We start from the raw sequence: 71,169 nt of genomic DNA, 5'->3' as shown, positions 1-71,169 counted from the left end.
GAGCCTGCTTCTCCCTCTCCCACTCTCTCTGCTTGTGTTCCCTCTCTCGCTGTCTCTCTGTCAAATAAATAAGTAAAATCTTTAAAAAAAAATCATTGTAGTATTATTTCTCTTTAAAAAGTTTTTGATCAGGGCACCTGGGTGGCTCAGTCAGTTAAGCGTCTGCCTTCAGCTCAGGTCATGATCTCAGGGTCCTGGGATCGAGCCCCACATCGGGCTCCCTGCTCAGCGGGGAGTCTGCTTCTCCCTCTGCCTCTCCCCCCCACTCATATTCTCTCTCTCTCTCTCAAATAAATAAATAATCTTAAGAAAAGTTTTTGATCAATGATAGAGGCACTGGCATATTTTTCTACCAAGAATAAAATATATAATATAGCTATAATGGCTATATTTAAACAAGTAAGACACAATAGATTTCTAAAAAACAGTTTAGTTAATTTCCTCTATCCTGAAAGAGGATACAACCAGGGAATGATATTTTAAACAGAATTGGGAAGCTCTCATGTTTTTAGGTGGATCATTGTTAAAAATATATACATTAATTTATTTAATTTCAGGTGAGAATGATAAAAAATAGGCTTATTTCAAAAACTTAACCCAGTTTCTAATATATTCTGTGTAAAAACTCTTTAGTCATGTTTAGAATTCCATGTTATTGTTGCAGAATCTAGGATAATTTACCATCTCTCCGTGCTGGACATTTATCCCACTACAAGGAAGTAAGAATTCGACCTCTGCAACTTAGCCTCTACAAGTGCAGAGAAAGCTAGAGTAGGGAAAATGAGTATATTGAGCTGAACAGGGAACTAGAGGACAATTACGGTTTTCTGCTTTTCCAGACTTCAAAGAGCCATTTCCCTTGTATTTGGAAGTGAATTGAGCTGAAGACAAGAACTTGAGGCTTCTTGGCCTGTGACTTAGGTTCTAAGGGGTCAGACAATAATTAAATCTTGCTGGGATCTACACTTGAAAAACTCTACCCCTAACAATCATTTACGTAAGAGTAGACGTTGGCTAACAACTACATTAGCTCTTTTTAACCTAGGTCTCAGATTTCTCCTTGACCTTAATGAGCATTAAATATTTTTTGTAACATTTTGTCTTACTCTATCACCAGTAGGTTTAACTTTGACTTCTTAAACATTTTATAATTTGTACTTTTATATTATTAGGTTTCATTAAGCACTTTTTAAGGCTAGTTTTGGTAAGATAACTCTTTGCTTTACATTTTACTACTTTTTCTTATCCTGGTAAGATATACACAATATTTACCATTTTAATCATTTTGAAGTGTACAATTCAGTAGCATTAAATACATTTACAATGTTGTACAACCATCACCAATATCTAGTTTCAGAACCTTTTCATCACTTTCCCCAGAATGTACCCATTAAGTGATTGCTCCTCATTTCCCCCTCTTCTCCCAGCTCCAGGAAACCACCAGTCTGTGTTCTTTCTATGGATTTGCCTATGCTGGCTATTTCATATAAATGGAATTATACAATATGTGGCTGTTCGTGTCTGGTTTCTTTCACTTAGCATAATGATTTCAATGTTATGCAACATGTATCAGTACATCATTCCTTTTTATGGCTGAATAATATTCCTTTGTATGGATATACCACCTTTTATTATCCATTTATCATTTGATGGATATTCAAGTTGTTTTCACCTTTGGCTATTGTCAATAGTGCGGCTGTGAACATTCAGATTTTTATTTGAATACTTGTGTTTCAGTTCTTTGGGGTATAGACCTAGGAATACAATGACAAGGTCATATGGTAATTCTATGTTTAACTAATTGAGGAACTACCAAACTGTTTCCCAAAGTGTCTTCACCGTTTTACATTCCCATCAGCAATGTATGAGAGTTTCATGTTTTCCACATCCTCACTAACACTTGTTATTTTTCATTTTTAAAAAGTTATAGCCATGCTAGTGGGTATGAGGTGTTATCTCATTGTGGCTTTGATTTCCATTTACCTAGTGACTAATGATGTTGAGCATCTTTTTGTGTCTTGTTGGCCATTGTGTATCTTTTGGAGAAATGCACATTTGAGTCCTTTGCCCATTTTTTAAAACTGGGTTGTTAGTCTTTTTGTTGTAGAGTTGTTAAGACTTCTTTATATATTCTGAATACAAGATGCTTATCAAATATATGATTTGAAAATAGTTGGTTGCCTTTGCACTTTCTTGATAGTGCCCTTCAATGCACACAATTTTTAAAGATTTTATTTATTTATTTTAGAGAGAGAGAGCACAAGTGGGAGAGGGGCAGAGAGGGAGGGAGAGGGAAAGGGAGAGAATCTCAAGTAAACTCCATGTTTAGCACAGAGCTGGACATGGGGCTAGATCTCAGGACCCTGAGATCATGACCTGAGCTGAAGCCAAGAGTCGGACACTTAACCGACTGTGCCGCCCAGGTACCCCACTATGCACACCATTTTTTTAAAAAAAGGTATTATTTATTTATTTGACAAAGAGAGAGCACAAGCAGGGGGAGTGGCAGGCAGAGGGAGAGGGAGAAGCAGGCTTCCTGCTGAGCAGGGAGCCTGATGCAGAGCTCAACCCCAGAACCCTGGGATCACGACCCCAGCTAAAGGCAGATGCTTAACGACTGAGCCACCCAGGCACCCCAATGCACACCATTTTTAAACTTTGATGAAGTCCAATCTAGTTTTTCATTGGTTGCTTGTACTTCAGGTGTCATGTCTAAGAAATTGTTGCCTAATCCAAGGTCATGAAGATTTATATCAATGTTTTTTTCTGAGAGTTTTATAGTCTTAGCTTAGATCTTTCATCCATTTTGAGTTAATTATTTTATATGGTGTGAGTTACAGGTACAAATTTATTCTTTTGCGTGAAGATATACATTTGTCCCAATACCATTTAGTAAAAAGGCTATTATTCCCCCCATTGAATTGTCTTGGCATCCTTGTCAAAAATCAATTGGCTATAGAAGTATGGGTTTATACCTTTAGTTTTGTTCTAATGATCTATATGTCTGTTCTCATGTCAATACCACACTGTCTTGATTAGTGTAGTTTTGTGGTAAGCTTTCAAACTGAGAAGTGTGGATAGTCCAACTTTGTTCTTCTTTTTCAATGTTGTTTTGGCTATTATGGGTCCCTTGCATTTCCATATGAAGTTTAGGATTAACTTTTTAATGGCTGCAAAGAAAGGCAATTGGGATTTTGATAGAGAACACATTGAAACTGTAGATTAATTTGGGGAGTAGTGCTATCTTAACAATTTTAAATCTTCCAGTTCATGAACACCAGATGTGTTTCCATCTATTCAGGTCTGCTTTACTTAATTTCAACAATGTTTTGTAGTTTTTAGTGTACAAGTCTTGCACTTCTTTTGTTAAATTTATTCCTGTTTTATTCTTTTTGATGTAAATTGTAAATGTACATTGTAAATGGAATTGTTTTCTTAATTTCATTTTTGTATTGATCATTATAAGTATATAGAAATACAGCTGATTTTTTTTTTTTACTAAAATTTTGTACACTTTGAATATTACCCTCCTATTCCCAGTCCCTTCAGTCCTTCACAATACCATTCTACTCTCTTCTTCTACAAGTTTGACTATTTTAGATTATTCATGTAAGTGGTATCATGTAGTATTTGTCCTGTGTCTGGCTTATTTTATTTAGAATAATGTCCTCTACATTCACCCATGTTGTCACAAATGGTAGAATTTCTTTGTTTTTTAGGCTGAAAAATATTCCAATGTATGTATATACCATATTTTCTTTATTAATTCATCCATCAGTAGACACTTAGGTTGTTTCCATGTCTTGGCTATGGTGCATAATGCTGCAATGAACATGGAAGTGCAGATATCTCTTCAAGATCCTGATTTCAATTCCTCTAAATATATACCCAGAAGTGGGATTGCTGGATCATATAGTAATTGTACTTTTAAGTTTTTGAAGAACCTCCATACTGTTTTTTATAGTAGTTGCACCAATTTACATTCCCAACATTTTACAAGGGTTCTTTTTTTACTCTCCATATCCTTGACAACACTTGCTATCTTTTGGTTTTTGTTTGTTTGTTTTGATAATAGCTATTGTGATAAGTATGAGGTGATATCTCATAATCATTTTTTAAAAAGATTTTATTTATTTATTTGTCAGAGAGCGAGAACACAAGCAGGGGGAGTGGGAGAGGGAGAAGCAGGCACCCCGCTGAGCAAGGAGCCTGATGTGGGGCTCAATCCCAGGACCCTGGAATCACGACCCAAGCTGAAGGCAACCGCTTAACCGACTGAGCCACCCAGGTGCCCTGGGATTCTATTATTAAGAAAGAAGGATAATTGGTATAGAATATATGTTACACTTTTATACCCAAGGCAGCTAGAAGTACTCAGAAGTACTGACTGAGCCACCGAGGCATCCCTTTCATTATAATTTTGATTTGCATTTCCCTAATGATTAGTGATCTTGAGCACGTTTTCATATACCTCTTGTCCATTTGTATATCTTTCAAAGAAATGTGAATTCAGTTTCTTTGCCCTTTTTTATTTTTTATTTTATTTTTTTAAGATTTAGTTATTTTTAGAGAGAGAGAGCCAGGGTGGGTGCAGAGGGAGAGGGAGAGAGGGTCCTAAGCAGACTCCATGCTGAGCAAGGAGCCCCACACAGGGCTTGATCCCACGACCCTGAGATCGCAACCCAAGCCAAAACTAAGAGTCGGATGCTCAACTGACTGCACCACCCAGGTGCTCCTCTTTGCCCTTTTTAAAAAATCAGGTTATTTGTTTCCTTGCTATTGAGTTGTAGCAGTTTTGAAATACAACTGATTTTAGTATTTTGATCTCGTATCTTGTAGCCTTGCTGAACTTATTTAATAGTTCAGATAGTTTTTTAAAAGATTTATTTATTTATTAGAGAGAGAGAGAGAGCTCAAGTGAGAGGGGCAGAGGGAGGAGAGAGAATTCCAAGCAGACTCCACACTCAGCATGGAGCCTGACTCGGGACTTAATTTCATGACCCTGAGATTACGACCTGAGACGAAACCAAGAGTCAGAGGCTTAACCAACTGCCAGGTGCCCCTCAGATAGAGGATTTATTTTGATTATCTATATACAAGATCATGCCATCGGCAAATAGAGATATTCTTACTACTTTGTTTCCAATCTGGATACCTTTTATTTCATTTTCTTGGCAAATTATCTTGGCTAGTAGAACCTCCAGTACAATGGTGAATGGAAACGGGGAGAGTGGACATCTTTTTCTTGTTCCTGAACTCAGGGGGAGAGCTTTCATTCTTTCAGAATTAAATATGATGTTAGCTGTGGATATTTAGTAGATGTTCTTTATAAGGTTTAGAAAATTCCTCTCTATTCTTCATTTGCTGAGTTCTTTTATTATATAAAAGGGTGTTGAATTTTGTCAAATGGTTTCTCTGCTTCTATTGAGATGATCATATGGTTTGGTTTTTGTTCTTTATTAATACCATGAATTACATTGGTTGTATTTGTATGTTTACTCAACATTGCATTCCTGGGTGCAAATCCCACCTGCTCATGGAATGCAATACATTTATATGTGGCTAGATTCAACTTGATAGTATTTCATTGAGGATTTACAACATCTATATTCATGAGTGATATTGGTTTGTAATTTTCTTGTGATACCTTTTTTTTATAAAGATTTTATTTATTTGACAGAGAGAGACACAGCGAGAGAGGGAACACAAGCAGGGAGAATGGGAGAGGGAGAAGCAGACTCCCGGCTGAGCAGGGAGCCCGATGCGGGTCTCGATCCCAGGACTCTAGGATCATGACCTGAGCCGAAGGCAGACGCTTAACGGCTGAGCCACCCAGGCACCCCTCTTTGTCTGGTTTTGATACTGTGGTAATACTGGCAAAAGAATGAGTTAAGACATGTTATCTCCTATATTTTGGAAGAGTTTGTGAAATATTGGCATTAACTCCTTAATTTAATTTAATAATTTTAATTTAATAAGTTAATATATTTAATTATTAAATTAAATACTTTAAATTCTTTGGAATTTACCAGTGAAGCCATCTAGCCCTGGGCTTTTCTTTGTTGGGAGGGTTTTGATTACTGACTCAATCTCCTTACTCATTGTTGGTCTGTTCAAAATTTTCTGTTTCTTCAAAATTCATTCTTGGTAGGTTGTACATTCCTAGGAATTTATCCATTTCTTCTAAGTTATCCAATTTGTTGGTATATAATTGTTCATAGTAGTCTCTATGATCCTATATATTTTGTGGTATCATTTGTAACATCTCTTTCATTTCTGATTTTATTTATTTACTTTTTTTGCATCTTCTCTTTCTCTTGGTTAGTGTAGCTAAAGGTTTGTCAATTTTATCTTTTCAAAAAACTAGTTCTTGGGGCGCCTGGGTGGCTCAGTCATTAAGCGTCTGCCTTTGGCTCAGGTCATGGTCCCAGGGTCCTGGGATCAAGTCCCACTTCTGGGCCCCTGCTCAGCAGGGAGTCTGCTTTTCCCTCTCCCTCTGCCCCTGCTTGTGTTCCCTCTCTCGCTGTGTCTCTCTCTGTCAAATAAATAAATAAAATCTTTAAAAAAAAATTAGTTCTTAATTTTGTTGCTCTTTTCTATTATTTTTCTGGTCTCTATTTCATTTGTTTCTACTCTGATCTGTTTTTCCTTCCTTCTGCAACTTTTGGGCTTAGTTTGTTCTTCCTTTTCTAGTTTTTCAAGGTGTAAGGTTAGGTCATTACTTTCATTTCTTTTCCTTAGTGGAGGCATTTATTACTTCCCTCTAAGAACTGCTTTTGCTGCATCCCATAGTTTTGATATATTGTATTTTTATTTTCATTTGTTGTGAGATTTTTAAAAATTCCTTTGATGTTTTTCTTTGATCCATTGATTGTTCAGGAGTGTGTTGTTTAATTTCCACATATTTGTGAATTTTCCAGTTTTCCTTCTGTAATTGGCTTCTAGTTTCTACTTCTACTTTCTCCTGGCCTATAAGGTTTCTGCTGAGAAATCCATTGAATGAGTTATGGGGGTTTCCTGATAAGTGACAAGTTTCTTTTCTGTTGCTACTTTTAAGATTCTGTCTTTGTCTTTGACTTTTGACAGTTTTATTATAATGTGTCTTGAAGAAGATCTTTTTGAGTTGAATTTGTTTGAGGACCTATGTACCTCATGAACTTGGATAGCCAAATGTCTACCCAGATCTTTAAATAAACTTTATGCCCCCTTCTCCCTCTCTTTTCCTTCTGGGACTCCAGTAATTCATAGATTGTTTCTTTTGATGATATCCCATAGTTCAAGTAGGATTTTTTCATTCTTTTTTCTTTGTTCTCATGTGACTGGATAATTTCAAAGGTCCTTTCTTTGACATCACAGAGTCTTCTGTTTGATCCAGTCTAATGTTAATACTGTCTATTGCAGTTTTCATTTCATTCATTGTATTTTTCAGCTCCTGAATTTCTATTTGGTTCTTTTCTGTGATTTCTTTCTCTTTGTTCAACTTCACATTTTGTTTGTGTGTTATTTTCCTGATTTTGTTGAATTGTCTTTCTGTGATTCGGGCTGGCTTTCTGCATGTGCTCACTAGCTGTCTGCAAAAGTTTGATCTCACTGTCATCAGGAATTTCCCCAGGGAGCTGGCTAAGGGGTTAGGGAGAGATGTGGGTGGAGTTTACTTGGTTTTTCTGTTAGACATGAATTTTTCTTAAATACTGTATTCTTTCTCTATCTCCATTTCCTCCACCCAATGTACACAGAAGTACATTGAGGCATCATACTATGGCTAATAGTAAATTGAGGAAAGAAAAGTAAATGGAGAGAGGTGTGATTGAGATCATTGTACTCATTACAGATGGCTGAAATTCTCCACCAAAAATCTTAAGATAGCATTTGAAGGCTCTGAGAGAGCTTTTTCATCCTATGATTTCTAATAACGTCAGATTCCATACCTCTTTCTTTAATACGCTTAGATTAGGGGAATAAATTTTAGCAAAAACCACTTTGGTTATTAGTTATCTCTGCCACTTAAGCAACCCTGTTAGTACTTTGGCCAGCTGATAAAAGAAAAACCTCTGGTACTGTACTAGAAGAGGCTTTTTCTTAGCAGAATTTCAACATGAGGCTCCAAAGTCTAATGGTATAGCCTTTTGCGTTTATTCATTATTCACAAATTAACTCCTTCTCTAGAGGTTAATTTTTACTATGTCTTTAATTCTGTTTAAGGATCTCATCAGGAAATTTTTAGGAGCCTCATTTCTGAAAAAATTATACAGACTAAGTCCTGGTTTGGAACTTCAGGCTGATTCTCCTGAGCGTTCTTTGGAACCTTGTTTTTTTAAAGCTCATCTTCTAGTTTAATGTACTTTGGAGCTTATAAGGTACTTATATTTACCTTATCTTGTTTGAACTTTAGAACTCTGTAAAGCAGGTAGCGTTAGACAAACATATACACACAGAAGCTCCAAGAAATTTCTGCTGGCTTTCCTCTAACTTTACATATTTGAAATCACCTTTTTGTTAGAAAGTTCCCAACATTACCTAGTATAGGAATTGATTTTTAAGATTAGTGTAAAACTGAAAAAAAAAAAGATTAGTGTAAAATTGAAATGGCAATTTTCCAATTCAGAAGTCTTCACATCATTTAGTTCTCATGATTGGTATGGTCAGTATCTACTAGAGTTTCTAGCCTATATTTTCTATTGATTTGCCTCTGCTTGCTCCAGGTGAAAAGTTTTTCTCAACAGAAAGCTTGCAGAAAATGCTGAGATGAAGATTATTTATATAACTATTTTATTGCATTTAAAAACCCTGTGCTCAGGCAACTAGCCATACAGATCATTTTAATTTATCCATATTTATCTCCAAGAACTTTATGGGACAATAAGGACAAGAATATAATGATAAGATGGCTGAAATATTTATACCATCTACCTATTTGTCCTAATTCTGCCCTCTGAAAATGCAGAGAATAAGTTCAGTTCCTCTTACACATGGTAACTCCTTAAAAATTTTAAGACAGCTTTAGTTCCTTTTCTTCTATGCCCTAAGCCTTCTATTTTTCCAGACCAGTGTAAACGACTAGACCTTTACTGTCTTGCTCATCCTTCCCAGCATGCCATCTAGTTCATTGATATTTTACTAAATGGTACCTACTTTATTAATACAGCCTACAGACCAAAACAGATCATGTTTGGTAGCCGTGTTTGTTCATACAATAGAATATTATAGAGCAATAAAATGTATTAATTACAGTCCCTTGCATCAGAATGGATGAATCTAACAAAAATAATGTTGAGCGAAAGAAGCCAGACACAGGATGCCTGGGTGGCTCAGTTGGCTAAGTGGCTGCCTTCGGCTCAGGTCATGATCCCATGAAGGTCCTGGGATCGAGTCCTGCGTCGGGCTCCCTACTCTGTGGGGAGCCTTCTTCTCCCTCTCCCTCTGCCTGCTTGTGCTCTCTCTCTCTCTCTCTCTGTCAAATAAATAAATAAATAAATAAAATCTTAAAAAAAAAAAAGAAGAAAGAAGCCAGCACAGAAGTATACATATTGTTTGATTACATGTATATAATGGTTCAAAAACAAAACAAACAAAACAAAAACCCTAAGCTATTAATGTTCAGGCATTACCTAATGATTAATGCTTAGGTGGTAAAGCTATAAAGATGACATGATTTTCATAAAAGTCAGGTTAATGGTTGCCTTTTGGAAGAAAGAGGACTTAGTGATTGGCAGGGGGATTCTGGGGTGTTGGTAATGTTCTGTTTCATGACGTGGGTTCTGGTTACATGGCTGATTCTCGGTAAACTATTGAGCTATATATCTCTGTGTGCTCATTTTTCTGTATGTGTTATTCTTTACAATACAAAAGGTGTTTCTTAAAGTACAGTGTTTCACTGCTTTCAGTTTTCTGATGCTATTCCTGTAATTGTCACTTTCTCAAAGATCATTTATAGGGATCCAATAGTCTCATCACTAAGTTCTTTGGGGTCCTAGGGTCCAGCCAGATAAAGAGAAATTAATCCTTGTGTTTCAAACAGGAAATTTGATTAAAAAAATTAGTTAAAAAGATTTTGAAAAGAATGTAGAGCAAAAGGGAGAAGGGGAGGAAAAAGGAGGAAGAGGTGATACAGAGATTAGAAACTAGTATTTCTGGAGTGAAGCTTGTACCTACTATTGCACTATGAGAGACATTATTACAATCAAGTATAGATCTACCAAAGTAGTATCAACTTAACCAGGTCTAGAAACTAGTATTGCTGGCACTACAAGTCCTACCAGCAACTGCCTTCAATCAGAGCCAAAAGCAGGAAGCATCTCTCTTCCACCTGCCGTGTGATCGCCTGCTGGTGCCTCCTATTGGCAGATCCTAAGAGCAAGCTAAGGTGGCAAGAGAGCCTGGGAAATGTACAGAGCAAAGTGTAGAATGGTAGGAGTAAAGTTGAGGGGCAAAGGGTAAGTTACAGGCACAAGTCCCTAGAATTTCATTTTTACAGATTGATGAGATGTTGTCTTTGGAGTTGCTTAACTCATTTTTGGATATAACATTCATACCAGTGATTGTTCTACCCTTCCCAGACCAATGAATAATCATTTTCTAACACAGAGAAAATAGAAGATAAATTGGTACTAGGTAATTCTGCTTTCTGTTTAATTCTTTCAAGTTTGAGTGTTTGAAAGCTTTGAACAAAAACTTGACCTAATAGTATAGTGGTTAAGAAAGCACATTCTGAAGCTAGATTGCCTAAGGTTCAAATCTAGACTCTGCCATACTCTAAGTATGTGGCCTTGGGCAAGTTATTTAATCTCTCTGTGTCTCAGTTTTCTTATCTATAAAACAGGAATAATAATATCACCTTCCTTTCAGGGTTGTGACCAGAATTTTATGAATTAATATATGTAAAGCACTTAGAACAGTGCTTAGTATATAATAATCACTTGATGAACATTATTATTATTGCTTCTTCACCCAACTTATCATCATTAAGTACATTAAGTACCTAGGGAAACATTTTGCTTAGAATGATAGTAGTTGATGGACTCAGGATTCTTTTATCTAGCAATTCTCCTTTGAAGTGAGAATCTTAAGATGCTGAGGATTTGCAGGGAGAAGTTGTGAGATTGAAAAAATAGTTAACTTGGTTCTTGTTAATGGTTGCCTTTGGTATATGTTGTCAGAAAAAAGCACCAAGATACAATTGACAATTCAGTGACTAGCCACTAAGAAAAATAAATAAATAAAGGGAAGCATTGGAAGGTAAGTGGGAATGAGATGTCAACGGTCTACTTTTGTTAAGTAGGGATAAAGTTGTCTGTGGGTTCTATAGCTACCAATAGAAGAGTTCTAGGGCAGACATTTAGAGATAAAAGAAAAAAGTACTTGAATGTCAGAATGCTTCATCACAAGCCTGCAATTACTCAAATTCTATAATCAGTACTATTCCTAATTTTATAACATCTCAATGAATATATTCCCTCTTTTAGAGAAACTCGGATTGTAGAAGATGTAAAGCTGTGTCATCTAGGTTAGTTTCTCTGAATGCTTGTCCTAGGAGGAAAAACTTGTTTGACTGGATGATAGTATAACCAGAAAAGAAGTTTCCATCTTACAACATGAACTAGTTTATCTATGAGAATTTTTTTAAGATACAGGGTAGAATGAGAAAAGTGTTCTAATTATCTTCTGTTGTGTAACAAGCCCACCCCAAAGTCAAAACTATTTTTATCTAACACTTTTGTGAGCTGACTAGGCTCAGCTGGGCAATTCTTGTCTAGTGGTTAGATTCATCGAAGGACTCGATTGGGCTGGATATTCAAGATGGTTCATTCACATCACTGGTGGCTGATGCTAGCTAGCTGTGGGCTAGGAATTTAACTGGGGCTGTCAACTGGGGCAACTACATGTGCCTTTTCCATGTGGCCTGAGCTTAGCATAATGGCCGGGTTCTGAGTGGGAGTGGTCCAAGTTGCTCAGGTAATAGGGTAAAGCTTCTTACGACCTTGCCTTAACATTCACATAGTTACTTCTATCTATTGGTCAAGAAAAGTCACAAGACCAGTCAAGATTCAAGGGGAAAGGAAGGATATGGGATAGGTCACATAGAGCATGAATATAGGGAGGCATGGGCTCAGTGGGGGATGACCAAGGGAAGAAAAGATAATAATGCATACATTTTGGCTTATACAGAAGTGTCAAAGCAACAAAGAAATAGAATGAAATAATGCCACTGAGGAATTATTGGAGAATATCCAGCAAGGGAAAGAGGGAAGGGAATTAAGTATCATGTGTCTAACTATGAGTAGGCACGGTGATTACAAAGATGAATAAAACTGCCCTCCAGGAGTTAAGATCTTTTGGGGAAATATTTTGAAAATATCTCCTGCCTATTGCTTTGCACTATGTGGTGGACGGGTAGTCGAATGTTACCACAAAAAATAGTGGTTTTATTTTCTTTTATTCAAATAGAGGGAGAATTATGGCAGGGGCTTAGTCTTAAGTTGCCCTTTGCACTAAGCTGAGGAACTCAAACTCGGGGCACCTGGGTGGCTCAGTTGATTAAGCTACTGCCTTCGGCTCAGGTCATGATCCTGGAGTCCCAGGATCAAGTCCCATATCAGGCTCTCTGCTCAGCAGGGAGTCTGCTTCTCCCTCTGACCCTCCCCCATCTTGTGCTCTCTCTCTTTCATTCTTTCTCTCTCAAATAAATAAACAAAATCTTAAAAAAAAAAAAAAAGGAATTCAAACTCATCTTCAATGGTATGGGAACCACAAAAGGTATTAAGTAGTGGAGTAACATGATGAGATTTGGGTTTTCAGAAGGCATCCACTATAGCATGAATATATTGGAAGGGACTAAACCAGAAGCAAGAAGACCAACAAGGAGACTTTTGCTGCAATCAAGGCAGGACCAGGGCCTAAATCCAGGCAGCAGCAATAAGAACAGAGACAGATTAGGAAGATATAAGAAGTAGAATCAATATCAGACTTTGTGACTGACAAGATAGGAGTGTGTTATTGGCCTAGTACTCTCAGGTTTCTAACCTAAACTACTGGGTAAAAAAATGGTACTGTTCACTGAGTTTGGTTTAATCAGAGTGCTTTGGTTGCAAACAGCAAAAAAAAAAAAAAAAGAAATTTAAATTTAAGTGGAAAAAAACTCTGACTGACTTAAACCACAAAAAATGGAATTCATTGGAAGGATAGGTCGCAACTGAAGGAAGAGCTGGGTCAGACCTTAGAAAGGACAGGATAAGAGCAACTATAGGTTTCTCTGAGAGCAGGAAATTATGGATGTCTCTTTAGGGTGCTGACATTAGATAACTAAACCCTAGCCAACTTTCATCTCCATATGCACTTGAGATTCAGTTTTCTAAGAGAGTCCAACCTTGTTTGGATCACACGCCCCACCGCTGTGGTGGAAAGGGAGAGGTGCTGTATTCATAATTCCACAAGAACCAGTAAAATGGTGGAGGGCCAGTTTCCCCCGAAGAATGATACCTGCTTTTTGTAGAAGCAGGGCCAGTAAGATGTTATGCAGATAGATGTCTACTCAGGGGAGGAGGATATGTGTGGTGGGGGGGAGGTGGCTATATGGAAAGGAGCTATGGGGAAGAGGTAGTCAATTTTAAGCATGTTGAACTTGAGATGCCTGTGGAACACCCAAAAAGTTATCATCAGGAAGTACATTTATTATTTTTTTTAAGATTTTATTTATTTATTTGACAGAGAGAGACACAGCAAGAGAGGGAACACAAGCAGGTGGAGTGGGAGAGGGAGAAGTGGGCCCCCCGCGGAGCAGGGAGCCCGATGCGGGGCTCGATCCCAGGGCCCTGGGATCATGACCTGAGCCGAAGGCAGACGCTCAACGACTGAGCCACCCAGGCGCCCCAGGCGCCCCAGGAGGTACATTTAAAAGGTGGAAAAGAGTAGTCACTAACTCATTGTGTTGCTGTGGAAATTAAATAAGTGAATGCATGTAAAGTATTTCGAATGGATGCTGACCCATAGAAGAATCAATAAATGTTGCTTCCTATTATTATTACACGGTCATCCTTCCAAAACGTATTTATTGAATATTTACTATGAGCTAGGTACTGGGCTAGATGCCTAGGGTTGCTATGAGAAGGAAATAAGAGAATGCATAAAGAGCAGTTAGCACAGTACCCCCAAATGGAAACATGCAGCAGCCAAGAGGTAGAGAAAAGATTATTGAGCAGAGGATGCACCCTGCTGGTTAGTAAGGGTAAAGAAAGGGAGATGAGATACAGATATACATATATTTTTTTTTTTGAAAAGTCAGACAAGAGTTTAAATGTGTGATTTCACTTATAAGATAATATGAACTACCTCCAAGGCTTGTAGTAAAAAAAATGAATACTATAGTGGACATATTGTATAGCACAGAAGATACTCAATATATATTTGTTAAATTAATAAATACTTTTCTAATTCTCCCATTGCATTCCCAATGTCATAAGTAAATCAAGAATGGAGGAAACAGAGTAGGAAGATCCTCAGGAGAAGATATTTCTGAGGCTTGGCTAGTGATAACCTGTAAACCCTGGCAAGGAACCCCTTCCTAGCCCTATAGAGAGAAGCTTTTCTCCGAGAAAAATCCACCATCAAAGATCTCTCATGTGGAGCCTTCTTTAACTCCCATTTTTTCCTTCTGTCCCTACCAGGTCTTATCTCTGAAAAAGAGTGTTTCCAATATAAATGTTAAGATCAGTCCTCATTCATTCAACAAATATTTACGGTCTGATACTTGGGTATTGGTCAGCTCAGGCTACGGTAACAAAATACATAGACTTGGGGTGCCTGGGTGGCTCAGTCAGTTAAGTGTCTGCCTTCGGCTCAGGTCATGATCTAATGGTCCTAGGATAGAGCCCCACATCCGGCTCCCTGCTCGGTGGGGAGCCTGCTTCTCCCTCTCCCTCTGCCCCTCCTCCCTGCTTGTGCTCTCTCTCTTTCTTAAATGAATAAATAAAAATCTTTTTAAAAAGCTTAAAAAATACCATAGACTTGGTGGTTAAACAACAGACATTTACTTTCTCGCAGTTCTGAAGGCTGGAAAGTCCAGAATCAAGGTGCTGGCTGATTCAGCTTCTGGTAAGTTTTCTTCCAGATTTGCAGCCACATTCTCGCTCTGTCCTCAAAAGCCTTCCTTCAGCAAAAAAAAAAAAAGAGAGAGAGAGAGAGAGAGAGTATGTACCATCCAAAGGCAGGAGGGCCTCGCTGTGGCCGGCTCTGGTTGGAGATGGTAAGAAAATGGAAAAAAAAAAAAGCCTTCCTTCAGTGAGTGCACATTGGAGGGGTGGTTGGAGAGAGAGATGAGGAGAGGAGAGAAAAAAAGAAAGAGGGTGCAAGTGAGCAAGAGAGTGCTCTGGTCTCTCCTACTCTTCTTACAGGGACACTAAGGTCCCTTGGATCAGGGACCTACCCTTCTGACCTCATCTAACCTTAACCTCCACCAAGGCCCTATACAGTCACACTGGGGGTTAGGGCTTCCACAGACGATTTTGGAAAGACACAAACATTCAGTCCATAGCATAGGTCCAGGCATTGTGATGAACTAAGTTAGAAAGATAAAAAAGTCCCTGCCATGGTTTGTCTCCACAGCACGCATGTAGTATAGCAACGTGGTTTGGGGATCGAGCAGGCTTAAGTTTGAGTCCAGCTGTGTGCTCTTGTACAAGTAACTTAACCAATTTGTGTTTCATTGCTCTTATTTATAAACTGAAGAAAACAAGAGCGCCTAATCCATTCATTCATTTAATAGATATTTGTTGAGCAACTACGATATGCCAGCTATTCTGCTAGACCCATAGGGTCCTTATGAAGGGGAAAGAATATTCTTAGTATAGTGTTAGTATTCCATTAACGTGGGTTATTGTTACAAGGCAGAGCCTCACTGAAAATTGAATTTCAGGGCTGGCACTTCCAACTCAACATTGTTAATTCCCTCCTGGTATGCCTCTCACCTCTTAGCCCTCCCCCATCCCCGACAAACAAACAAACAAAATCTGGTTTTCCTCCTCAGTTCCCTCTCTCCATTCATTTAACATCTAAGGAGTCATCCAAATGAGACACATCCATTATCTTTGATTTTTCTCTCATTTCCCCCACATCTAACTGGTCACTTCATAGGGACACACTGGCTCAAAAGAGCTGATTGAGCTCTTCTCAATTTCGCGTCCCTTGATGTCTGGTTCGTGCCTTGAGATCTGCCAGAGGGGATGTATTTACAAGGCGGAAATCAGCAAACACTATAAATCAGGGCTTTTTTTTTTTTCTTTTCTGGTGTTTACCAGCATACCCCTGCTTCTTAGTGTTGCTCAAATCTGCCACCTTTCAGTCCCCACTACCGCTGTCCTACATATGGCTCTTATTTCTTAGCTAGCCCTTTGCTAGAGCCTCCTAAATGGTCTTACCTTTGCCTATCAAACCTCCATACTGCTACCAGAGCTCATTTTGTAAAAGCAGATTGGATTGTGTGTCATTTGCTTGGAACACCCCATTGCCTAGAGGAGGGGGTCCACCTCCTCCTTAACATGCCATTCAATGTTCTTTACAATCTGCCCCCACCCTGCCTTGATCTAGTCTCTTGGACATCACTCTCACTGCTCTGATACCATCCACTGTCAGCCCACTCAGCTATTCGCTTTCTTTTTTAAAAATTTAAAAATTTTTATTTATTTTTTATTTTTGAGAGAGAGAGAGAGAGTGCATGTGCCTGCAAGTGGGAGTGGGGAGGTGCAAAGGGAGAGGGAGGGAAAGAATCTTAAGCAGGCTCCATGCCCAGTGTGTAGCCCAATGTGGGGCTTGATCTCCTAACCCTGAGATCATGCATGACCTGAGCCAAAACCAAAAGTCGGGCGCTCAACCAACTGAGCCACCCAGGTGCCCCTGGATAGTTTGGCCTTGGTGGGTTTGAGCAGAAGAAAAGAGGACAGCATGGGTGCTAAACCTGGCTCATCTCTTGTGGGAGTCAGGAAAGGTGACCAGAGATTCACATAGCTGGAAGAAATGGTCTCTTTGCTTTCAGCAGAATGACACCTAACCCACCGCAGACTAGCAAAGGAGAACTTTTTGAGAATGTCTTGTAAAAGAGAAAAATAATCATAGAAAAGTACTTGGCCTCGCCTGGTCCCTCCCCTCACTGTTAGCCTTCTTACACCCAAAGTGGGAGGTGCGAGGAACTTGGACACAGGAATCTGGGGCGTGTATCAGTGTGTGGGTTGGTGGCTTGTTGGTATTTAGGGTTCATTATGCTCGGTCTGCTATTGCCCTGGTTCCCTCACAATTAGATTGTTCACAAATGGTTGTTCCTCCTGCCCACTGTTTCTGAGGCTCAGCCCGTCAGGAGTCGAAAACAAAAACAGGGTCTCCAAATGGCAAAGGACTTACGAGAAAAGAGCAGAGATGTCACAGGAATGCCCAGTGATGTTACCCCACTGTGTGTATGTCCCTGGGCCCTCCAGCCCGACCCTGGGAGGACTAGAGATATTCCACTGGGTTGGTTGCTGTTTCAAGACTATGGAATGCCCGTCCAATGAGAGACCATAAGCAGAGAATTTTATGCAGTTCTGGCTACAATCCTGTAAGAAACAGGAGTGCCCACGCATGGTTTTAGGTCACTCTCTGAACCGAGTTCAAGAGGCCCTCACTCTAAGTGCTCTGTATGTAAAATAAAGACAGTGCGGCTGTTATCATTGTACTCCTCAGTCTGCAATTAAGGTACAGGCAGAAAATGCAGAGTATTTCTCCCACTTCAGTTTAATCGCACTTTGGAAGCAGGAAGCTCTTCGTTGCTACCTTGCTGTCTCTCTTTCTTTTTTCTTTTTATTAATATATAATGTAGTATTTGTTTCAGAGGTACAGATCTGTGATTCATCAGTCTTACACAATTCACAGCGCTCACCATAGCACATACCCTCCCCAGTGTCCATCCCCCAGCCACCCCATCCCTCCCACCCCCTTCCACTGCAGCAACCCTCAGTTTGTTTCCTGAGATTAAGAGTCTCTTATGGTTTGTCGCCCTCTCTGGTTTCATCTTGTTTCATTTTTCCCTCCCTTCCTCTGGTTGAGAGCTCCCTGTGAAGCGCCCAGCACATGGGCTTGTTTCTCTGTCTTGTTTCTCAAATCCCACATATCAGTGAGATCATATGATACTTGTCTTTCTCTGATTGGCTTATTTCACTGTCTTGTTTCTCAAATCCCACATATCAGTGAGATCATATGATACTTGTCTTTCTCTGATTGGCTTATTTCACTTAGTATAATACACTTTAGTTCCATCCACGTCATTGCATATGGCAAGATTTCAATTTTTTGATGGCTGCATAATATTCCACTGTGTGTGTGTATGTGTGTGTATATATACGTATATATATGTATACACACATACACACACCACATCTTCTTTATCCATTCATCTGTTGATGGACAGCTTGGCTCTTTCCATAGTTTGGCTATTGTGGACATTGCTGTTATAAACATTGGGGTGCACATGCCCCTTCAGATCACTATATTTATATCTTCGGGGTGAATATCCAGTAGTGCAATTGCTGGGTGGTAGGGCTACCTTGGTGTCTCTTAACAAAGCTTTGCACTACTGTGCACAGAGTAGATGTTTGATAAACATGAAAGCCAGGAAGGGGGTTAAAGATTCCTGCCTGAGAGCCATCAGCCATTAACCACCCTCCCCCGTTCCTTTTGAGCCTTGCCCCAGCCAAAGACCCTCCCTCTACCTGCACAAGGTGGTCCGAAATCAGTCCTCTCTTCCGCTGGTCCATCCATTAGATTTTCTCTTGGCCACAGTTTTGCCTTTTCTTAGGGACATGTAGGGTACCCCGACTTGCAGGACCAACCCGGGGAAAATGCTATGGGAAGAAAGTTGGAATGACTTGTCAAGGGTCCAGGGCTTTGTACCTAAGAATCACTGCCCCTACGTCTGCATTGCACTCTTTGTCATGTGATGGAAAACAGGACTGGTAAGGGCCTGGCTGCGTTAGAGGAATCCTTTACCTTAGAACAGAATGTATTGCCATGCAATCATTTCCACTTCGGTGTTGACATTCTTCTGAAGCTTCAGTAGGTGCAAGAAGCAGCTCTCTGGCATCCGAGCGTCATTTCCATTGCCCTCCTTCAATCAGGGCACCTTTCCTATCACTCTTCTCGGTCCAGGCCTCTTCCCCAGAGCAGTTCCCGCAATGGGCCCATGAAACTGGCTGAGGCACTGTACAATTTTACTCCCATCCGTTGATCCTTGACAGGTTTGCTGTGGTTCTGCACAAAGAGCCACAGTAGCTAACATTTATCGAATATTTTCGGCGCACCAGCCCATGTGCTGGGCGCTTCACAGGGAGCTCTCATGTCGTCCTCGATCCTACCCCCTGTCATGAGTAATTTCATTATTTTCATTTTACCAAGAGGGAAACTAAAGCCTAAAATAAGCAGGCGTTAAAGTGAGGATTTGAGCCCTGGCAGCTGACCTTCAGCACCCGTGCTGGTAACCCTGATGCTATGACGACAGTGAAGTATTAAAATTAGTCAGTGCTCAATAAATATTGGAATAAATAAATAAATGACTGGAGGTCTCTCTTTTCCAAAGGGCTTCCTCAAGGCCTCCCTCGGGCGGAATCATGTGTTTTCACAACTCCCTGGCCCAGCGCTCCGAGCAGGGTTTAGACAGATGGCTAAGAGCAATGAGGTTGTGCTTGACATTTTTCAAGCACAATTGAGTCCCACTTCAGAAAAGTAGAGAGCATTTCAAAAGTGAAATTACCTTCTCTGGGCTGTTGAATATGAGTTAGCTCTGCTCAGGCAGACGGCTTACTCTTAACCACTCTCAGGAGAAAGGCTTAAGACTTGGGGAGTAGGTAGCCCAAACTCACAACCTTCATAGCTGCAGATTTCCCATGGGTAGAGGTGATGGTAAGACAGGGAGAACACCCAGAACCTCAAGTCTGATCGCGTGATTTAAAAAAACAAAATTATTCGGCCATCTAACCTCTCGGTGCCTCAGCATCTCCATCATGGAATAGGAGTGATCTCTCCAGCTTGCTTTCTATTTTCAAAGCAAAATCCCGAATCAAAGTACTTGTAAGACTGCAAAAGCCCTCTGAAGGTGGAGCTGCTTGTGAGCATTATCTCCAGAAGCTGGGGGTGTGCTGCAAAGAGCCATAATGGGAACGATTCAGGTAAAATAGGAGAGTGACGAGGGGGCAATGAGAGACTGCTGGAGTAGGACTTGCGTGTTGTTGGTAAGAAGGTGGCAGTGGGAGATTATTATTCATAATGCACTTCGGAATTACATAGCACTTTACAGCCATTCTTCAGTGCAGTCCTACAAATTGACAGAAGACTGAAAGTAATGAGGCCAAGTCTGAAAGAGCCAGTGGGTAGTAAGTATGAAGAGTAATGGAAAGGAGAAAGTGACAAATATACGTCTCGGACCCAGTGCAGTATATCTCTATGAGCCTTGTTCCCCGCTCTAATAGCTGTTTCCAAGAAGATTCTGACCTCATGCTGTGGCTGCGGAGGGGTGGAGAGCTGGGCTGCTTGGGTGACATTTGGGGCTGCTCAGCACCCTATTTTGGGAGGACTGCATCGGGCTCGCCCCAACGCCCCTCTGTACTCCCATTGCCTTAGAGCACGTCTCTCATTCTCCTTTGTTTTGTGGTTGTTTGAGAAGACATCTGCTTCCCCTATTAGAGAAGGAGCATGGCTTAGTCATCTCTGTATCTTGGTTTGGTGTTGGAAACGCTTTACAGGACAGGCCCTCCCTTACGTGCCCCCCAACCCCAGGATCCAAATCAATTCAAGCTGATCTCAGTCCCGGATGGCCTCATAATGGGCAGATCAAGCATATGATTAGGAAACCAGATAAATAGAGGCATTAAAGATTTTTTTTTTAAGAATTAGATATTTGGGGGCGCCTGGGTGGCTCAGTTGGTTGGGCATCTCCCTTCGGCTCAAGTCATGATCCCGGGGTCCTGGGCTTGAGCCCTGCGTCAGCCTCCCTGCTCAGCGGGGAGTCTGCTTCTCCCTCTCCCTCTGCTCCTCCCCCTGCTTGTGATCTCTTTCTCTCTCTCTCTCTCAAATAAATAAATAAAATCTTTAAAAAAAGAATTGGATATTTGATACTTCAAAAAGGGATGGACACAATGAGATACCATTTCATATGCTCTAGGATGGCTGTAATAAAAAAAGACAATAAATGTTGGTGTGGTAGGACTATAAAATGGTACAGCCACTTCGGTAAACAGTCTGGCAGATTCTCAAAAAGTTAAACACGGAGGGGCGCCTGGGTGGCTCAGTCAGTTAAGTGTCTGCCTTCAGCTCAGGTCATGATCCCGGGGTCCTGGGATCGAGCCCCAAATCAGTGTGGAGTCTGCTTTTCCCTCTCCCTCTGCCTCTCCCCACGCTGGTGCTCACTCTCTCCTCTTTTTCTCTCAAATAAAACAAAAAGTTAAACATAGAGTTTACCATATAACCTAGCAATTCCATGCCTAGGTATATACTTAAAAGAACTGAGAACATATGTGTGTACAAAAACTTGTACACAAATGTTCAGAGCAGCAATACTCCTAATAACCAAAAAGGGGAAACAACCCAAATGTCTACCAACTGAGGAATGGATTAAGTAAAATGTGGCAGATCCACACAGTGGAATAGCATTCAGCCATCAAATGGAATGAAGTACTGATATATGCTACAACATGGGAGAACCTTGGTAACATTATGCCAAGTCAAAGAAGGCAGACACAAAAACATATTGTATGTGATTCCACTTATGTAAAATGTACAGAATAGGAAAATCTACAGAGACAGGAAGTAGACTGGTGGTTGCCTAGGGCTGGAAGGGGGGTGGGAGTGACTGAAATGGGGGTTTTGGCAGAGGGAGGGTGATGAAAGTGTTTTAAAATTGCTTGTGGTGATGATTGCCCAACTCTGAATATACTAGGAGTCATTAAATTGTATACTCTTTTTTTTCCCAAATTTATTTACTTGAGAGAGAGCAAGCACAGAGGGAGAGGGAGAAGCAGACCCCTGCTAAGTAGGAAACCTGATGTGGGGCTCGATCCCAGAACCCCAAGATTATGACCTGAGCCCAAGGCAGACACTTAACCGACTGAGCCACCCATGCATTCCTGAATTGTATACTCTTCAAGATTGAATTATATGGCAATAAAAAAAGAATTACGGTAGTAATTATGGGAAAGATCAGATTTTTGTTGAGCCACCTTATACTTATTTTACAGGTTGGTATTATTTTTATCTTAAATTCTATATGGGTGTGTGGGGTTTATAACATGATCTCTTCGGTGCTTTGGGTTTCTAAATATCTTGATCTGGCCCTGCTGGACTCTAGCTGCCCATCAAATGTCACATTGAATCTTTCCCTCTCCCTTCCCCTTCAAAACCATTTGCCCTGTGTCTCCTACCTGTCTGGTGATTAGAATGAAAATGATAAACTAATGAGGATAATGTATAGTGACTGAAGATAGCACTTATATTTTGACAGATGCCTTAACCCGAAAGAAGTGATTAAGAGGGAACCGTAGGCCTCCTGGCAGGACCAGTGCGGGAAGTCATTTTGATTAGTAATAGCATTTCAGTCCTCCTTAAGACATACCAAGTCGGTACCTACGGACTCTACCCACTCCTGTAAGATTTAATTTAAGACTGAAGCGGAGGGGAGGCTAGAGTTTGATTGGCTATTGGCTGAACAACCCTGTGTGAGGCATCCTTTTATCACTGACCGATTCTCACCTTGAAATTTTAATTTTGCCTCTGCCAGGCAAGTATCTTGCCTTTCTTCTGTGTGCGGTAGGGAGATCACTACCAGATGTAAAAGATTGATGGCTCTTATCTTTTGGGCCCAGGCTTGCTTTAGATTCCAAAGCAACTTAAATTTAAAAGTATTTCAGAGTATCCTCAGAAGGGGCCTCTACCTGTCAGTGACCAAGGGACTGGCCAGATGTTATGCTACTATGTGCTTTTGAATGCGCTGAGAAGTGGTGATTTCTAGGATGTGCCCTACTTTTAATATTGAGGCCCTGTCTGGAAGGAGAGAAGTTGGAAGAGCATCAGCATTGGAGTCGGATGGAGTTGGGACAGAATCCCAGCTTGCGTTTCTTACCAGCTTAATAAACTTGAACAAGTTACTTAACATCACTGAGCTGTAGTTTCACTGTTTGTAGAGCTGGGAACACGAATCCTTACCTCCCTCACCAAGTGCTTGTGAGAATCATAGGAGGTAACACAAGGCAAGTGCCTTACACTGTGTTTGGCCCAGAGTGTGAGCTCAAAAATGTTAGTTCTCTCCGCTCTCAATGCAAGTTCCGAGCAAGAAACGCCCACCTTGCCCCAGCAACCTCAACATAATCAAAGTAGAAATCGGTAGCTGTTCTGTGTAGCCTAGAAAACCAGTGGTTCTTATTGCATTGTATATCCTATCCTGGAGTCTCGTACATAAATGTTGTTAGTATGTGTGCATGTGTCTGGCATCCTGGGCTGGCCAGGGGGATGGGGAGATTGATAACGTGAGGGATGATTAATAAGACTCTGAGCGCCTTGTTGGTATGTCCTCTTAAAGCACCATAATATCTGATCTATCATGGAAACAAGAGCTAGTTACATTCTTGGCACTGCTACCTTTGCTGTAATCTACTCTGGGTCTTTATGTCTTCTTCTTTTTTTTTAAAGTTTTTATTTTAATTCCAGTTGGTTGACATACAGTGTAATATTAGATTCTCTGGTCTTTATGTCTTCTGCAGATAGGAAAGCCACTAGGACCTTGAAGCAATGGAAATAACAATCTTTTATATTTGAATAGCACTTCACAATTTAAATATATTCAATATATGTTCACATTCATTATCCTGTTTGATTCACAACCTAATCAAGTGAACAAGGCAGATATTATCCTCTAGCTGGAAGAGGAAAAAAAAAAAAACCCATGGATCAAAAAGGTTAACAGCAATACAGTGGCAAATTTGGGATTAAAACCTGTCTTCTGACCCCTAATTCAGTGTTCTTTCCACTTTAACTGTAACTGAAATGATGGTGGCCTAAATGGAATATATTTGAAAACAAACAGAACATAATATTTGGTTATATAACATCCCAGCTGCTGGCTCTGATTTAGCAGAAGCTTTAAGAACAGTAAAAGAGGGTGGAAGGTAACCAAGTGTGTAAGATGAGTTCTGCATTTTGAGATGTTCAACAAAAGCCGCAGAGGATGCTCAGAACATTGACTGGGACAACACTGAGACTTCAGTTCTCCATCTGTCATGCCTTTGCATTGTTCCTTATCAACTCCAATGACAAAATCCAGCCTTTTCGGCATTGTGCCCCGACATTCCTAATGTGTTCCTCCAACATGTCTCCTAATTTCCTGCTTCCTTGTCTATGTCATAAACACTTGATGAAACCCCTCCTCCTACTGTCTGACTCATTCTCACATCCCAACTTCTCCTGAGGCATTTCACCTTCGTCTGTCCCTCTACTTAACCCTTTTGGTTTTGTTGCATGAAATCCCCCATTCATTGGAAGCAATCTTTGCTAGATAAATAAAACAAAGTGGTAAAAACCACTCTGTGAATAACTGACAGAGGTTTATTATTCTTCTTTCTTTATTTTTTAGGAGGGGAGGGGCTGAGCGAGAGAGGGAGAGAGATTCTTAAGCGGGTTCCATGCCCATTGCAGAGCCCGACAAGGAGCTCAATCTCATGATCCTGAGAAGATGACCTGAGCCGAAATCAAGAGTCGGATGCTCAATGGACTGAGCCACCCAGGCTCCCCAGAGGATATTATTCTTACCCTCTGCATTTTCTTAATGCTGCTTTTTTTACTTCCCACCCCGACCTAAAACCTGGGAATTCTTTGCCCTGATGATTTTATTTCCCTCCAAACCCTCTCCAACTTGTCTGTAAAAACAGTCTTGACACGGTTATGTGTGTGTGGTGGGTTGCGGCAAGGGGGTAGGTGTGAGGGGGCCTTTCTCTAGTAGGGAAAGATTCTTCCCACTTCTCAGCTCACAGAAGTCAGCAGAATTCCTGCTCCTCACATGTTTTTAGACAGCAGGGAAAGTGTCAGAGGCAAGGAAAAGACTGAAGATGAAAGCAAGAGAAAGAAAATTTATGGAAAAAGTCCCAGAGGAGATAAGAAGAGAACGTTGTGAGATCATGAGCAGAGGTATTGACCTTAAGGAGGGGGAAAATGGGGGTTTGCTTTGTCTGGGGATGATAGAGGGGGAAGAAAACTGGAAGAAATTCTGAGGCAGAAAAGAATTTGCAGGAGTAGCTCCTACCTTCTCAGTAAAGCAAGAATGGAGATTATTTGCTGAAGTAGGTGGGCTCGGGTTGGGCGTTTGAGAAGAGTAGAAACAATTTGAAGTAGTTTTGGTAAACATGGTCAGGGAGCCAATGAATAAGGTTGTGGAATGGCAATGGGCATTACCTAGGTTATCTCTCCCCCCACGCACCCCCTCAAAGGACGAAAAAACTATTCAGTTTATTTCGCGTATGACTATTAGCAAATAGTTAGGCTAGGAAGAAATGAAAAAAAGGAAAGGATCATATGACGAAGATCCACTGGGAGAGGGTACTGGTTTTTTTTTTTTTTTTAAGATTTTATTTATTTATTTGAGAGAGAGAGAGAGAGCACATGAGCCGGCAGAGAGGCAGAGGGAGAGGGAGAAGCCGACTCCCCGCTGGGCAGGGAACCCCACCACGGGGCGGGATTTGATCCCAGGCCCCTGGGATCATGACCTGAGCTGAAGGCAGACGCCTATCTGACTAAGCCACCCAGGCACCCCGAGAGGGTACTGTTTCATCCTCACTACCAACTCCTCTGGTTCAGGCCCCCAGCAGATGAGTACCTGCAACCACCTCCTACTCAGCATCCAAGCTTCTGGCCTTTCCCCCCTCCAATTCATCCTTCATTGCACTTATCATCCTATTGAAATGAAAGAATAATATTTCTAAACCATAAATCTGATCATGCTGCTTGCCTTTGAAAATTATCTTGTATGACCCTTAGCATGGTGTTCTAGCACCTTCTCGTGTGCTTCCATAGCTTCATCTCCTGCCACCTCCCATTTCCCACCCATATCCCTACCTTAACTTAGCCATACTTAACTAGTACTTGCAGTCCCTTAGCAAGCTGAGTTCTCTGCACTTTGTGCCTTTGCACACGCTTTCTCTCTACCTACCGAGAAATGCCCGACCTATTGTCCACCTAGCAGAGTCCTGCTCAGTGATACCAGGATGGGTCTCAGGCATCCTTCTAGAGGTTATCAAGGTGAAGCCACAGTCAGAGCTTGTGGCCCAAACTACTTCGATTTTTCTCTGCCCTCCTCAGGGAAATAGTTAAAGCTAGCCTATGTGCTTGCTCTTATTTGTCCAGCTGTCCCCTGGGTGCGAAAGAGTCTCCTTGGGGTTTAAATGTCAGAGCGGACTTATGTGTCTAGTTGGTAAGGAAAGATCTTACCTCTCCTGCAACACAACTAGAAACTGTCTATCCCAACACCCTCCAGGAAACAAAACACACAACTCTTCTCCAAATGCCTCAGGAGACCAACAGCAATAAGGTATGTACCTTCGGTGGCCTGTGAGATGGCACATAGTGAAAAGCCCACAGGAGCTAAGCAAGTTGACCAAATACAGGAAAATAGAGAAGTACCATAGGTTACGTGGGAACCATGGCAAACTGGAGAGCTCCATCTCATCTCAAGATCATTTGTCTTTTCCTTTTCATACTCCATGCACGGCCTTAACCAATTTCTTTCTTTAAAAAAAAAAAAAAGATTATATTTATTTGACAGAGAGAGAGAGGGAGAGAAAGTGCACAAGCAGAGGGAGAGGAAGAGGGAGAGGGAGAAGTAGGATCCCTCCCGAGCAGGGAGCCTGATGCGGCGCTCGATCCCAGGACCCCAAGATCATGACCTGAGCCGAAGGCAGATGCTTAATCGACCAAGCCACCCAGGCGCCCCTATTTCTTTTTATTTTATTTGTTTATGAGAGAGAGAGAGAAAGAGCAGGGGGAAGAGCAGAGAGAGAGAGGGACAAACAGACTCCACGCCAAGCGTGGAGCCCGACACGGAGCTCGATCCCAGGACTCTGAGATCATGGCCTGAGCCGAAACCAAGAGTCAGATGCTCAACCGACTGAGCCACCCACATGCCCCTTAACCAATTTCTTTTGTGGGGTCTGCTCACTTGGAATTCTTCAGGGAGAGAACTCTGGCCTCTAAGGTCCCTGTGTCGCTAACCAAAGGACGGGAGGCAGTTTGAGTAGAGAAAATAGCTTGAGAAAGGCACAAAGGATAGAATAACTACCTGGGGAATTCTTCTGCTCTAATCACATTTGTCTCAGTGACCTACCTAGGCCTGGCATCTGTTCAGGCCAGGACTGGATGAACGGAAGCCCTTAGGAGTGGTTCATCAGGTGGACGTTGCCCAGAGAGATCGAGGATAAGTCAACCTCCATCACACATCAGCTGTGTGACCTTAGACAAGTCATTTAACCTCACTATGTCACAGTGCTTTATCTGTAAAGTGGGGACGATACGAGAAGCTATTTTAAGTGTGTGGTGAGGATAACATGAGCAAATAATGTGTGCAAAGCCCTTCCCATTTTCACAGGAACCGTTGATGCCTTAAACAGAAATAAGGAAGGGAGGTCTTGTCCATCGTGATGGGGTCAGTGGGAAAGAGATTTGGGGAAGCCTTTTCTTATACCCCTCAAAACAAACTCTGTGGGCTTATTTTCGTGGAGGCAGATACTGTCCTTTTCTATCTGCAGGCTGAATGCTTTCTCTTGAGGTAGAAAAAGAAAAAGATTATTCCAAGGGCCCCTTGTGATGTGGATAAGGTCACCTGCAGCCAAAGAGGGAGCAAGTACCCCATCCTCCTCACTCTCCTTCCTCCGTCTAGACCTAGACTCTGGTTGTGTTTGGCCTACTGGTGAGCTGGTGCCAGGGTGAGTAGTGAGTCCGGGTGAGTAAGGTTTGGTGTATGTCTGTTGTGGTCATTCTGCATCTGTGCTAGCCCAAATAATTTCTCAGATTGTTCCCTCCGGTTGTTCTTCGAGCCAACTCTCCCTTCCAGGTCATTCCAAGTCAGTTGTAAAGGACTCCTGGGGCCCTAGGTCTGGATGGTGTTGAGAAGCCCTGCAAGCTGCCAGGGCTAAGCCTGGGGCTGGGACTCAGGGCCAGTCCCGGGCTAGGCTGCGGAGCTAAGAAATGCTCCGTTGAGGGTGTGTAGATTGAGAAGCTGGATGTGCTTCCAAAAGTTCCTTCAGAAATCAAAGGCCCTTTCTGGGCCTTCGTGGAGGCCTGGCTGCTCCTGGTTTGGCCAAGCAGGAAGGGCAAACAGCTCTGAAAGCCTATCTGGGGGGCGGGGAGGGGGCATTTGGTTCCCATTTTGTTTGCTTGTTTTATAGAGATTAGGCCTTATCGTTAAACTTGTACTGGAAACAGCAGCTGAAGTTTTTAAAAATCTCATCTCAAAAGAAAACACACACATAACTTACACACTAATTATTTCCTAGCTGAGGATTTTCAATAACAACAACAACAACAACAATAATTCTCAATCCCTGTAGACACTCTGTAAACACTAGCCCCAGGTCTTATGTTCTGATCTACATTGCAGTGCCATCAGAGCTTATAGAATTTTTAGATGCAAATCACTGAAGTTAAGCAACACCCCCAACCCCCCCCCAAACCAATCTGTTTCTCTTCTTTCATGCACCCTGTTCTCAGAAGTGGAAGGAGGAAAGAAGAATGCTTCTCTTATCCTTTTCCCTGGCCTGGAGCTGCTAGAGCTTTACGTATGAGTATGTTTGTTCGTGTAGGAGGATGGGGATGGTGACTTTTTTTTTAAAAGATTATTTATTTATTTGACAGAGGGAGAGAGAGTGTGTGTGTGCACACAAGCAGGGCGGGGGGCAGAGGGAGAGGGAGAAGCAGGCCCCTCAAGGAAGAGGGGGCCCCACACGGGCTCGATCCCAGGACCCTGAGATCATGACCTGAGCTGAAGTCAGACACTTAACGACTGAGCCACCGAGTCGCCCCTAGCGATGGTGACTTTTTGACTGCTATTCAATCCATCCATCCATCCGTCCATCCATCCATCCATCCATCCATCCATCCATCCATCCATCCATGCATGCATCCACCCAATTTACTCATTTAACAAATATTAAGTAACCTACTGTGTGCCAGGCACTCTGTAAAGGGATATAATCCCCTCTGTCCATTGAGTGGATCTTCTGAATTCTCTCAGGGTGTTTGGGGCTTATACCCTCTTCTCTTCAACAGGGGTGATAGAGGAGTAAGGGGCTGGTGTGGACAGAAGCGGGGAGAATGACGGGGGTCGTTGCTGAGGTGAGGCATGGAGGAAATATATTCTCTCCAATCATTCAGGGTCCACTTTGTTTCCTTCATCGTGGAGGTTTTTTCCTCCACGTAGCTCTAACAGGGGTGAGCCGAGAACTTCGGGGATGACTGGAGGTCTGCCCTGGCCCAAGGCTGTGCCTTGGGTACCAGTGACAATTCTAGAGCAGAGTGTTTCAACCTCCAACACAGAAGCCGAATCCTGGACTGGCTACTGAGGGACACTGCCAGCTTCTGGCTCTGAAGTTGGCTTTGGCTCTGGGCTAGATCTGGGGAAGTTGGGGCCCAGGCTCCTCACTCAGCAGCTCGTATTGATCTCCGGGCCTCTTTTGTCTCCTCCTCCCCAGTGGAAGCCTCCCCCCCCATCTCCCCCTCTGCCTCTCAGCCTCTTCCGCTTTCCTCCTCTGCTTCTCATGAACTGAAATCTCCGCGAGAGCCGCTGAGGCTCTGGTAGTTTCACAAAACTGTCCTTGCGCTTTCTGCATTCACCCAGTCAAGGGTACCTTTGCTGGAGGTCAGAGCAACGCCGCTAGTCCTGATGCGATTGCATAGCAACACCCAGCGGCTCTGAGAGCCGAGGGGGAGGGGGAGACAGCGAAGAGGGCAGCAAGGTGGGAGAGACGGAGGGAGAGTGTGCCTCCAGCAGCTGGCGGCATCCCTGTCTCAGGGACTCCTTTGCTGATTCACAGAGGCAGCCCCGCGCCGGCCTGCCGGCGGCCAGTTACAGCCTGCTCCTCAGACCTGCCGGAATCCGAAGGTAGGCCACGGAGAGATGATGCCCCAGCCTTGCCCTTTCTCCTTATTCGGCTGGCTGAGGGGAAAGGACTGAGGGAAGGGACGCGCCGGAGGTACTGTGTGTGTGTGTGTGTGTGCGCGTGTCTGTGTGTGTGTGTGTGTGTCCCCCTACCTGCTGCCTGCATGTGCCTTTGGGGGGAAACTTGCATTAAAAACAAATGCCCACGATGAAGTGGCCACTGCTTGGACTCCGGGGGAGGGGGGCGGACAAAAAGGTGCCCAGGAACAACAGAAACTCAAGCCAATGTGAGCAACTAATGAATAAGAGGAAGGTCCACAGTTTGCTTCTTAGAGAGGAGAGGGCTATTCTTTCTTTCTTTGTTTGCTTGCTTGTTTGTTTGTTTGTTCATTTGTGTTTGTTCTCAATGACATGCCTTTCGTCCAAGGGTGGATTTCCTGGCGGGAGGGAAGGGAAGGGGTGTGGAAAGCACTGGCTGCAAAGGGAGGAGAGAGGAAACGTGGGACCTCAGAGCAGGTCTCCTGAGCAGATGAGTGTCTAGTCCGCACACAGGACGCAGGAGTAGACTGGGCTCTGCCTTAGGAGCCTGGTGCTGAAAGCGCATCCTACTCTCCGCCCTTGCTTCCTGGTTCAATCCGTCTTCCCTGAAGCCCTCTGCTTCTTCCCTTGCTTTCCTTCCTACCCCATGCGATCAGGAGGTACCTCTGCACTCCCGAAAGTGTAGCTTGGCGTGCTGTGCAATGGGGCTCACCTCTCCTGGAATCAAGCACCCTGCTCCTTCTGGGCTCCGTACCTTTCCTGGCACTGGGCCCAACGCCCCAGCCTGGGAAGCGGGCCCGAGACTTTGTGGGTAGCTACGGTTTATCCCGCCTTTGGTAGGCAGGCAGGGCTAGGCCTCTGGGCGTTGGGGACAAGCAGGTAGCTGGGCTGGCCTGGGGCGGGGTGGAATCGAGACAGCAGCTGCCGCCCATTTCCATCGAGAGCACGGTGCATGCCGAATGCAAGAGAACGGACTTTTCTGTTTTCTTTTGGATCGTTCAAAAGAACCGAAAGCCTTTAAAAGGCTCTAGGTCTAGTTCACCTGAGTTCCTGACTTCTCCAAAGGAATCCTTGTTTCTAGACTAAAGGCACTCAGGTACATCACCTTTTAAGAGGCCCTGTGGGATATGGTTCCAAAGAACTTGGGAGCCTTCTAAGGAAACCCTCCCTGAAAAGGAGGTGCTGTGAGTGAAAGTGATAAGTGTCGTGTCCCTGAAAGAAGACAGAGTCCCTCTTTTCCTGGCTGGGTCCTCATCTTGCTTGCAGTCCTGCTTCCTGCAAACTCTTGCAGGGGGTGGGGGAGAAGACACATGGAAAGTTGTTCCCCCAGGCACTCTGCTCTCCTGCCAAGTATCTCTGGAGCTCTGCGCCAGAGCACCCTTCGGTTCCAAAATCACCCAGAGGAGGAAGTATGGCTTGAAGCAGCAAATTTAACAGAGGCCCAAGAGCCAGAATTAGAGAGTGTATTTGCGATGCAGCACTTCTAAGTATAGATCCCCAGAAGTTTCTGATGTTCAGTCTGCCACAGAGCCAGATAGGAGGGGCTGTCACTCATGAAGCCCAAGCAGATAATCCTTCTCAACTGGCTAGGGACACTCAGAAGAAACCCATTCTATGGGGAGCTATACAGTGAGATGACATTCCTCCCTTATAAGGGATTCTAACCCCACGTCCGCAACTGAAATAGCAAGTGAGACAAATTCCTTCTTGGACAGCACTGAGCACGCTGATGTCTCACAGAACACTGTTCTGAGAGAATGTTAATAGATTCTGTTTTTAAAATAAGGAGTGGTGGTGCTGGTAGTGTGGGGGTGCATTTCTTTTGTTTTTGAAAATGCTTCAAAACCAAATTCTCCTCTTAAGAGAGTCACAATGTATATATAAGCATATTAAAAGGCTCTGAGCTGGACTGCCATAAGTAAATCCGTTTACTTTTGTTTAACCCAGTAGATCCCAAATGGATTTGACCAGGGAACGCTTTTCTACATGGAAAACACTTTAGCAGACACAGTTTTGGGACTTGCTGCTCAAAAACCCAGAACCAAAAAAACCTGGGAGAAATTGTCACGTGGAAAAAAACTTAGCAGATAATCTGGTCCAATACTGTCTTTTTAAATGCAAGAAAAATTGACAGACTAATCAAATTGTTCTCCTTTCCAAAGCTGATGAGTATCCGAGAGAGTGGAACCCTCATCTCCTGATTCTCAGTCTACTGCTGCTTCTCCGGCAGGTTCCCTCCTGTGAAACTAGTACCAGGAAAATGAAACAGGTTTAAGGAATCTTCCTGTCATTTGGAGGGCAGCATTGGGATCTTACACATTTCTTTTGGTATTTTGTTACATCCCAAAAGTGTGGATTCTTTTCACCATGAGATTTGTTGCATTCTTTCAACCAGTGTGCTGTGAAAATTTTTTCTATGCTCAAAAAGATACAAAGAATGACATAATAAGAATCCAAATACCCACCATCCAGATTAAGAAAAAAACATCACCAGTAGACTTGAAACCCTCTGTCTACCCTTCTATGATTAAAACTCCCTCCCCCCCCACCTCCCTCCGAAGTAACCACTCTCCTGGATTTGGTGTTTATGATTCTCATGCACTTATTTATACTTTTACTACATACGTATGTGTCTTTAAACAGCATATACCACTTCTTTGTGTGCTTTAAAAATTTATATCAATGGATGAAGCGGGGGAAATCGGAGGGGTAGACGAACCATGAGAGACGATGGACTCTGAAAAACAAACTGAGGGTTCTAGAGGGGAGGGGGGTGGGAGGATGGGTTAGCCTGGTGTTGGGTATTGAGGAGGGCACATTCTGCATGGAGCACTGGGTGCTATGCACAAACAATGAATCATGGAACACTTCATCTAAAACTAATGATGTCATGTATGGGGATTAACATAAGAATAAAAAAAATTTATATCAGTGGGATATATTCTGGTCCAATTTTTTAAAATTCACTGTTATATTTGTGAATCATCCATGTTGTGACATGTGACTCTAGGTCACTTATTTTTTTCGCCATTGTATAGCATTCCATTTAATGAATATGCCATGATTTATTTATCCATTCTGCTGTTTATGGACATTTAGGCTGTTTCCAGTTTTTGGCTCACAGTTAGGGCTATTATGATCAGTCTTTTATAGATACTCTTAGGTGACTGTTGCTTTTGCGTATATATCTAGAAAGGAATCGTTCCATCACAGGGTATGAGAATCTTCACCTTTGGGAGATATTGTCAGATTGCTGTCCAAAATGGTTTACTAACTTATACTCCCACCAGCAGTGTATAGAGGTTTCAGATGTATTGCATTAATTGGCCTTAGAATAAAATGCTCCCCATGGGGATGCATCTCTGATTCTTTTCTCCAGATTGCTTGACAACTAACTTCTGGAACCCATTTCATTCTTTCTGTTTGTAAATGAGGGGGTTGGGGGCGCCTGGGTGGCTCAGTCGGTTAAGCGTCTGCCTTGGACTCAGGTCAGAATCCCAGGGGCCTGGGATGGAGCCCCACATCGGGGCTCCCAGGGAGCCTGCTTCTCCCTCTCCCTCTGCCATTCCCCCTGCTTGTGCTCTCTGGCTCTCTCTATCTCTCTGTCCAATAAAGAAATAAAATCTTAAAAAATAAATGAGGGGGTTGGTCTAGATAATCTTTAAGGTCCCTTCCAGTTTGACAATCCGAGTCCCCATGATTTATTCATTAAGGGAGAGCATCTGAAGCAGAACCTCAGTTTTTGGCTACCTTGCCAGAATTATTTTAGGAACACATAACAAGGTTCAGTACCAATGAGATGTGTGTCTTCTCTCTTAGTGCCATGCTGTCAGGTAGAAAGGCAGTGCTGTGAGAGGGGGTGCCATCATTCAGTGTTACCTTGGATTGGAGAGAGGAATCTGTAGCACATGGGAGGGGGGTCTTCTTCCCACTGCCTTGTTCTTTGCCAAGCCTCTCATGATTTAAAAGTCTTCCCTATTTATTTATTTTTCTCCCAAGAATAATAAATGCTTGTTATAAAATACATACATATAAATGTATGTGTATGTATATATGTATACATATGTTTGTGTATACACACACACACACACACATATATATATATACACATACACAAAGTGTATAAAGTCAAAGGGAGAGGGGCGCCTGGGTGGCTCAGCCGTTAGGCATCTGCCTTCGGCTCAGGTCGTTGTCCCAGGGTCCTGGGATCGAGCCCCGCATCAGGCTCCCTGCTCGGCGGGAAGCCTGCTTCTCCCTCTGCCACTCCCCCTGCTTGTGTTCCCTCTCTCGCTGTGTCTCTCTCTTCAAATAAATAAATAAAATCTTTAAAAAAAAAAAAAGTCAAAGGGAGAATCCCCCTCACACAACTCCCCAGAAATAATGTTGCTGAGCGGTTTTGTGTCTCCTTGCAGGCTTTCTTTCTATGCATATGCACATGTAGATTTTTTTCAAAAGCTTTTTGCATAATTGATGTTCTCTCAGACATATTATTCTGAACTTGTTTTCTTTTATCTAAAATATATATCTTCAATATCTGTTCACGTCAGTGTATATAGATCTACCTTTCTTTTTTAGAGATTTTACTATTCATTTGAGAGAGAGAGACAAAGAGAGCACAAGCAGAGGGAGAGGCAGAGGGAAAGGGAGAAGCAGACTCCCCACTGAGCAGGGAGCCCGACGTGGGGCTCGATCCCAGGACCCTGGGATCATGACCTGAGCCGAAGGCAGATGCTTAACCGACTGAGCCACCCAGGCGCCTGATCTACCTCTTTTTAACAGCTACATAATATTTCATCTCATGAGTGGCTGTAGTAATAGGTAAGATGTGAGTACTTACTAGACGTCAGAAACCATGAATGAGCTCCTTGCAACCAGGCTATGAGGTAGGTCTTTTCATTATCCCTGGTTTACGGATGCAGGGACTGACGCCCAGTAAGGTCGGGGGGCTTGTCCAAACCTGTGCTGATAAGTAGTGGAGCCAGGATGCAAACCTGGGTGTCCTGGCTCAGAGCCCACATCCCTAACTGTCACACTGTGCCGCGTCTCTTGACAGTAGCCCACTTATCCGGTCCCCTGGTAAAGACCACTTGAGTTGATTGCAGAGTTTTGCGACTGCAAACAATACTGCAGCAGATATCCTCATCCATTTCTGCAAGTATTTCTGTAGGATAGGTGCCTAGACTTCTCTAGTTTCTAGGTAGACTTTATTCGTTCATTAAAAAATATATATATATCTACTGACTTCTAAAGGCACGGGAGGAGCTCAGAGGTGAGACTAGGAGAGTTGACCAGAATTTTACTTCTCGGATGTCCTAGGAAAGTCATTGAAATGTAGGGTTTGCCAGCTGGGTGATCCCCCCAGACCTCCAGACTCACTGCATCCTCTTAATTGCTTGTGCCTTTGCCTGGGTGCGGCATGACTGAGTCAAGTGCTTGGGCTCCCCCCTGGTAGCCCATAGCCAAAAAAAAAAATCTCTGCTTGCTAGGGGTCAGTGACTACAGTGCCTCAGGGCCTGGGTTCTAGAAGTTCCAGAGGCGGAATAGTGTAAACAGTGAAGAACTTGTGTTCTGGGACACATCTGCCCCGGATACAAATCCCAGCTCCTCACCCCATAATTCACAATATCACTTTGAACCGGTTACTTACTGCCTCTGTTCCGCTGTGTTCCTATCCTCACCATGAAGACAACAGCAACCCCTTCATGGGGTTGTCGTGAAGATTATGTGACTTGATTATATAGACTGATTAATGATGAAAAGCCTGGGATACAATAAGTTTTAACTGTTATTATTTATTTGGTGGTGGAAAAGCCGCTGCACTAATTTTTACAGAAAACTGCTGAAGACGTCCACGGCATGTTAGTGAGGAGTGGGAAGGAAGGGAGGAAGTGCCTGTTAAAGAGCTAATATATTGACAGGGTACAAAAGGATATTCAGTAAAAACTGCATCTCTTGTGGGTGGCACAGGGCTTTTGTGGGTGTGGGTAATGATTCTATTTTTCAACCCCAGCAGTGACTATGTGGGAATTTGCTTTATGATATTTCAGTATATTTTACACATCTGTTTTACGCACTCTTTGTTAAGTGTATTATATTTCTCAGTTTTAAAGAGAGAAAATCCCAAAAGAATGGAGGGAATTCTCCCACCTCTGTCTGGTAGTCACTTGGCTCCCTTCTCCAAAGCCAATCAATATTAACAGATTCTTTTGTATGCTTTTATTTTATCCCATGTAATTGTTTTGCATCGATAAGCACATACTTTCCTTTTGGTTTTACACAAATGTAAACTAACCACCTTATTTTTTCTTCTTTTCTTTTTACTTAAAATTATGTCCTAAGAGATACATAAAGTGTTCTTAATTACGTTTTTAACCTCTGTATAGAATTCCATTGTATGGATATACCAGTATTTATTTATTTATTTAGAAAAGATTTTATTTATTTATTTGACACAGAGAAAGAGAGACAGCGAGAGAGGGAACACAAGCAGGGGGAGTGGGAGAGGGAGAAGCAGGCTTCCGCTGAGCAGGGAGCCCGATGCGGGGCTCGATCCCAGGACCCTGGGATCATGACCTGAGCCGAAGGCAGACGCTCAACGACTGAGCCACCCAGGTGCCCCTATACCAGTATTTATTTAACTAGTCCCCTAGTAATGGAAATTTAGGTTGTTTACAATTTTTTTTTTTTTTGCCGTTTCAAGGCTTGCTTCAAATGCTAACATTCTGCATACATCACTTTACACAAATGCAAATAAAGACATGTATCCAAAGTGTTTTTCTTCATGCCTTCTGGGTTTTGTACCTACAAAGTTGAGGACCTGTACACTGACCTAGTTGGAGTTCAATTCCATAAATCAAGTCAGGAAACATTCACCAAGTGCCTGCTGTGTACTTGCCACCATCTTAAAAAAAATACGTGAGATAGAAATAAATATCAGATATAGACCTTGTCCTCCAATAGCCAATAATTTTGCTTTCATGTTAGAATCCTGGTATTTCCCAAATGTTTTTAAAGCTTCTATCTCTGCCTAAGAGAAATAATGTCTCCCCCACTGAATCTTTCTGGAAGGGCCTGTGTGTGGCTTTGAAAACCAGGAAGAACATTCCTAGTAGCAAAAAGCCACAGCTTGGTATCGAGCAGGATCCCTGGGGGAGGGCACCAAAGAGCTAGCTCCACCCCGAAAGCATCCTTCGCACTACTCCATGTGTACAAATCTTCTCTCTCACCTTAGCTCAAAAGGATCTCTTCCATAAATACATCCTAAATCCCTCCAATTTAAGATGAACACTTCCTCCTCTGTGACCTCTCATGGCATGGTTTCTGTGTCCCACATAAGGTATGAATCATCTTTTCTCTTAAGTTATACTTCTTAAAAATATGTCTTATCTCCTACACTTGGCCATCTGGGGACTGAGATTCATCTCCAATTCCTCCCAGCCTCTGCAAATTAAAAGGAAGGATAGGGAGAGAATCGGGGGGTGCCTGGGTGGCTCAGTAGTTAAGCGTCTGCCTTTGGCTCAGGTCACAGTCCCAGGGTCCTGGGATCGAGCCCCGCATCAGGCTCCTGCTCAGCAGGGGGCGGGGGGGGAGAGGAAGAGAATCAGTATGTACAGGTGGTAATGTGGGACATCATGGAGATAAATAGGCAGAAGGAAGAATGCTTTTGTAGAAAAAAGGGCACTGGCCAGGGGTCAGGAGGCCCGGCTCACTTGTGTCTCAGCATCTTCTTCTCTCAAACAGGATCATAATTCTGGCTGGGCCAAACCTTACCAGGTTGCACGGAGGACCAAGAAAGACAATACGGCAGGCTCTACAAACACAGGGAATACTAGTATTCTGATGTTTGACAACTCTTACACATTAACGTTTTACAGGCTAGCAAACCAAGGTCTAGAGAGGTGAAATGACTTGACGTCACAGTCAGTGGCAAAGCCTGAAAACAGCAGAGGATAATCAAGGTAGGACCAGAAGGGGTTTATGCCTTCTCTGCCTGCACTGGGATGAGAAGATCTGAATTCTCTGACTCCTGTTTGCTTTATTTTTGTTTTGTGAAGCATCAACCTGACATCAGGTCAGTAGAGGAATAAGAAGGAAGAAAGTTATAATTTGTAGAGAGGTGAACCTTGGAAGAGACAAAGAGATAGTTCATGAAAGAAGAAACACAACTGGTCACTAAAAATGTAGGGTTAAGCATCTTTAGTAATTAAAAAATACAGAGAACTCCTCAAGATGCCATCTTCTCTTATAAAATTGGCAAAGATATTTTAAAAATAAGAATACTCACTGTATTCGGGGCACCTGGGTGGCTCAGTCATTGGGCGTCTGCCTTCAGCTCAGGTCATGATCCTGGGGTCCTGGGACCGAGCCCCGCATTGGGCTCCCTGTTCCGCGGGAAGCCTGCTTCTCCCTCTCCCACTCCCCCTGCTTGTGTTCGCTCTCTCGCTGTGTCTCTCTCTGTCAAGTAAATAAATACAATCTTAAAAAATAAAAATAAGAATACTCACTGTTGGCAAGTGTGTTGGGAAACTGGCACTCTCATACATTGCTGGTGTTAGTATAAAGTGATCTAACTATTTTTTCTAGGGCAATTTAGAAGTATGCATCACAAGCCTGAAATTGGTTCATACCCTTTGGTCCAGGAATTCTCCCTTCTAGGAAATTATCATAAGAAAAGAATCACAGATATGCACAAGGCTGTTCATTGCAGTGTGACGTATGTCTACTCATTAAAACTATGGTATATCCATTCAGCTGAGTGGTATACAACAATGATTCCAGCTAACATTTATTGAGCAGTATACTATTGCCAGACGCTATGCTAAGTTGTTGAAACTCATTATTAATTTTAATAATTAGAATAATTCTTTGAAGGCAGTATCATTGTCATCTCCATTTTGCAGATGAGAACACTGAAGCTCAGAGAGATTAACTCATCCCAGGCCATACTGCTATTAGGATGAAGAGTGTGGGTCTGGCTCTAGGTCTGTGTGATGCTAGAGCCCATGGCCTCGACCGTAGTGCTCTATCACAGTTACAGCCATTAGAAATCAGGTTTTAGAGGAATAGTTAGTGACATTCTAAAATGATCATGATATAAATGGCAAGTGAAAAAATCACAATACAAAATGATATATATCATAGGATGACAATTGGAGATGTATGGACATATATTTTTTTCATAGAAAAACTACTGCAAGGCTTCACACCTATTAGTAGTAGCTATTTCTGGGTGGTAGTATTATAGGTAATTTTAATTTTCATCCTTATGATTTTTTTGGGTTTTCCAGTTTTTCTATAAAGAACATGCATGACTTGTGTAATCAGCAAAAATAAAAATGTTAATATAAAAAGAGGTCTGAAGGCAAGCCTTTTGTAGCCTTCACGCTTATAACACACCTAGAGTGATACCTTGATACCTTGGTTTTTATCTGAATTACTAATTATTTTATGTTGGTGTCAGCCATTCTTTGGAGAATCTCTTTGGGCATGAGGAGCTATGTAGCTGTGTAATCTCTTGAGACTTTGAGTACAAGAAAGTGTCCTTCAGACCATAAACTCTTGCATCTTTATGATCTGTAGCTGTCCCCAGTCTTGAACCAAGGACCCCTGAGGAGGATGGAAGGGCACTCAGTGCAAGAAATCCACAGATCTTTAAATGTTTAAGTGCTTTTTCTCGCTCTGTAAGTACTGAAAGTACAGCTACTATTGTAGGTATGAGTGGGTGAAGTGCGATTCTTTTTTTTTTTTTTAATCTTAAGGGGCCCTTACACCTAAACTGTTGGGAACCACTGAAATAGAGACGAAAAATGGTGGCTCTTTAATCATCAACATCAGGAGTCAAAGATGCTCACACTCCCTACTCTTTGGATCAGGGTTTGCATGCCCAACACTAAAAGATACCACTTTTAACATTTGCAAGCATTGTCTTTGTTACTCATTCTCATCCCACTTGTGTACATCCACTAAACTGTTGACTGATTTGTACATCTAACTTTTTCACTCATGTCTTCCTTTTCTCAGCTCATCCAAAGCTGAATGTGTCTCAAGCATAGCTTACTATGGCACACTGCCCTCACCCCCTACCACACCAAATTTGCTCCTTCCCCTGTCTTCCCTCTCTTGCTGTTGGCAACATCATGCACCCAGCTCCCAAATTAGAAACTTTTCACTCCTCCACCTCCTTCACCCTTCACATTCAATTGATCACCGAGCTCCATTGGTATTTTACCTCTTCAGTAAGTATCTCATAAGCCGTGCTCTCTGCTCCCTCCTCACTGCAACTGCTTGCCAATTATAACAGCTTCTCAAGGGGTTCTTCCCCAGGGAGAATCACTCCACAAGGCAGCCAGAGGGCTCTTTCTGAAAGGCAAATCTGGTCGAGTCACCTTTCTGCTTAAAATCTTCAGTGCCTCCCTATTGTCTACGAAATAAAGCCCAGAATTCTCTGCTTATCATTCAAGGCATGACCCGATCTGGCCACGGCCAGCCTCATCTACTGCTTCCCATGCCATACATTTCATTTTGTGCTGTTTGGAATTATTATTATTACCATTATTATTTTTTTTTTTTAAGATTTTTTAAAATTTATTTATTTGAGAGAAAGAATGAGATAGAGAGAGCATGAGAGGGGGGAGGGTCAGAGGGAGAAGCAGACTCCCTGCTGAGCAGGGAGCCCGATGCGGGACTCCAGGATCATGATCTGAGCCGAAGGCAGTCGCTTAACCGAGCCACCCAGGTGCCCACATAATTAGTTTTTGTAGTGTTCCGTGATTCATTGTTTGCATATAACACCCAGTGCTCCATGCAGTACATGCCCTCTTTAATACCCATCACCAGGCTAACCCATCCCCCCAACCGCCTCCCCTCTAGAACCCTCAGTTTGTTTCTCAGAGTCCATCCTCTCTCATGGTTTGGCTCCCCCTCCGATTTCCCCCCCTTCATTCTTCCCTTCCTGCTATCTTCTTCTTCTTATACACACCCACAATAAACAAAATATCGTGTGCTGCTATGTGAATTTTAAGGTTTATATAAATCTTACTTAAAGTTTTATTCATTTAAATTCATATTTATGAAATTTATACATTAAGGTGTTTTCTCTTTTCCTGCTATGGTCTAGGGAGACTTTTCCTGATATGAGCAGGTAGAACTCACCTCATCTATCCCTTCACTCCATCCCATAAATACTTCTATTATTAATGCAAGTAGCACTTCATGGCTTGACTTTTCCCATGTCTATTCTTTCTATATGTGAACTCCTCGGGGGCAGGCACCATGTCTTTTTCAACTCTGTGCCTCCTAAACTCTAGCCACGTGGCACTTACTGTGCTCTGAACACGCTATGCTTTTTTGGGTGACGTCCACTTTTGCATAGGTGGGTTCCTTTTCTGGGAACACCCTTCTCCCTTTTTCCCCTTCTCTGCATAGGCAAACATCTACTTGTCCTTTGAGACTCATCTCAAATGCCATCTCTCTGAAATCTTTGCACATTCTCAGAGTTAGCTGTTCCTCTGTCTGTGCTCCCCTAGCCTTCTGGTCAAATATCGATTTTAACACTTGCCACATAAGCATTTTATTATAGTTATGGGCTTATATGACTGCCTCCCCTCACCCTGATCTCCCCCACCCTCTTCTCTAGGCTGTGAGATCTCAGACAGCAAATCATTTTGGTGTCTCTAGCACAAAGCACAATAGATAAATAATAAATACTTCTTTGGTCAATAATTAAATAAAGTCCCTTATGGTACATGGCGGCCTGGGAAAAAAACTACTGGGTAGACCAGTAAGCTTTGAATACTTATTTACATAACCTGTCAAGGCACCGTTGGGTAAGTGTTGGGCTCGTAGGCCTTTTCTGGGTCTTGACTCTGAATCTCTCCTTGTTACTTTTCCAGGTGCTTATGGTCAACAGTCGGTGCACTGCCCATTCTCACCCCACATGAGCCTTGGTTCTGATGCAACCTATGGTCATGCAGGGATGCCCTTATACCCTCCCACGATGTCATGAATGGCGGGCAGCTGACCAGTTCCATCACAGCAGCAGCCTCCGAAGCACCTGCCCCCAGCCTCAGGTAAGAGGCTGAGAGCAAGACAAAGTCCTGTGGAGAAAGAGTGGACACAGGATCTGTGTGTGTTCTTGTGGGTGTCCATGCTTCCTAAGGCTCTGGAGCACTCTCTATATAGATGAAACCCTTTGGAGGGCATGGGACCTCTTTCTGGCTCATCCCTTATCACTCATGAAGCCTTTTATAGGGGGCATAGGGCAAGGAAATGTGTTGGGCTGGGCAGGGCCCCCATGGCTGAGGGGGACTAGTTCCATGTTAACCTCCCAAGGGAGGTCCCAGAACAGGGACCCTTCAGGGTGTGACCTAGGACAAGGCAGGACCTTCCTTTGCCTTAGCTTCTTTATGGCATACTTTATATTCTGCACCTACAGAATATTCTCTCTCCTTCCATTGGCTCTTCCTCTCAAGTCTTTAGTCTTACAGCTCCCGGCTCAGCCCCACTTCGAGTCCCTTGACCTTCGTACCTGTCTCTCCTTTCCACTCTCCTCCCTGGGAGTAGAATGATGGTGCTATGTGTTCCTGCCTATGTATGTTGGTGGGTGGGTAGAGGATGTATGAGAGGCAGTAATCCCAAGAAGATAGCCCCCTTTCCTGACAATGAGGGAGGTCCACGGGAAGTTAACTGGACAAGGGGGAGGCATAAACATGTTTTGACTTGTTCTACAATGTTTTGGGGTCCAGAGGCCATGAGGGTGTGAAAAAGTACTATGTCTCCTAGTATCTCACAGATGCGCTGTGGTGCTGAGTCACTGCTGGGGGTGCAGACAGCAGCAGAATATACAAGGAGGAGGAAGGGAGGGAGAACGGCAGCAGGGATGGAGAATGTTGGTGCTGGGGAGTCCATTTTTGCAGAGAACAATGAGGGAAAGGTCCGGAGAGGCATAACAGCCAGGTCTTCCTGAGCTGTCTTCCCACATCTAACCAGAGAGAAATTGCTGCCTCTAACATATTCTCAAGCCAGTGTCAGCTTAGCATCCCCCAGTGTACCCACCCCTTCCCCAGAGTGGGACTGACATAGGGTCAAGGGATGGAGAAGCCTGGGCCCTTCCAAAACGCTTGCCCTGCACATCATCCACCCCTCTCCAAGCTTCACCACCTCGGCAGAGGGACCTGAGGGCTTCATTTTGTGATTGAGAATAGTGAGACCAACCCCTCTCCTCTGCCACTGTTCAGTTTCTTCTCTTCCTTCCCAATGGCCCCGACTTTGTCTTAAAGTTTCAAGAGATCAGGAGAGAGCCCTCTGGGGATTGGGGTGAGAAGCAAACATCTTGGCCACAAAAGCCAGAAGTAGAAGGCCAGTGGTAGGGAACGAAAAATGTTGTTATTCGTCAGTTGCCTATTGTGTGCCTGGCTCTGCTAAGGGGACTTGTGAATATAAGAGGGAACTAGGAAGGGAGAACAGGGTGATGGGGGTATAGTAAGAGAGCCAAATGGGGATTTGGGAAACTAAGAAGTCTGAAGGGAATGACAGCCTAATATGGGTGGAGCCCAGTTCATTGTGGGCGCTTCTCTCAGAAACAAGAAAACTTGGTTGTTGCTGGGTCACAAGAAGCCATTTCGCGCTCTGGGGCATTCCCAGTCTAGGGGACTCTGTGAGACTGGCTTGAGCCCAATTATCCCAGCATAAGCAAAGCTGTGACCCGGAGCTAGAGCCCCTCCCTGCTCTTGGCCTGCCATCCCCTGCCATCCCCCATCCACCCAGAATGGCTCCACCCCAGACCCCCAGAAAGGGTCAGGCAGCTGCTCCAACTATTCCTGTAGGTGGGCCTCAGCATGGAAACAATGTGGAACTGTGGAAAGCCCAGAAGACTCTGTGGGAGATAAATGAGGATGGGAACAGAACCCTTTTTTGGTAAAAACGAAGTGTTTTCCCTCAGGGCTGAGGGGTGGGGGCCTAGCTAGGGAATGTTAACCTTTCCCCCAGGCAAGTCTGCTGGAGAAAGAGAAGAGGGGTCACTTCCAGGAGGGGCCCTGCCCTTCAGCCCTGTGGCCCAGGGCAGCACAAGCAGGGCACTGGATCCTCAGAGCTGCTGGGTTCCATTCTGCCCTCTCCCTTCCTGGCAGTGGTCCAAGGGGATGCCCATAGACCCATCTATTTCCCCCTAGCCTTAGAGTACAGGGAGAGGTCTGGGGGGTGGAAAATGACTCTCCCTCCTCTCAGCTCTTCCTCTCAAAGGCAGGGCAGAGCACCCCCTTGTTTTCACAGTGGGCTTAGACGAATCTTCTGCTGTCCAACTTCCTGACCCTGCCTTCCCATGGCTCCGTCCCCAGGTGCGCCAACACCCACTCCTCACTGCCTCTGGGCACACACTTACTTAGTTAAAGACAAGGCTTATTTCCAAGCCCATCCTCCTGCCAGGCTTTGGGGAAATAGCTTACCAGAGGTTTGTCACCCAAGCGGGCTGATCTTTTCTTCTATCTCGGGGTGGGGGTGGGGCTGGAGGCAGTGAGTCCTTGGTGTCTTCCGTGGAAAGGGAGAACAGATCAAGAGAAACTACCCTGTGCATGCCCCTCGTCAGCACCATGGAATGCCCAGTCCCACTCCCGCCATCCTTGCCAGCCTGGGAGGGTCCTCCTGGCCCCGGTGTGGCGGGCCCAGTTGGGAGCGAGCTGGAATTCCCCAGGGACAAAGCTCTGATTCACCGGCTGAGCCCTGACAGAGCCGCCCCCTCCAGATTCCTGGGGGGTCAGTAAACAAACAGGGTGACAACTCCCGCCTCCTGACCTGGCTCAGCTCTGCTGGCCTCCCCTGAGAGAGCCTGCTTAGAGCCTGTCAGGACTCTGCCTGCGGCTCACCAGACACTGATTCTGGACACGAGCTGAGGGATCATCATGGAGCTGCCGAATCCTGCAATGGAGTCCCCAGGCAGCACAGGTAGGGTCAGCTCATGGGGACCCAGGGTGACTGAATTCAGAACTTTGCCCTTGAGCTGGGTTGCTCCCTCACTTCCCTTTCAGTATGTGGCTGTGAGCTGTGGTTTTAATGGGATGATTGGTTTCCTAGATTGCCTGGAGGGTCTTGTGTGGGAAGGAAGTATGGTTTTGGGGGACAGGGAGACTAGAAGAGTCTCAGCCACCCCCAGAACCATGTTCTCTCTGCAAAAGGCAAGCAGGTAGATAGGCGGATGGGCAGGTGAGTTTCCCCAGGCTGGGATTGAGTGGCACAGGCTGAGATTTCCTCCCCCATACTTTCCTTCCCTCTATCCCCCTCTGCCCCTGGCTGGGCAGTCCTGGCACTGTGCTAGAGGTAGCTAGCTTCTTAAGGGCTATTTGGCACTACCCTCATTCCCCTAAACCTTATGATACCCTGCAGGGCGAGCAAGTGATAGGCTCTGAGCTTAAGGGCACAAGGCGAGCCTTTGGCAGACTCTATGGCTGGTCCTTTTAGCTGCTGACTCCGTTCAGAGTCCTTTGGAGATCAGGATCAAAAATGTGGCTTTAGCTCTTTCTCCACCCATGGAAGATGAACAGTGCTCTTCAGGACTATTTCTAGGCTTCCTAACTGGTGGAAAATGTAGGTGGGGAAGAGGGAGAGGGAACACCAAGGAAGGCCTAGATTCATTTGGGAAGTCGGACATCTATTACCAGTAGCTCTCTCTGGCTGGTCTGCTCTCTGTCTCCCTGAATCTCTGAGGCAGCCCATCAGCTTTCTTTTCTAGCAGGTTGGGTAAACTGTGGGACACTGAAGCATGACCCTACGGCTTACCTTGAATGCTGTGGTTGCCAGTGTTTGGGCTATTCTGAGCAGCTCTTATCTAAAGCAAGTACTTCCAGAATCCCATCCGGGCAGTAAGTAGTCTTGGCAGAACTTACAGTAATAATGATAATAGTGAGCAGTTCAAAGTCACTGACCTGGGCCAAGAGAAGACTTTGCAATGAACAGAGCCACAGAGTCTTCCTTTATCTCACCTTGCCCCCCCCAACACACCCTGGGACAAGCCTTTCTCTCCCCCTGTTCACATTTGTCCCGTCCTTGGCTTGGAGCAGACCACGGTGTGACACACTCCGGGGATCGCAGGATGTCTGTGTTTCTGTCCAGGTTAGAGCTGCTGCTACCGCCCCTGCGCCTCCTCAGGATGGTGCTGGGGGTTCCTGCCTAAGCCCAAAGCTCTTCAACGGGTCTGTTGGTGCCGCTGGACCCTTAGAACCACCAGCCATGAATCTGTGTTGGAATGAAATCAAAAAGAAGTCTCACAATCTCCGGTAAGGCCTGGCCCCTAGAAACAGGAGCCTTAGGCAATTGGCTGGGACAGTGTTGGGCTCCTTTTGCTGCTGCAACTTGTCATTCTCCTCTCAGCCTGTGTGTCACCCTCTCGTCAGCCTCATCATCCACTTCTCCCTTTCCTTCTCTGGACTTTGGAAAGGACCCTGGGTCGGAAGTCAGGAGACTTAGATTTGAGCCTTGGATTTTAAGTAGTTGTGTCACCTTGGATACATGGTTTGAGCTATCTGAATTTCACTTTTGTTTTCTTTTTTTTTTTTTAAGAAAAAAAACAAGTGAAGGAACTGTCCTAACTACCTCACAGTGCTGTTGTGAGGATTCTTATAAGATAGGAAAATGCTTTCTGAACTTAAAAGCACTGATGTATAAATGAAGGTTATGACTACTCCCTCCTCCTCTTCCTCTCGTAATTGCCCTCCATCTCAGTAGATCTTATCTGCTCTCTTTCCTGTCCTTTTATGCCTTCTACTCCCATCCATTGGTTATCAGCCCACCTATTCCTCCCCAAACTGAGGGCAAATCAGTAAGAGCATGAAAGCGATTCCTATATCAGTTGTCCCTCTTCTCCCTACCCTTCTACATAACCTACCCCTCACACTTTTCCTCTCCACTCCCTATTATCAAAGCCCAAACTCCTGCCTGTTGGTAGGCTTTGGCTGGAATGAGGTGGCATAGAGAAGTTGAAAGAATGCAGGCTCTGGAGTAAATAAACCGGAGTTCAAATCATAGCTCTACCGGTTATTTAACTGTGTGACCTTGGGCCAATTACTTAACCTCCCTACTTCATAAGGTTGCTGCTCTGAGAATTAGTGGAAGCAATCATTTAGGTAAGGGCTTAGCCCAGGTAGTAGGGAGGCAATGAATAGTTATTATTGTCAGCTACGGGGAATGGGCTTGATGGCTGTACCTAGGCTGGCCTCCAGCTTCCTACCGCTTGGTCCTCAGCTCACGTTTCATTTGTGGAGGGAGGCATACTGAGATGATTATAGTGTGCGCATTTTTCTCCTTCCATATGTCAAATCTCTAGCCCATGGTGCTGTCATCTTTTGGGACCCTTGGGCTGCGTGTATTTGTGTGCGTCCTCACACATGTGAGTGCCCGCATTCAGTCACCTGACTTAGCCTTTCTACTTACTGTATCCTTTTCTGCTCAGAGGGCAGGCTCTGAGAAGCCTCTGTTGGTGAGTAATTTGGCATGATTTGAGTTCCTCCAAGGCAAGACGGCAACCAGACAGCTGTCTCCCCTAATGCCCTTGCTCAGTTTCCTCCCCTTCCCAGCCTGATGCTGGGCATGCAACTGAATTAACTGATGCTTCCCGCTCATGGACCTACCCATTGGTTTTTAGTACTGCACTCCATGTGAAGGTGCCTTGGGAACCTCTGTGGGTGAGGAGGAGGGAGGGCTCTGGGCCTCCTCCCACTTCAACCAGAGCAGCTCCTCTTTAATCTGTTTTATGCATTAAAGTAACACGTAAGTATTTGGGGGAAAAGATGTTTTGCCACTTAAAAAAAAAAGAAGATTGAAAATCACTGGTCTTACGCCTTGTGTGCAGCGCTCGCCTAGAGGCCTTCTCAGACCACAGTGGAAAGCTTCAGCTCCCTCTCCAAGAGATTATTGACTGGCTCAGCCAAAAAGATGAAGAATTGTCAGCTCAGCTGCCCTTGCAAGGGGACGTGGCCCTGGTGCAACAGGAGAAGGAGACACATGCGGTAGGTTTGAGTTACGGAGGCTGCCGTGTGTAGCCTCTCAGCTGGGAAGGGATCTTTTTTGCCGGATTCTGACAGATGGGCACCTAGCCTCTGCTTAGACACCTGAAGTAACAGAAGGCTGGATCCAGTTTTACTGGTTTTTGGATAAAAATCCACCAGAGTAAGTCAAACCTTTTCTCCTTAGCCCTTTCGTCAGAAATTGGCCTCCCTTTAAAATCCTGCCCTGATTTTCAGTGGGAATGTGGGAAAATGAGCATACTATAATGTTAAGTGAAAAAAACATAAACATAGGATACAGAGCTATATCCAGGTGGATCTCAATGGTACAAAAATCTACATAGATGTGTGTGCACGTATACACATATACAAAAACATAAGAAGGAACTATATCAAAAAGTTCACAATGATTAATGCTAGGTGATGAAATTAGAGTTCTTTTTAATTTTCTTCTTCATACTTTTCTGAAATTTCTAAGATTTCTGTGACATATATTACCTCTTATAATCAGAAACTAGCAACAGATATTTCTTAAGAATGAATACAGAATGCACTAGAAGAAATACTTACGTGATACAACAGAGGTGTAGCTAAGGGGACAATGGCAACCATATTGCAATAGAAATGTATCAAATCAATATGTTGTATACCTTAAATTTATACAATCGTATATTCGATTATATCTCAATTTAAAAGGTGGATACAGAACGGAATACAGTACAGCAAGAAAATAAACTATAACTCCATGCCACAGCATAGATGACTCTTAAAAACAGTATGTTTAGGGGCGCCTGGGTGGCTCAGTCATTAAGCGTCTGCCTTCGGCTCAGGTCATGATCCCGGGGTCCTGGGATCGAGCCCCGCATCGGGCTCCCTGCTCCGCGGGAAGCCTGCTTCTCCCTTTCCCACTCCCCTTGCTTGTGTTCCCTCTCTCGCTGTGTCTCTCTCTGTCAAATAAATAAATAAAATCTTTAAAAAAACAAAGTATGTTTAGTGAAAAAAAACAGATACAAAAAGAGTACTGTAATGTATAATACCATTTATATGAATTTCAAAAAGGACCAAACTAATCAGTGGTATTACAAGTCAGGACAGTGGTTACCTAAAGGGGAAGGATGAGATAGTGGCCAGAAGGGGTCATTGAGTGTGCCTTCTGGGATGCTGGTAGAGTTCTGTTTCTTGATCTCAGTACTGATTACAGATATGGAAGCAGTTTATGGAAATTCCCCAAGCTGTACGCTTTTGATTTGTGTACTCTTCTCTGTATTTCAAAAAAAATTAATTAAAATTATAATATAGGGGCGCCTGGGTGGCTCAGTCGGTTAAGTATCTGCCTTCAGCTCAGGTCATGATCCTGGGGTCCTGGGATTGAGCCCCATGTCGGGCTCCCTGCTCAACGGGGAGTCTGCTTCTCCCTCTCCCTCTGCCTCTCTGCTTGTGCTCTCTCTCTCTGTCAAACAAATAAATAAAATCTTTAAAAAATTATAATATAAATCCTGCTTATCTGGTTTTGATTTCTCTAAGCCCCTTACAGGGGACTTTCTGGGTCTTCCAGAGAACCAAGATTCCCACCCCAAATGTCCACATTTCTCTCTACCTTGTGGCATAAACAGACCCATTTCATACTAAATAGACATTCCAGTGTCAGAGTCATTCTTCTGGCTATAGGGAGGACTGCACCCCTTTCTGTCTGGGTAGCCCGAAGATACATGATAATGCTTAAGGATCAAGTTGCACCGAAGAGAAGAAAGGTTGTCAATTGCAGAGTGGAATTTAAAGCAATTGAAAGATTTTACTTCCCTGCTGACCATGTTGCTAAACTTCATAGGCCTTTATGGAAGATGTCAAGTCTCGGGGCCCCTATATCTACTCTGTGCTGGAGTCAGCTCAGGCCTTCCTGTCCCAGCACCCATTTGAGGAATTAGAGGAACCTCGTTCTGAGAGCAAAGGTGGGTGGTCTTCCTCTCTTTTGCTTTCTTCTTAGCTATGAACTGCTAAACACCTTCCTGCCTTCCCCAAACTCATTTTCTCAGCTGTTATCTAGGAGGCTAATTTTCTCTTAGGGGTCCAAAGTTGGGAAGAAGCAAGATTCACATTGCAGGCAAAAGCAAAGAGAACAGAACCTGGAGTAGGGGAGATCAACGTGTGGCCCAAAGCTGTATGTGGCTCTGTGGGGCATCATGTGTGGCCTTCTAATGAGACATAAAAAGGAAAAAACACAAAAGGCTCGAACACATTGAGCTGACTCAGTGAATAAAAGTAGTAGTAGTATGTCCTTTAAAAACGTACTGCTTCATTCCAACATAGAGAGACATGCAGTGATGCTCTGATCAATAAAAAAAAAAAATCTTTCTAAAATCTAAAAAGCTAGGAGAAAAATTTATCATGGGTCTTTGCTACTGACCCTGGTGACCTCTGGTCCCTTTCCTCAGTAGAAGTAGGCCACTCTAGGTTTAGGTTCAAATAAGGTAGCATCGGGGGATTCATGGTGATTCGGTCTGAGAGGTAGCTCAGCAGGTCCTCTCCTCCAGGAAGTCTTTGCCTTTCAAGACTGGCTATGAATAGCCTGGAAGGACCCTTTGTTAATTGAGCCCTTTGGTAAAGCTGTTGACTCGCTCAGTTTACTTTCAGCCCCTCAGTAGGAGGCCAGTAGTCAATTTACTGCCCAGTGGGCCTCAGATAGGACCAACCTGGAGTTTTGGGGGTCTGAATCTACTCCTGAGGGGAAATCTGGGGGAGGAAGAAGAAACCCCTAATTTAGGTGCCTCGGTGGAAAAGCTAGGCAAGTTATGCTAACCTCTCCTAGGCATAAAATGCCTCCTTCCTTTGGATGGAAGTGGGCAGCAGACACTAAAGCAAAATAGTGCTCTAGAGTCATGTGAATAGGACTCTGGATGATTTACCTCACGGCACCTCTTAAAATATTTTACCTTGCCCATTTTTTGAGAATATGAGGAAATCCTCATAGTAGGGCAAAAGTAACAATATGGTCTCTTGACTGTGGTGGGGGATCCGTGAACCTACACGTGTGATAAATCGCATAGTGCTAAACACACACACACACACACACACACACATTTTACAAAGGTCTATCTTTGTCCCTGTCTTTCCCGGGCTGCCCCTGCCAGGTTGGCCTGACCTGGCTTCCTGCTTGCTCTTACAGATACCTCTCCCAGACAGCGGATCCAGAACCTTAGCCGCTTTGTGTGGAAGCAGGCAACAGTGGCCAGTGAACTATGGGAGAAGCTGACAGCCCGCTGTGTGGACCAGCACCGCCATATTGAGCGCATTCTGGAGCAGCTGTTGGAGATCCAAGGGGCAATGGAGGAATTAAGCAATACTCTGACCCAGGCTGAGGGAGTCCGAGCCACATGGGAGCCCATTGGGGATCTCTTCATTGATTCACTCCCTGAGCACATCCAGGCTATTAAGGTATGCAGGCACCTAACCTGGCTATGGCCCACCCTGAGACCTGACACTCCTCCCAGTCCCTGCTACTGAAGCTTCACTGTTGGCCCAGACTGTAACTGAGCCTTCCCAGTTTATGTGCTGGCTTTGGCGGCTGGTTTAGCTGGAGTCTCCTCTGTCCTCCCACTGTCTTCTCTTCCCCTGGCGTTTTCTGAGAGTGGGAAAGGAAGAGAATAAGGACAGTGGCCCCCCACACCTGAATCCAAATGGCTTAATAGCAAGCACCTGTGTCGTGCTGTTGGTCGTGAAGAGGGAGGAGTTGAGGTGAATGACTAATGGTTCCTCTTTCCCACTCTCTGTTTGCTGTGGGACTTGGGTTCTGGTTCTGTAGCTGTTCAAAGAAGAATTCTCCCCCATGAAAGATGGAGTGAAATTGGTGAATGATCTGGCCCACCAACTCGCCATTTCTGATGTACACTTGTCAATGGAGAATTCCCGAGCCCTGGAGCAGATCAATGTCCGGTGGAAACAGCTACAGGTAGAAGAGAAGCCTGGAGTGAGCCATAGGGAAGAGCTTTGATATAACTAGGCTTGGGGGAAATCTTCAGGCCAAAAGAAAGTGAAGGGGCATTAAAGTGGGACCTACATGGGAAAAGAATAGTAGAGAATTTCAGGCCAGGGAACAGTCTTCTCAACCTCTAGGCTGCAGGGAGTAATTGAAAAATGAAGATCTGAGAGGGACCTGTCTAAATGTAGGCATTCAGGGTGGACAGGGGCAGATGAAGAGTGACTATGGCCTGGAATTAAGGATGCTTTTCTCTGACCCTTGGGAGTGATGTGGAAGGGCTAGGAGTTGGGCAGCTGTGGGAGGAGCTAGCCTGTAAAGGACTTCACAAAGATTTCCAGAGGCGCCTGGAAATCCCACACTAAATATCTGGAATGAATTCACTGACTTTCTGCCTCTTTCCACAGGTGTCAGTTGGTGAGAGGCTTAAGCAGCTCCAGGATGCCCACCGGGACTTCGGGCCTGGGTCACAGCACTTCCTGTCCTGTACGTGAGACAAACTAGACTTCACTTAGCAGAACCTCAGATACCTTCCAAGAGAGTCTACTCTCGTCCCTTGGGGACCTGGTGGGAGCCCAGGATATCATGGCATCCAAGAAGCAGTAAGGATAAAGCAGCGGTTGAAAGGACAGGCTCTCACGTCGGAGAGGCCAGGGTCTGAGTCACTGCTCCTTGACTTCATAGTTGGGCAAGCTTGAAAAAAATAGCTTAACCTTTCTGGCCATCAATCTTCCCCATATGTAAAAAGAGGAGAAAATATTACCTAACTCACAGGGTTACGGAAGTCAAATAGCTTCATTTTTTCAACACTGATTGAGGATCTGATGTGGGCCCAGTAGTGTTTCAGGCACTGAAGCCGCCTCAGTGAATGAAACAGACAAAAGTCTTTAGACTTGCTGAGCTTATCCACTAGTAGGGGAAGCCAGAATGTAAACAAATAAGTACAATATATATAAGGTAAACTGGTGACCAGTGCTGTGGTAGAAGGTAAAGCAGGGAAAGCATGAAAAGGCAGTGCTGGACTTGATGAGGGAGGCATTGCAATTTTCAATAGGATGGTCAGGAAAGACCTCACTGAGAGCAGGGCAATTGAGTAGCACCCTCAAGGAGATGAGGCCATGAGCCCCGTGGATAGCTGAGGTCAGAGCACACCAGGCAGAGGGAACAGCAGCTTCTAGGACCTTAAGGCAGGGGCATGCCTGAGGAACAAGAAGGAGGCTAGTGTACAAGTAAGAAGGAGAGGAGAAAATGGGAGATCAAAGGGTAGCAGGAGACCAGAGCACCAAGGACCCTTGTAGGGCATGGTCAGACCTTGGGATTTAACTCTAAATGGAATGGAGAGCCTTTGGAGGGGTTTGGGCAGAAAGATGACATGAGCTGACAGAGTCAGAGTGTTGGGGGGCAAGAGCGGGAGCAGGAAGACCTGTTAGGGAGCATATTGTAATCATCCAGGTGAGGGATTATGGTGACCCAAGTCGGGGTGGCGGCAGTGGAGATGGTGAGAATGTCCGGATATGAAAATCAGCTATGTACACAAAGCACTTAGCAGAGTCTCTGGCTCATAGTAGGAACTCAATAAACATTAATGGCGGGTAGAACTCTTGCTCTTATGATCACTGGCATGTAGCTGTACCTCCCGTGGGCTCTTATACCCAGGGAAACTGCGGTGAGGTTGGCCAAGTCACGAAGCCTCTCCTCAAACATCTGGAAGATAAAGACATGGAGCAGAGAAGGGCATCCTTTTCCAGAATTCCTCACCAGAGAGAAATGGGCAATACCATTCCCCATTGCCCCACAGGACCGAGAAGCTTGACCTTGTGGGGGAAGGGGTTTGAGGGTCCCCTTCATATCCACAACAGCCGAAAGGGTAGAAATGGCAGGCTGCTCAAGGAAGAGTTCGTCAGGGTGGCTGAAACATGAGGGTATCAGTGACAATTTCTTCTTCCCTTGCCCTAACATCAGGGAGAGAAGTGCGTTCATCAGTTTTTGTCCCACCTTCAGGGGCTGTTAAGAGCTGGCAGGGCGAGTCAGGAATCCCCTTTTGGGCTTGACCGCCTGCTCAGGAGGATAGAGCAGGGGAGTCCCCGGGGGTCTGAAGAGCATAAGTGGCCAACTTCTTTCTCTCTCTTCTCTTTTATCAGCCTCTGTGCAGGTTCCCTGGGAAAGAGCAATTTCACCCAATAAAGTTCCCTACTACATCAAGTGAGTGACCATCTGAATTAGAAGTGGGTCATTCACCTGCCCACCCCCCTTCCCTTGCCTGTCTTTTTTTCTCCCTGTCCCTCCTTATCTGTTGGAATTCCTCCATCCAGTCCAGTTTTTCCTCCTACTCATCTCAAGAGCTCAAGATTCTACCTGGGTAAAGGTGAACGCTTGTGCTTTGGGATCTTCATGGTTCACCCTGGGATCCTGAAGCTCCTTGCATCCAACCTATCACTGAGTGATGCACACATGTGTGTGGGGGCGTGGGGGGGTGGCATGGACCCTGGTATTATTGATGCTTCTGTTTGTAGCCACCAGGCTCAGACCACTTGCTGGGACCATCCCAAGATGACGGAATTATACCAAACCCTGGGTAAGAATTCGGGATTCCTGTATAGGGTGGAGATCTATACAGCTGTCTTTTTCCTATAAGAACAGAAGGGAAATCCATTCAACAAGCAGGTGGGGGCAGAAGTGAGTGCCTTCTCGTTTCTCCAGCAGCCTTCCTTCCTTTCCCCTCTGCACCCCCACCCTCAACTAGAGGCTCTACATTCCTCCTGGACCATTTTACTATCACATTAGGAACTTAAGCTTAGAGATGTGAACCAGCTCTGCTTTGAAAGACACTGTCCAGGCTATGATGAGTGTGACTTTCATGTGCCTTAGTGTTGGCTACTAAGAGAGAGTCATCATTAGGTTACAAATATTGTCCATGTTGATGCGTGTAAATATTGTTCATTCATTCTCCCTGCCATAGAATGTTCCATTATATATACCACAGTTTCTTCATCCAGTCTACTGTTGATGGACTTTTGGGTTGTTTATCATTTGGAACTCATAAAGGACAGTGCTGTTAAAGAGCTCTTGAAGACACGTTCTGTGCATGTCTTTCAGTCTACAGGTCTAACATCATTTCAGTGCATCGTGAATAGACTAGGAAATTTGAAAGTGCAACAGATCCTTAGCAAGAGTCCTATTTGCTCGGTATTTGTTATGTTTTTACTTTACCAAATCTAGCAAGGCACTGTTTCCTGAAATGTTTCGTTCAGTTATTTATACATGCACACATGGGTGTCCATATTGGACCGTGATGCCAAATGAATTTCTTACCATGCGTCTTAGTCAATAAATGTTTGAAAATCACTGCTGTAGGGATACACAGCCAGCAGGTTGCAGGATACATGACTGTTCAATTTTAAGAGGTAATGCCAAGTTGTTTTCTGAGGTGATTGTATCAGTTCATGCTTCCACCAGCCCTCCTCATTTATCCACGTCTTTTCTGACACCTGCTATTGTCAGACTTTAATCTCTTGCCAAGCTGGTGGGTGTGATACGGTATCTTCTGGTGGTTTTAATGTGCATTTCCCCGATCTGAGTGTGGCTCTTTCCATTCTTTGCAGCTGATCTGAACAACATTAAGTTTTCAGCTTACCGCACTGCCATGAAGCTACGCAGAGTCCAGAAGGCACTGCGTTGTAAGTTTCCCCTCACATCTCTCCGTGACCTTCACCCCACTCCCACTCTTCCTCATCTGTTTCCTGTTCTCCATTTTTATCCCACCTCAGGCCCAGGGTGTTGATTGGCTTGGTGGGAATTCTCCAAAGGCTGGGAGATGCTGGCTGTGGGTACCTGCTCTTTCCAGGCACCCCTGATGGCTCCAAACCTTGGACTGGGATACTTCTGGCCACAAAATAGTTGCTTGACTCTCCATGTTGGGCAGGGAAGGGACAAGGAGGAGGAGGATTATGGTTATTTTGGAAACAAGTCTGGGGTTTGGGGACAATGGAAGGCGCCTGGAAATGGGACTTGACCCCTTAGGAGTTCATACAACAAAGGAGGTGAATTTACTCACCTCCTACCATCTTCTTGAAACTGATGTCAAAGAACGTAGGGGTATATACACATTTTAGATTAATTTAGGGGGCCTTTCGCTGCCATCCCCCTCTTTGGGATAAGGGTCTTGAAGGGCAATCTTGTATCCTACTTACAAATGGTGGGTCTGGAGATGGAGTCAAATTTGGTGATGGTGGTGTGTTAACTCCTTGACTAGTCTTGGAGTTCTACTTTTGGCTATCCTTTCCCCCTGTCTCTTTTCCTTCCCAGTGGACCTGGTAACTTTAACCACAGCCCTGGAGATCTTCAATGAGCATGATCTGCAGGCCAGTGAGCATGTGATGGATGTGGTAGAGGTCATTCACTGCCTGACGGCCTTATATGAACGGCTGGAGGAAGAAAGAGGCATCCTGGTCAACGTGCCACTCTGTGTGGACATGAGCCTCAACTGGCTCCTCAATGTTTTTGATAGGTGAGGGCTTGTACCCCTGGAAGCCTCCAGGATGAAATCCAATGGGACATCAGAAGTGGGCATGGTGAGAAGGGCTTGCTCCCACAGTGGACTCAGACTTAGCTCAGCTTGGGGCATGGTTGGCACAGAGCCCTGCTGGGATCAACTCTGTGAGGGGAATTAATGCCAAGATGTTAACTCATTCCGTATAGTCATGTTCTCAGTCTCTTCTCTTAAACCTAGTGGTCGCAGTGGGAAGATGCGGGCATTGTCCTTTAAGACCGGCATTGCATGCCTGTGTGGCACGGAAGTGAAGGAAAAATTGCAGTGTGAGTACAGCTCCAAAGTCTGGAGTGGAGTTGGGTGGAGGGAGAGGTGTAGTGGGAGGAGGAAGGGTGAAAATAAGCAGAAGGTAGGTCTTATGACTAGTCAGCAGAGTACAACTCGGGCTACATTATAATGGTGGTCCAGGCTATGCAAAGAACGCACAACAGCCAAAGGCTAAGATGGGTCTAAGGCCTGTTACTATTTCCAGTGTCACTCCAAGGGGGTTGGCTTCTTCTTATCTAATGTAATTAGTTGACCAAGTTCTGAGTTGGCATCCTGGGGTATCCAAGGGTCCGACTTCCTAGTGCCCTTCTCCTGTGGCCTATCGGGCTTAGCCCTCTCCCAGTCTGAAGCTCAAGCCATGTCACACATTCTACTGGAGACTTCCCATGTGATTGCACGGGGCGGGCAGGGGGCGCACACTAATCCCCATCGGGATTATTATTGGGAGGTGAATAGTAGGTACGCCTGTAGTTTTTAACCTCTCTGGTTTCTAGTACCTTTGCTTTTCCCTCCATCCTCCATCTTCTCTACAGCATTTTGTGCTTTTCTGTGCTAAGTGCGGTGAGTACAAGGTGCAAGTAGACACGGTCCCTGCTCAAGTTGTTGACGGTCCAGAGGTGGTGATGGAAGTCCACAGAAAGCATTTTTGAAAGTGCTAATTAGAATAATCTGAATGGCAAAGGGTATGTGCTATATCAGATCACAGAAGAGGGATGACAGGGGTCTGGGAAAGCTTTGCAGAGAAGGAGACAGAGCAAAGCAAGGTCATAGCAATGATATTATTGATTTCTCCCAACATCCCTTTGAGAAGGACTGGGCAGGGATTATCTCTCCTAAGTTTACAAGTAAGGGAACTGCAGCAGAGAGAGGTTCCTCACTTACCCAAGGTCCTCCAAGCTAGTCAGTAATGGATCCAGAACTAAAACTCAGGCCGTCTGCCTTCTATTTCTGAGTATTTTCTAAGCCATAGGCGATGTAGGAGACAGACAAGAACCTTTGAAGGAGCTTTTCTAAGGTTGGGGTAGGATGGGGGTAGTTCGCACAGGGCAGATAGAGCCCCAATTCAAATATAAGTACCATAGTCTATTTCACAATCACTTAGAGGTAATTCTTAGATGATCATCTCCTGTCTGTAGATTATCCGTGCCAGTGTTTCTTTCCATTTGAGTGGAGAGTTGAGAGCTTACTGCAGTGTCAGGCTCCGTGAGCTACATGAGCAGGAGGGGACTCATGTTCAGGCACCCCTAAACCCCATGCCCCTTCATCTTGCTTCTTGAGTCTGTTTTCCCAGCAGTGTCATATCTGTGTCTGGCATTGGTCTCACATGCAACCTGCTCTCTGTCTACATCTCTCTCTCTCTCCCTCTGTTTCTGGTGTGCCCTCTCTCTCCCTCTCTCTCTTTGTGTCTTTTTCTCTCTGAACTCAGAGAATGCTCTTTTTAGAACTCATGGGCTTCTAGAAGGTCAGGGATGGACCTTTAAGTATTCCAGTTTCGAAAGTCATTAGCTAAGTCGATGTGCTCTTTCCCTGTCTTCCTTTTCTGCTCCTTCTCCTTACACCATTCTCTGGCCATTCCTGCTTCGGGGTGGGCCATGACTTATGGTGTGGCCCACAGACCTCTTCAGCCAAGTAGCCAACTCAGGCAGCCAGTGTGACCAGCGCCACCTCGGCGTCCTGCTTCACGAGGCCATTCAGGTGCCCCGTCAGCTGGGGGAAGTGGCAGCCTTTGGGGGCAGCAATGTGGAGCCCAGTGTCCGTAGTTGCTTCCGTTTTGTGAGTATGGAACTGGGGAGGGATGCTGAGAGGGAGGGTGGGAGGAAGGGAGGGAGAACTAAGAGTGAGGTTTCCGATCTGAACTACTCAGATGTACGGGAGTTTGCTCAGATGGAATAACAAAGCAGAAGGTTCTCTGGGCTTTTAAGGCCAGAGTCCTGTGGGGGCGGGGAGTGATGCCAGCTCAACTAGCAGAAGGTGGACACCTCTGTAGAATAGGCCATAGGCCAGCCCAGGTCTTGCTGGCTCTCCTGCCCCTCTGCGGGCTGCCAATCTGGGGACAAGGGCCTCAGTCATTGTCATTGGGTTTCTTGTTTCCCTAGAGCACTGGGAAGCCAGTCATTGAAGCTTCACAGTTCCTAGAGTGGGTCAACTTGGAGCCCCAGTCCATGGTGTGGCTAGCTGTTCTGCATCGGGTCACCATTGCTGAGCAAGTGAAGCATCAGACCAAGTGCTCTATCTGTAGGCAGTGCCCCATCAAGGGCTTCAGGTAAGGAAGGCAACACCTGCTGGACTGATAATAATAAAGGGGCCACGTTACATATAGAAGCACATATTATGAAACAACGTATTCCGTAATTATATAATTACAGCTCATCTACGGCACACTGTTCTATGTTGTTTTAATCCTTTCCACTGCAGAATGTTCGGCGTTTTAAAAAAATCGGCAATGGTGAAATACTTTCTTTTCTTTTCGTCTATATTACAAAGTAGTCCAGACCTACCAAGAATGTATAGAAAAGTGAAAAGGGGGTGGGGTGGGGGTTGGGAAACAGCAACAGAGAGGGAAGTAGTTTGTTCATTGTGTCCCAGGGAACGTTAAGTAGAACCCAGAAGCCCCAGCATCCTGACATATAAGAACACTTCTGTACCAAATGATATGCTGGCAAATGGTTCACAAGGGACTCCCCAGAAAGCAAGAGAAACAAACAGAAACCCAAACCTGATTTGTAGTATTTGCTAATTTCCATGACGTAAATACTCTCACCGTGGCTGATGTCCAGCTACCCACAAGAGGTTGAGAAGAGATGCATTGGTTGGATACTATTTTTTAAAGATTTTATTTATTATTTGTCAGAGAGAGAGTGAGAGAGAGAGAGGGAGTGAGCACAAGCAGGGGAGAAGCAGGCAGAGGGAGAAGCAGACTCCCTGCTGAGCAAGGAGCCTGATGTGGGACTCCATCCCAGGACCCTGAGATCATGACCTGAGCTGAAGGCAAATGCTTAACCGACTGAGCCACCCAGGCATCGTCCCTGGTTGTATACTATTGACAGCATTTCCACATTACAGATACGATAGACTGAACCTCAAGAGCATAGATAATAGAAAAATAATCAGGAGGTGATGAGTTCTGAGTAATTGTTACCTTTGTTTTTAATATCATTTACTTAATTGTGAGTTTATATATATTTTTTGTAATGGTTGTATTTAACAACTGGCTTGGAAAAAATCCCTGAAATTTTAACAACTGGCTCTCATGAGCTGGTTTGAGCCAGCTGTAGCCCGCAGAATTGTGCACCCACCACCAACGCGAAGAAAGAAAGCACGATCGCAATACATTTAAAGTTTCCCTGGTTACATTCCCCTTCTCCTCCCACTACCCTGAATTTGGCTTTCATCATAAAATGCTCAAGTTTTCAACTTTTGAAAGCATGAAGGCACTCTCTTTACAAAGGCCCTGCTTTTTTTTTTTTTTTTTTAAGATTTTATTTATTTATCTGACAAAGAGAGACACAGTGAGAGAGGGAACACAAGCAGGGGGAGTGGGAGAGGGAGAAGCAGGCTTCCCGCGAAGCAGGGAGCCCGATGCGGGGCTCGATCCCAGGACCCTGGGATCATGACCTGAGCCGAAGGCAGACGCTTAACGACTGAGCCACCCAGGCGCCCCTAAAGGCCCTGCTTTTTATAAGCAAATGAGGCACGCAGGTGGCATGTGACTTGCCCAAGTTCACACAGTTGGTGAGTGTAGATCCAGGACTAGATGTTGGCTCCTCTGACTTCCGTAAGTCTAGGCATTTCACCTTTCTGTACTACTAGGTCTGGGCAGTTCAGCCAGGCTTTGGACCTGGATCTGAAGGGCTAGTCAATATTCAGTAATAATAGAATTATTATTATACTTATTTATTATTATTTTTTTTTTTTTAGAGAGAGAACATGAGCAGTGGCAGGGGCGGGGCAGAGGGAGAGGGAGAGAGAGAATCTTTAAGCAGGCTGACGCCTGAGCGGAGCCCAGAGCGGAGCCTGACTCGGGGCTCAATCTCACAACCCCGAGATCCTGACCTGAGTCAAAATCAAGAGTCGGACGCTTAACTGACTGAGCCACCCAGGCACTCCGAGTTATTATTATAAACAAGTTTTGGAAATAACTTAGCCAACTTGCCCAAGGCTGGTAGAATAAGAGCCTTCGTATTGGAAGTGTAACTTCTCCAACGTAGATGGTGGTACCTGTGAGATGGGACCCTTCGGAGACATCTTCGTTTAGAAAGCTATTTGCGGGGCGCCTGGGTGGCTCAGTCGGTTAAACGTCTGTCTTTGGCTCGGATCATGATCCCAGGGTCCTGGGATCGGGCCCCGCACGGGCTCCTTGCTCAGCGGGGAGCCTGCTTCTCCCTTGCCTGCCGCTCCCCCTGCTTGTGCTCTCTCTCTCTCTGTGTCAAATAAATAAATAAAATCTTTTAAAAAATGTAAAAGAAAGAAAGAAAGAAAAAGAATAAGGCTAGTCATCTAGTGAGGATGCAGCCACTGTTACGTATGGGAGGTTGAGCCCATTATGACTCCATGCCTCGCCCCCTTCTAACGTGTGTGTGTATATCTGGAAGTTAAGGAAATGGGGAGGTCACTACGGTCCGCTGGATTCTCTGTCCTATCACCTCTCCTCTCCCCAAGGTACCGGAGTCTGAAACAATTTAACGTGGACATCTGCCAGACCTGCTTCCTGACAGGCAGGGCCAGCAAAGGCAACAAGCTTCACTACCCCATCATGGAGTATTACACACCGGTACGGAGCCTCTGGGCGGAGCAGGACGGGGAGGCAGCAGTCAGCTTCTAGGCCCTTGATCCGCTTGGCCGAGCATGGACTAGCTATATTCCGTTCTCCTTTGGGGAGCATTCTCCCAGCAGTCCTGGTGATTCACCAGTTTGGGGGATTCCTGGCTATAGCAGCCCAGGACACTCATGGCCATTTAAAAGGCATTTACTATTTTCCTGCAGAGCAAAGTCTCAGGAAAAAAAAATAGAGAGAGCAAGACAGTTCCAGGCAACTGGCCTTCCTTCCATTGCTCACTTTAATTTTTCCTGCCTAGCTTCCTGCATTGCTCCCATCAACCTGGTCTTCACCCGCTACTTTGTCATTTCTTCCGTCCCTCCTAGTCAATTCCAAAGTTTGTGCTCAAATCAATTACTCAGTCTCTTGGAGGTAAAAAAAAAAAAAAAGAGTATGCTCTTTACCCGGGTCCCCAAATTAACTTGGTTTTCATTGGAGAAGAGATGACGATTTGGAGAGATGGATTATGGGGAACCGCGTTGAAAGGTGGGGAGGTGGGGTGGGAGAGAACATTGGGGGGAGCTGGCAATATGCTTGGGACTTGGGAGTATCTGTGGGGCAGAAAGGGATAAAAGAGCTTGGGGAGTAGAGTCCGCTCAAGGAGCTAAGCTTGGAGTTTTGGGTCCTGAACACAGCAGAGGACAAATTCTGTGAGTGGATTTCAGGAATGCTGACCAACCTGGGCTCAGGTAGCTATGAAGGGCAGAGTTTCACCAGTTTGGGGGATTCCTGGCTATAGCTTTGAGCATTCCTGCAACCTAGTCTTCACCGGCTACTTTGTCATTTCTTCCATTCCCGCTAGTCAAGTTTGTGCTCAAATCAATTAATCAGTCTCTTGGAGGTAAAAAAAAAAAAAAAAAAAAGTCCCTCATGTTCTCACTGGATGTGTCACCCAGTGGGAGCAGGGGGCTTGCCTTTATTTTTCTTCTATTATCATTTCAAAATGAACATACAGAGAAAACTGGCTTGAGATGGTAGACTGATAATCCTCTACCTCCTGCTCATCTTCTGCACCCCTAGGATTTATATAAAGATCCTTTAGAAATTAACAAATATATGCTTACTGCAAAAATTCAAATTCCTTAGAGGTGTATAAAGTCAAAAACGAAAGTCCCCCTCTCTCCTCGGCCTCGTCCCCACCTCTCCAGTCCAACTTCCCAGAGGCAACCAGTGTTCACAGTTTGGCAGCATATCCTTCTTGACCTTTTTCTGGGAGTGGAGAGTGGTGGGCATGAACAAGAGTAGATGACTGGTCATGTTCCCTGCTCTAGGGGAGCATCCCCACTTCCCCAGCCTCCCGAAGCCATTAAGATGAGTCCCTCTGCCCTGTCTCCCCCTAGACCACATCCAGTGAGAACATGAGGGACTTTGCCACGACCTTAAAGAACAAATTCCGCTCAAAGCATTACTTCAGCAGACACCCTCAGCGAGGTTATCTGCCTGTGCAGTCGGTGCTGGAGGCTGACTACAGTGAGACGTGAGTATCAGGGGCTGAGCGGAGGGGCTGTGGGCCCTGCCGAGCTGGGGATGGGATGCACTGTGTAGGAGCGGAGGAGTATTCCGAGGCAAACCCCACTAGCAACAGGGAGGGTCAGCTTGGGCCTGACTAGGGAGCTGGCCCGAGAAATAGATTAGAATCCAGTCCCTGCATCCTGTTCCCATCAACTCTTGGCCATCTGCCTAGTTTAGTGGGGGGGGTGGGGGGGTGGAGAGAGTGGTGATAAGGAAACGGACTGCTCAGCTGCCCATTCCTTGGTCCTCTGAGTCCGCTGCTTTCTTCTAGGCTGGCTTCTTCCCCGATGTTGCCACACGCCGACACACACTCCCGCATTGAGCATTTTGCCAGCAGGTACCACCAGGTTCGGGGGAGGGAGATTTTAAAGAGTCTAAGGGGGAGGGGGTCTTCAGTCAGGGCAAAGAGAATGGCGTCTAGACCAGGGGGGTGTGCACAGTGGGGTATGTGGCAGCCAGCGAGGCCCAACACTCCAGGGTGGTTGGGGCAGTCCCCCAAAGCTAATGATCCTATTGTGGGATTAGAGTCCTTGAGATGAAAGCAAGCCCCCACATCCTGCTTTCCCTTCTGTTCCTGCTTTTTCTTCTCAGGCTTGCTGAGATGGAAAGTCAGAATTGTTCCTTCTTTAATGACAGCCTGTCCCCAGATGACAGCATGTAAGTTTTCACAGCTGCGTATTTTCCAGAAAGAGTTCTCCTTAGGATCCCTCTGCCACCATTTGGGAAGGAGATATCCTCCGGGAGAGGGATGTGTGGTGGCCAGGGTCCCAGAGGCCCCAAGGAAGGAAGGCTGCTTTCTGGGCACAGTGTTTAGTAATAGAAGCCCTCTATCGACTGACTGAGCCGCTGTCTGCCCAGGTCCCTTCCTCTTGCAAGATCCCGTCCTTCCATGCCTAACTCTGAAGGAAGGAGAATATGCCCTCATCTAAAGTTGCAGAAATGAGCCATTATCTCTGCTCAAGGTGCCAAAGCCCCGTCCAGTGCCACACCCTGGGGAGACACCAGGGACTTGACTGAAGTGTGACCAGAGGGAATCCTTGGTGCTGTAGCTCAGAGAAGGGGCCCCTTATCCCTAGGGAGGTCCCTGACAAGCTCAGGGGGCTTAGGAGCTACTGGCCAATGGATGAGGCTGGCCCTGATGGAACTTAGACAGGCAGTGAGCCCCCTGGGCGGGGGGAGGTGAGGAAGCGAAGGAGGACGAGGTCAGGGAACAGCACACACCGGGAAGTGATTTGCTCATTGTTTCCCAGGGGGCTTTAGGTAGAACCCAGAAGCCCCAGCATCCCGAAAACACTCCCTCCTCTACCCTCAGCCATGACCTCTGCCACCTTTAAACACCTTTATCCCTCTTAAACCTGAATATATAGGCTTCCCCTCTCTATGTGACTTAGAAGTGAATCTTCCAGCCTATGTCTCCTGGGGCCTGAGCTGGGAGCTGAGAACTCCTGCCCTGAGATGTTTCTTGGTTCACTGCCTGGCCACCTCCTCTTCTCTCCCCACACCCGCGCAGAGATGAGGACCAGTACTTGCTGCGGCACTCCAGCCCCATCACAGACCGGGAGCCAGCCTTTGGACAGCAGGCTCCATGCAGCATGGCCACAGAAAGCAAGGGGGAGCTAGAGAAGATCCTGGCCCACTTAGAGGATGAGAACCGGTGGGTGCAGTGATGGCACAGATCAGTGCGGGTGGGAGAGTCAGACAGTTTAATTTCGAGTCTTGACACTTCCACATCCTAGCCATGTGACTTCTACTCAGTGATCCCCCATTTCCTCATCTATAAAATAAGGATGATGATAATAGTATCTACCTCCTAGGGTCACTTGTGAATTTCCAGTGAAATCAGGCATATAAACGCGTTAGCCAGTACCTGGCTTATCGTAGGGTTCAATAAATGCTAGCAATTCTAATCATAATTGGAATCCTTTTAACCCAACCCAAATATTTTCAAGTACCCAGTAGATGCAAGCGGAGAGAGTGCAAACACAGAGAATACAGAAGAGAGAATGCATGTCTCTGCCCTCGAGGAACTTTCAGTGTTGGAAATGGAAAGAGGCACTTATCACTCACTGAAAGTAATAAAACAAGAGAAGGGTGACATTGCATGGAGTATGTGAGGACTGGAAGAGGGAAGGTGAAGATTACGAGGATGACATTAATCTCCATAAAGTACGGGTTTTGGTAGGGGCCTGTGTCAAAGGGTCCAAGCCACTTTGGGGGCATTCGATAAAACCCAAAGGATTCCTCAGACCAGTGCTTCTCGGACCTTAGTGTGCATACAAGTCACTTGGGGAGCTGGGTAAAATGCAGATTTTGATCCACAGGTCTGGGGTGGGGCCTGAGTTCTGCATTTTTAACCGGCTCCCAGGGGATGCCCAGGGTGCTGGCCCCCAGACTACTTGGAGTGGCAAGTCCTTAGAACAGGGCCGGTCTGCCAAGTGTTCGCTAACTGGTTCAAGACAAGATAAATACAGACACAGAAAGTCAGCTTCTAGAAACCTTTAGAGCAATTCGACATGGCCATGTGTTCCAGGCACATAATTAGTGGACTTTTCATGGAATCAGCCATAGACCCATTTGCGTGCTGTTGAACTTGTGTGGCAAGTCATGTGTGATGGGAGCTGTGTGCTGGCCCTAGGCATTTGGACCACTTATTGGTCCACAGTGATTGAACCCCCATCTCCCCTGGTTTTCTGCTACGGATGGTTTGAGAAGCACTGCGTTAGATCAGCAGTGGGCAGGCCCGGGGGAAGCACTGGTGAGAGAGCGATTCTGTTTCCTGATGACTCAACAGGGGTGTTCAAAGGGGGCCAAAGAGGAGGGTAGGTGGAGAGAAGAGGCAAGATGGGTGATCTTTTGTTTGTCTTCCGCTGGAATCTAAAAATCTAAAAATGGAGTAGGTGAATCTGTGGCCCTAATGCCTCATTTATTTGCAGACTATGTTTCTGCCTGATTTTAAGGGCAGAATTAAACCCTGAAGCAGCACATCAAAGCCCTGAGACCTTTGTTAGATGAAATGTCAGCTCTCTCTGCTGAGGCCCGAGGATGGCAGAGTAAATGACATGTGTGCTGGAGAAGAATGGATATGGCCATTCGAGCCCGAACATGGCTGGGGTGGGGGTGGGGCTAGGAGAGCAAAGGGACCGCACACCACTAGGTAGGAGGGGACATCTGGGACCCAGACAGTCAGTACTTTGTTAGGGCCATAGGTCTTGGCTCCTGTCTCCTTGGCAGGATTCTCCAGGGAGAGCTGAAGCGCTTGAAGTGGCAGCATGAGGAGGCTGCCGAGACCCCCACCCTGGCTGAGGGCTCTGCCCAGGTAGCACAGGACCATCGCAATGAGGAGCTTCTGGCCGAGGCCCGGATCCTTCGGCAGCACAAGAGCCGCCTGGAGACACGCATGCAGATCCTCGAGGACCACAACAAGCAACTGGAGTCTCAGCTGCAGCGCTTAAGGGAGCTGCTCCTGCAGGTGAGGCTGGAGTTGGGGGGAGGACCAGAGCTGCTGACTGCCCCCCCCAACCTCCTGGACGTGGGGAGCTGGGGAGTGCAGCAAAGGGCAGGAACGAAAGTGCTCCTTGGCGGCGGCTGTTGTTGGATGACTTTCTGAAGAGAACTGGGCTGACAACGATTAGGGAAGGGGACTTGGGAAGGGGCCGGTGTGCTCTTGGCCAAGTCTGAGTGCTCACTTCCCCACGACCCATCTGAATCTGGTATCGAGAGGACGAAGCTCAAAGAATCATCCAAAACATTGATTTCGCTACCGTGATGTTTGCTGGAAAGAAGCAGGTTTGGACATGCTGGGGGAGACAACGATGTTTGCCGGGAAGGGAGCTCTTCATTCCTGTTTGTCCCTTTCCTCCTTGAGGGGTCGTATATATGGCATGGTGTAGCTCTGGAGTCGGACAGCCCTGGGTTCCAATGTGGCTGTGCCAATTCTTGACTGTCAGGTGTTAGGCAAGTTACTTGGCCTCACTTACCCCCAGTTCTCTCATCTGTAAAACAGGGATAATAACATCCCAACTTCGTGGAATTGTGAACCTAAGATGCGATAATGTATTTAAAGAATTTAGCACGATGCCAGGAATGTAGGGAATACTTTGTAAACGTTACCTATTACAGTTGACCCTTGAACAACACAGGTTTGGACCATGTGGGTCCACTTATATGCGGATTTTTAAAAGATTTTGTTTATTTATTTGAGAAAGAGATCGCGTGAGCATGCACGAGGGGGAGGGAGGGGCAGAGGCAGAGGGAGAAGCAGACTCCCCGCTGAGCAGGGAGCCCGATGTGGGGATGTGGGGCTGGATCCCAGGACCCCAGGATCATGACCTGAGCTGAAGGTAGATGCTTAACTGACTGAGCCACCCAGGTGCCCCTATATGCGGATTTTTTACTGTACAGTACTGTAAATGTATTTTCCCTTCCTTATGATTTTTTCTTTTTTTTTTTTTAGAGGGAAAGTGAGGGAGAGGGGCAGAAGGAGAGGGAAAGAGAGAGACCCTTAAGCGCAGAGCCCAACTCGGGGCTTGATCTCACAACCTTGAGATCATGACCTGAGCCAAAACCAAGAGTCAGACGCTCAACTGACTGAGCCACCCAGGCGCCCCTTATGATTTTCTTAATAACATTTTCTTTTCTTTTGCTGACTTTATTGTAAAAATGTAGTATATAATGCATACAAACTATATGTTTGTTTAGTGTTTATGTTACCAGTAAGGCTTCTGGTCAACGGTAGGCTATTAGCAGTTAGGTTTTGGGGGAGTCAAAATTATATGTGGATTTTTGACTGCACGGGGGGGTCAGTGCCCCTAACCCCCACATTTTTCAAGGGTCAACTGTATAATCACTATATGTACCAGTAATACCACCCCATGCCTCTTCCCCAGATCCTCTGAGGGATAGCCTCTAGATGAATTCCTAAAGGTCTTAACATATATCATGAACTGAGGATCAGGTGTGCAACTCTATATTTTCAGGGAGATCCGGGTTCTAAATAGCTTAATTATAGCTGAGATGGACAGCAAGAGACCTTTAGGTGCAACTGGGAGCCTTTGACACATGTTGAAGGAAGAAGGGTAACTGGTAACTGAATATTCTAAGAAGTTTCTTCAAAGGGGAAGCCACTGTTTGGGGCACTACCGAAAACTTCTTAAAGTCCCAGGGCAAAGGGATGGGCACAAGGTCTCTAAAACCCCTTCTAAGCTCAGGAGTCTGTTAAAGTGAGGTCAGAAAAGCAAAGCCACCTAAGTCATGCCTTACCTCTTGCCAGCCACCCACCGAATCAAATGGCAATGGTTCTGCAGGCTCGTCCCTAGCTTCCTCTCCGCAGCAGTCAGAAGGCAGTCACCCCCAGGAGAAGGGACAGACCACTCCAGATACTGAAGCTGCAGGTAAGTTCCCCCTGGCCCCTCCCAGCCCCTTCCTCCATGGCTTCATCCTGCCCCAGATCTGCCCAAGGTCCTGCTAGGGCTGGACCATGGGTTTCCCCTCGTGGCTTTGAGCTTAGTGTCAGGGATGACTGGCTTATCGACTGAAGCGTTTGTTTGCTTATTCTACACGTGTATATTGAGCACCTCCTATGTTCTAGGCGTTGTGCTGGGAAGACACAAACGCTGTGGGGTTTCGTCCTTCAGCGGGCAGCCTCCCGCCTCAGCCCCTTGGCCTCAGCAGGGAATCCCTAGTTCTCTCCCCAAATCTCTCTTTTCCAACTTAGATGATGTGGGGTCCAAGAGCCACGATGTCAGCCTGTGCTTGGAGGACATTATGGAGAAGCTCCGCCATGCCTTCCCCGGTGTGCAAAGCTCTGATGGGACTGCCAACCCCCTGTTGGCCTCTTGATGGAGCCAGATCCCCATCCTATAATCCACAGTCCTCTCCCGGTTCTGGTCCAAGTCTTCCTTCACGCCTTCACCCAACCTTTCTGGTCCCTCCCGGGCCCACATTCCTCAGCCAGAGTTATCTGGGCTCGGGGCAGCAGCAGGGATCTGCCCATGTGTGAAGTGGATGCTTCAGGGCTGGGAGAAGGAGAGGCATGATTCCCCCAACTCTAGAAACGTGCCCTTTAATCCTCAAGTTTGAGACCAGTCCCTTACGTATGTTTCCGTCGCAGTGCAGGCAGATGGGGAGCAGAGAAGCTGCCTTGCAGAACTAAGCAGTGCCCATTGGCCCCTTTCCCTTCTCCATGGCATTATGGAGATAAGGAAGCCGCATGACCCCACGGTTCCAGCATTAGGAACCCACAGGGGCTAGCCCTACTCTCTGGCCCAACTCAGGGAGGCAGAAGGGTATCCCCAAGACACAACCACCCCCCAAAAAGTGCCCCTGAAAATGTCTGGGCAGCATGTGTCCTATTACTTTAGTTTGACGGCGTCTCTAGCCATCCTGATGCTCCCTAGATGTTGTTTCCCCTTTGAATATCTTCAGTTCCTTCTGCCTCAGGCCTTGGCCGCCCCTGCTCAAGTTCATTCTGATTCTTACTTACACCATACATTTGGAAACATTAAAGAGATACTTATGGGCTTAGTTCCCACCCCACCCCCCACCCCGACCCTCCTCCTTCCTGAAGGCCTCAGCCTCCTGAGACACCAGAAATTGCTCCGGAAATCCAGCTGAAGCCACCCTTCGCTCTTCCGGGTCTGCCCTCACAGCCCTGGGGCAGGGGCAGCTGCTTGCTCAGCAAGGGGGTCTTGCTCTCCTTGGGTGAGGAAGGGGAAGCCACTCACTAGCCTGGAGGAGTGTGACTGCCCAACACTCTTGCAGGCTGTGGCCCTTGTTTCTTTCAGGCGGAATCAGATGAGGCGGCTGATTGTCCCCAGCTAATCACAAGGCAGATGCAAGCGGCAGCCCTAAATAGTGGTCCCTTCCCAGGAACCGCTGGCCACAAATCAGGAAGCTGGCCACTTCCCACCCAGACAACAGCAAGGCCTTCCTTTGCATAAAACTGTTCTTTCTAACTCTGGAAGGTGAACCCGATCCTCAAAGTAAACTAACTCTTGCTAGGCTGCCTAGACCATAATCCCTTTATCCAGAAACCGTTCAGAGTAGATAGCAGGGGGTGGGGGTGGGGCGCGGGGGAGTGGGCTTGGGGAATTTGAACAGAGTCAGAGCCCACTTAGGCAGCTTTCTGCAAAAGAAGCTTTATAACCCAGAGCCCTGCAGCTGATTTAATTTGCCTAAGTTTATATACATACATATCTGTCCTGCAGAGGTACTGTACAGCGGTACTCCCCTGGCCTCACTCACACATTAAATTCTAATACCTCTTAAAGTATTAATGTTCTGCCTTGCTCTTTGTTAGCCCCAGCCTCTGGCTGGCCAGAGACATGCAACCTGGCCGCTCCCCTAGGATGTCTCTCCATTCATGTTTGGGGTGAGCTGTCCTCCCAGACCAAAGCAAGAGAAGCCTGTGGCCACAGTGGGATCTAACGGGAAGAGTCACTCTGTTCTCTTCACTCGTTCCAAATCTTGTTCCCTTGAGACCTGAGCCTTGGATGAACTTTTCCTGGGCTTCCCCTAAACAACGGTTCAGGTGCCAAAACAGAACAAAGGCAAGCTCTACTCATCCCATGCAGACAAGAAGGAACAGATGGGCTTTCGTTGGCCTTTGCCAGGCTAAGACACAGAGAACACCCTCCAGCCCCTTCCAGGTCCTAAGTCTGCCTCAGGGTCTTAAAGAAAGCAGTGGCTGCCACCAAGGTCAGGAGGGTGTGAGATAGGTGGGGTGCTCTGTTATAATCAAGTAGTGCATCCGTCCGTGGGTAGAACTGCTGGGAAGTTAAATTTCTCTGCTGCAGGGGAGGGAGGGCAGTAGCTTGGGTCCAGAAGCCTAGGATTGCTTCCTTCTCGAATGGCCAGGGAGCACTAGGCCACAGGTCTGGGGTATCA

At 45.3% G+C, this 71,169-nt stretch overlaps 1 protein-coding gene across 4 annotated transcripts; it reads left to right on the top strand.

Annotated features, from left to right (window-relative positions):
• The first annotated feature begins 29,577 nt into the window (after positions 1–29,577).
• Positions 29,578–70,555, top strand: DRP2 (dystrophin related protein 2). Of its 4 annotated transcripts, XM_081808524.1 has the most exons (24): positions 29,583–30,142; positions 39,758–39,858; positions 42,070–42,246; positions 46,280–46,443; positions 48,015–48,171; positions 49,997–50,117; positions 51,332–51,600; positions 51,968–52,114; positions 52,549–52,627; positions 54,283–54,343; positions 54,655–54,716; positions 55,744–55,818; positions 56,447–56,648; positions 56,871–56,956; positions 58,573–58,730; positions 59,054–59,220; positions 61,617–61,728; positions 63,114–63,250; positions 63,557–63,622; positions 63,877–63,942; positions 64,796–64,939; positions 66,517–66,754; positions 68,555–68,675; positions 68,999–70,555. In XM_081808524.1, the coding sequence occupies exons 3-24, from the start codon at positions 42,130–42,132 to the stop codon at positions 69,121–69,123; spliced, it is 2,874 nt and encodes a 957-aa protein (XP_081664650.1). In that variant the 5' UTR covers positions 29,583–30,142; positions 39,758–39,858; positions 42,070–42,129; the 3' UTR covers positions 69,124–70,555. The 4 variants fall into 4 exon arrangements, with proteins under 4 accessions (XP_081664652.1, XP_081664650.1, XP_081664651.1 ...); XM_081808526.1 differs by lacking the exon at positions 64,796–64,939 and having other exon boundaries at positions 29,578–30,142; XM_081808525.1 differs by lacking the exon at positions 39,758–39,858.
• The last annotated feature ends 614 nt before the right edge of the window (positions 70,556–71,169 follow it).

This window comes from Leptonychotes weddellii, chromosome X (genome assembly GCF_054177405.1).
Source record: "Leptonychotes weddellii isolate Sample4059 chromosome X, ASM5417740v2, whole genome shotgun sequence".
NCBI classification, from domain to species: Eukaryota; Metazoa; Chordata; class Mammalia; order Carnivora; family Phocidae; genus Leptonychotes; species Leptonychotes weddellii.
Note: the sequence above shows the minus strand (reverse complement) of the source record. Positions and strands in the feature narration are given on the sequence as shown.

What these genes read in the sequence shown, in the direction of transcription:
- DRP2 (XM_081808525.1), top strand. Translation starts at nt 42,130, where the DNA reads ATGCAACCTATGGTCATGCAGGGATGCCCTTATACCCTCCCACGATGT. An exon ending in GCACCTGCCCCCAGCCTCAG is followed by an intron (nt 42,247 to 46,279) that starts GTAAGAGGCTGA and finishes GTTTCTGTCCAG; the next exon opens with GTTAGAGCTGCTGCTACCGC. An exon ending in TCCGGTGGAAACAGCTACAG is followed by an intron (nt 52,115 to 52,548) that starts GTAGAAGAGAAG and finishes CTCTTTCCACAG; the next exon opens with GTGTCAGTTGGTGAGAGGCT.